General features: G+C 41.2%; 1 non-coding gene and 1 pseudogene across 1 annotated transcript; both read right to left on the minus strand.

Annotated features, from left to right (window-relative positions):
- Positions 1-13,881: 13,881 nt before the first annotated feature.
- On the minus strand, positions 13,882-13,956 carry Trnaa-ugc. The gene has a single exon. It is a non-coding gene; the product is annotated as a tRNA-Ala (tRNA).
- A 50,527-nt stretch (positions 13,957-64,483) lies between these two features.
- LOC124607610 lies at positions 64,484-64,601 on the minus strand (annotated as a pseudogene).
- Positions 64,602-72,089: the final 7,488 nt, after the last annotated feature.

Below are 72,089 nucleotides of genomic sequence, written 5' to 3' on the forward strand. Positions count from 1 at the left end.
CGATGAGACCGATGACCAAGCTGTCTGGTCTTCCCAAAACCAACCAACCAACCAACCACTCACTCTGCTCAACATTAACGAACATTGATAGCATGTCGGCCAAGGTCTTATTACGGCATTCAGTAAGCCCATTAGTTTGCGAATGGTAGGCAGTCGTCACGTGATGCGTAATGTTGCACCGACGGTTTATCTCTGTTATAAGATCCGATTGAAGTACTTTCCCCAGAATGCAATTAACTATCTTGGGGCACCGCGTTTTAATACAATGTCTTCTACGATGAATTTGGCTACCTCGAATGCTTCGGCTGTTTGCACGGCTTCTGTAATGGCATAGCGTGTCAGATAATTATTCCAAACAATACTCCATCTATTGCCATTAGCAGACGTTGGAAATTGACCGAGTAGATCAATCCCAACACGCTGGAAAGGCGTTTCGGCTGGTTGAATTGGTATGAGTCGGCCATGTGGTTTCTGAGGAACTGCCTTTCTCTCTGGCACTCTCGACAATGCGACACATCGTGGCGGACACTCCTAAATAAAACTGGCCAGAAAAATCTCTTGGGGATTCTCTCGTATGCCTTAATGAATCCTAAATGTCCGACCTTAGGTGTGTCATGAAATTTCTGTAGAACATCTAAGCGCATGTGTTCAGGAATCACTGGTAGCCACCTCTCTTCAAACGGATCGAATTTTTCTTGCAAAGTAATCCGTTAATTAAATTAAATTGTCCTTTCACATTCTCGCCCATTTAAGACATGTAAGCATCCTTCTTCTGCTCAGCAGAGAGACCCTAGAGTGCAGCGAGACAGTCCTAGTCTTCATCAAAGTCTTGAAGGTCTTGCACAGGGTTTCTTGAGAGACAGTCGGCATCTTGGTGTTTTCTTCCACTTTTGTACACTACCTTAGATCAACAGAAAAGACGTAGTGCCCACCTGGCGAGTCGTCCTGTCGGATCCTTAAGACCTGTCAACCAACAAAGTGAATGATGGTCTGTAACAACTGTGAATGGCTTTCCACAGAGATATTGTCGAAATCTGCACATGGCCCAGATCACAGGAAGACATTCTCTTTCTGTAGTTGAGTTGCTTCTCTCGACGTTTGTAAGTGACATAAAAGCATAGGCTATAACCTTCTCTTTTTCATCCGAAATTTGCACCAGAACAGCACCGAGCCCATACCCGCTGACATCTGTGTGTAGTTCTGTAGGTGCTCTCTCATCATACAGGCCAAGTACAAGGTCAGTCGTCAGAGCTTTTGGCAGCACATCGAAAGAATCTTGTTGAGTATGACCGCAGATAAATTTAGCATCAGCTTTTAACAACCCTTGGAGTGACCTGGCTTTGATATAAAGGTCTTTGATAAAACTACGGTAATAAGAACATAATCTGAGAAACCTTCTCCCATCTCTAATACTTTTAAGAGCAGGAAATTCCATTACAGATGTCACCTTTTCTGGGTCTGGCCGCACACCTTCGTTTCACACCAAGTATTTTGATTGCTTTTGCTCCAAAGAGACACTTTCTTGGATTAAGTTTCAGTCCGCCTTGTTGGAGAAACTTAAGAACGGCCCTAAGTCTTATTATATGTTCATCAAATCTCTCTGAGAACACTAAAATGTCATCTAAATGACAAAGGCACATGGTCCACTTCAGGTGTCGTAGAAGTTGCTGGTGCATTACACAAACCAAACGGCTTTACGTTAAACTCATACAGGCCCTTAGGGGTGATGAATGCTGTTTTCTCACGATCAGCCTCATCTACTTCGATTTGCCAGTATCCCGAGTACATGTCCATGGTTGAGAGAAACTTAGCCACCTTCAGACAATCTAGTTGTACCGTCAATTAGTGGAAGAGGGTAAACGTCCTTTTTAGTTATCTTATTAAGCATCTGTAATGAACACAAAAGCGCGACCGTCATCCTTCTTCCTGACAGGGACCACTGGTGACGACCGTGGGCTTGCGAAGGCTGAATGATATCATTCTTCATCATTTTCTCTACCTCGTCGCAAATTATTCGACGTTTCTTCTGTTGTCCGTTAGTGAGATCTGGTGATAGTCGAGCTAGATCTTGTCTCGTAGTGGTAGCGCTTACTTCGCCCACAGACTCGGCATGGGAGGTTTCTATGACGCTTAGATGTTCTTCAGTTAACGGCTCAGCGTCTGCTACGCACAAGCGTCTTGGAAGGATCTGTAATCATCTGTAACGGAAACTGCGGTTCTCGGCGACTGTTAACTATCCATATTTCACCGATTCCGATCTTAAACGAGACGACAGAGGCTGGGATGACCAAGTTCCATGGGTTGATGCATGGCATGACACGTGACAGTTACCTTCTTAGCGCTGACTGCAGAAATGATCACTTCATCCAGCACACACAGTCTCCACAGACTCGGATACACATCTTCCTGTCCATAGCACCTCATCTCGTCTAACATAAACTTCGAGGGACCACAATCTATAATTGCCTGAGAAGCTTTCAAAAAGTCCCATTCGAGAATGACATCATGACTACACTCTTGTATGACGATGAATTCTAAGGGCTGTATACGGCCAATTATACCCACACGAATGACACATCTTCCTGAAGGTTTTTCATATTTCCCATTAGCCACCTTCAGGAGAGATGTTTTGCTGTCGACGAATACGGTTTTCTGCAACTGGCGACGGTACTTCTCCAAAATGATGCTCCAGAATCTACATGAGCTTCGGCTGGTCGGCCATCCATGAGGATATCGACGTAGTTTCCTATCATTTTTATAGTGATCGACGGCAGAGGATTTTCCTCTTTGGCGGCCTCACCTCCAAGGAAGGTCGCATCCTTTAGTTTTCCAGGTTGCGGTGGCTGGAGGTTCTGAATAGCGATGGGGGCCTTGATCATCGTGTTGGGGAGCGGGTTCTCCAGCGGCTAGCTTGCGGCGATGGTGACCTACTTCGTCCTGCACCCACATCTTCTTGTTTATCGTCGTCGTCATGGAGTTGGCGTCGGCTAAAATCGGTCAACTGTCTTCTGACGCGGGCGTCATCAAATATCCGCCGCCATTCTCGACAACAGCACACCACATGTCCCGGTCGTCCACAGTGGAAACATACTGGTTTTTTATCCTGGGTTCTCCAGACGTTATTCTCCCTTGGTGCCCCAACAGATTCCTCATGCAGCACTGTAGGAACGAAACTCTGCCTTGGTCTCGACTGTTTCACAGTTATAAAGGGAAATGTAGGACGAGAGACTGGGTTCAATGTCTGATCCACCTCCTCCCTTTTGACCTCTCGAAGGGTCTCGGTTGTTCGCTCACCATGTAATCCAAGTGCCTTCTGAAATTCCTCTCTCACTATCTGACGAAGCACACTTATGAAATCAGTTGCTTCCTTCATCACAGACATCGATACGACGTTTGGAAGCCGTTCAAACTTCATGCATGTAGTTATTTTTGGATCCATTGTCTCTACATACTGGCACCATTTTATGAAGTCGTCTGCTGACGAAACCTCCTTCAGGAGCAGAGCTTGATACATGTCCTCAGCAACACCCTTCATGAGATGTGCAACCTTATGTTCCTCCTTCATTCTAGGATCCACTATCTTACACAGTTCCAAGACGTCTTGAATGTAGGATGCTGTAGGTTCTACTGGATGCTATGCCCTGCACTTTAATTTATCTTCAGCCTTGCACTTCTGTCGTTGTATGTCGCTGAAATACTTGGGCGGTTCCGCCTGGAATATTTCCCCGTTTGTGAACTACTCCTCGTTGTTCTCATACCGTTGCTCAGCAGTGCCCCCAAAGTAGAAAAATACGTTAGCCAAACACATGGTGTCATCTCATTAGTTAAATTTGGCTATACGATCATATACCTTCATCCCCTTGTTTGGATCTTAACCATCGTCACCTGAGAACGCGGAAGAATGATTCTTGTGGTGGCACACAGTTGCTGCCATTGTAACGTGCTCTTCTTCTTCTGTCTCCGATACTCTGCAATCTATTGAATATGGCTAGCCACGTAAACTGCGGCCCTGTCGTGGGCTGATGGGAGCCACTGTGTCGTCGATAATGCACGCTATCACAAATTCCGATACCGGACCCCTCCACCAGAATAAAGTCACGTAGAAGAAGCTGTAATTAGATGAATGATGAACACCAATTTCAGTTAACGAAGGTTTATTCAGCAGTTGCACATACAAGAGCATGAGATAAACTGCCTCCAGCCAGAACACATATAGTATACATACTCATACAGAACATTCCAGTACAATGATTCTTGACATTTGTGGATACTTCTAGAATGAACTCGAACCGAATATAGAACTTAAAACTGTACAGTCTAGGTGAGTTTTGGCTCATGAGCCTTCATGCAACAGTTTAGTATCATAACCACTGCACCACAGTGCTACTCAGCTTCTTCTGTGACAATATGTAGTAAATGTAGGAATAACAAATTTGGTTTTCTGACAATAAATACGAAAAAAGTGTAATAATGGTAAAAACAGAGAAAAGATTAAGAAATTTAGAAACATTGAACAAGAATATTGAAGATAAACATTGTATGGAAACATTGAAGATAAATGATGAATATGAACATTGAAAACAAAACATCAAGTTGCTTGATAAATATAAATGCTGAACATAAAATATAACTGATTATTGTTTTATCCATAATAAATATTTACAAAAATATGACCTGAAGTTGTTAAAAAAGTTAGATGAAATAAAATGATAAAGAAATATTTAAAAGAAGAATGTAGAAAAGGAAGAGACAACCAAAAACGGAATATGAAAACTTTTAAAAAGAAGATCAACCAGTTGCTGATGCATTTCAAGAAGCTAAACAAGGAATCCAAGGACTGGGTGATAATGTATTAAAAGCGATTGAAGGAAACAGAGAAGTTGAAAAAGAAATGGTTGCTTATCATCAGCACTATTTAGAACAATTTCATGACACTCCATCAGATGAACAATAAGAAAGTTCACAACATGATTAATGTTACAGGGTTTTCTGTGGAATTATGAGGAAGGAATTAAAGTTAGAAAAAAGTTAAAAGAACAGAATGATTAAAAAATTCTCAATGTAACACCATTAGAGTTTTCCAACCATACCGATACAGTTTTTGGTTAACACCTGATGATACTTTTAAAGATATTGAAGATTACCAGTAAATTTGAAGCTGATAACAACTGGACAAAGAACTTACACAGAACTAATGGATTAATGTATCTTTTAACCAAGAAATCATTGACTATTATTGTTATGGGTGAAAAATTTGATTTTACTGATTTATCAGATTATGCAGATATATTATTAAATTTGGGTGCATGTTATAATGAAAATAATCTGAATGAAATAAAATCAAGTAAAATAATAAATATAAATATTTGACATAATTCTTGACATTAATTTTTCCAAAAAATTAGATTTAAATTTAAATTCAAGTTTGATTCAAGAGTAGATGTGAAAGTTGATGAATTTTTAATTAAAAATTATTCACCAAAACCTATAAAATATTTTTGGATGGACAATTTACATCAGTTAATTGACAGAGTATTAGTAAGAATTATCTGGACATAAAAATTATCATAATGAAAAAGTTAAGACAACAAAGATGTTAACAAATAAATTTTGTGATTTCATGGTCAATAATCTAAAAGGAATTCACTATTTGGTTTGATTTTTGAATAACCCCCACGTAAATTTGGAAATCTGAAGGATATGGAAAATGTTTGGTTAACACATTAATTAAGAAACTAGCTCTTGCAAAATTATATATTCCCAGTTATAATTACTGTGGTCCTGGGACAAGATATTAAGGACGATTATCTATAGGTGATAATGGAATAAATCCATCAGACAAAACTTGTAAAAAACACAATATTGCCTCTAGAAACAATGAAGATTAGGAAAAAACACAGCTGAGTAAGAACTTCAATCAACAGTAAAAGAATGAATATATTATAACGATTCCTTGATTTGTGGAGAATTGGCTGCAACTACAGTTATAGGAATAATATTTGAAAAAAGAAAATTAGGAATGGGACTCACTCCCGAGACATCATGAACTGTCATTGGTGTTGAAACCATTTATAAGGAATTGGTTTTATAAACTTTGTTATTAATTTTAACCTATATAAATAAATAACTTTAGTATTGATTGTACTTTTTCTATTGATGGTAAAATAAAATCAAAATCAATTGAAGTTAACGTACATAGCGAAGAATTGACAACTATTGAAAATACTCAGAAAAGAAGGAGAGATAAAGAAAGTGGTGGAGATTTCCTTATTACATTAGGTATTGCCATTGTAAAAACTATTTTTCAATATTTAATGATAAATGAGAAAGGTTCTGGATTGACAAAACACAGAGCGGGATTTTTATCCTATAACTGCCAGCATTACCATTTCTAGTAACTATTGGATCATTCTCTGGTGCATCAGCAGTCAGTGAGAAGGCAGTAATAAACAAGAAAAAAGCTGACAAAGAATTACAATAAGAAAAAAGACATAATCTACTAATGGAAAATGATTGAAAGTAAAAAAAATAGTAAAAAATATAGAAATAATCCTTTACCTAATCTTGATATAGCAATGTTAGTTAAACAATCAAACATGTAATATTTTTTTGTATGTTCATGATTGAAAAATTACCCAATGATCCAAAAAATCTTAATCTTTCATAGTTAATTTAAATATATACGATCAGGTTGCTACTCATTTATTATCATAAACCGGAAAAATAAAATCTTTTTGATATGTTTAGTGGTAATATACTGGAGTAATTAGTAAATTATTTAGGAAAAATGACTTACATTATAATTTTGAGAGAATACAGAATTTTAAAGATTTCACTTGTGGTCATTTATGTTTATTTGTCTATAACTTATATCAAATGGTTACAACTTTAATGAAAGTTTAAATATGACAAATGAATATGTTTGGAAATAAGTTAAATTTTAAATGCAATGGATAATTTTAATCAATCAAAGATATTCAAACTTAGAACCGAAAATTAGGGAAGAAGTCCCTAATATTAATAAAATGTTGAAGGTATTAAAATAAAAGATGTATTCAGTAATTATAACCAAAATATTGAAAAAGAATAGACTTCAAAATTTGAAGATTTCCAATCAGAAATTTAAAATGTAACATATTGTATTCAATCATCAATAGATCAAAAAATGAGGATTGTACTGAGGATTAGCGTAGTGATAAGAAGGTGCAGGGTTGACGATCTGGAAACTTTATATCCAACGAAATCTGATAATCAATCACAAGCGTTAAAGTCTTTTAAAAGACATTCGAAATCTACATAATTTCAAAATAAACTGATAATGAATTATTGTGATTTTCAAATTCAATTTTTCCAGATGCTGAAGACATACTAATTCTTACTTCTTTATGTTCTTTACAATCGTTGTCTTGACTCTTTAATTTTTCTTGTGAACCCTGCTGCGGGGCTTGTTGCCGCATACAGTACCACCAATCCAGTATTCTTTCTGTAACTAATTTAGCCCGCCAATCACACAACAGTGTTGGTACACTGTCAGGTGACAAGTCTCACTACTGTCGCATTATAAGACTCTTCATAAAAGCTGTGACTGATCTGTGAAGTGGAGAACTACACTGTGGTGTCAATGTGAACCGAAAGCGCCTAATGATGTAAGTGAATGTGGCATAATCTCAGGTGAATGTTTTTAGGTTCAGAAGCTTTATTTTACAGAAACACTTGGACTGAATGATTATTTAGTTGCCGAAGATTAGTTGGTCAGTTGGTTTGTGGTGTTGAAGGGACCAGACTGCAAAGGTCATCAGTCCCACTGAAGATTAGTATTATACTTTTCCTGTTATCTTGAACGTTAACACAAAGTAAAGGATTGACACCAGACAAAATTGAGCACCTTCCTCAGGAATCGTCTGACAAAGAGGATTATGGTTTTTTTTTAGTTTAAGGATAAGTAATCTGTTAGTAGTCGTAAAACAGAACGTAAGAATATAATCTAGTCCTTACCTGGCCAGAAACGCAATTCTACAGGAATTAAGACAGAAGTTGAAAGTTTTCTCAAATCTTTTGATCCTGAGATAACTGATTGTGTTATTGCAAACACCAGTAGATATGTAAATAACAAGAGTTGATCTGTGAAGTACGAAGGGCAGGAACTACCGAAAAACTTCTCCTTTTGAAATAATGGCTCTCTTATGAGTAGTCTTTGTGATTGCTGTACAAAAAGGAGAATGCAAAAAGGTATTAGAGCTGTGAGCATCGAATGTCACAGGAATCATTACTCTCAGGGCAAGATTTAGCTAACCGAGCGAAGTGACGCAGTGGTTAGCACACTGGACTCGTATTCAGGAGGACGATGGTTCAATCCCGCGTCTGGCCATCCTGATTTAGGTTTTCCGTGATTTCCCTAAATCACTCCAGGCAAATCCCAGGATGGTTCCATTGAAAGGGCATGGCCGACTTCCTTCCCCATCCTTCCCTATTCCGATGAGACCGATGACCTCGTAGTTTGGTCTCTTCCCCCAAAAAACAACAACAGCATTAAGCTAGAAGCGCTTTCTGTTCTTTCTCTGATCACATAGGTTTTGTGACATTTCAACAAAAAAGAGCTACCTACCATTGATAAAATTGCTGCCATCCGCCACTTTCGAACAACTGCAGAAATACTACAGCCCATGGTCACTCACAACCAGTGACGAAATGCTTGTTCATTTTTGTGGGAGTTGTGGTTTTGCGCCTTACATGCCCAATAAACCTGCGAAGTATGGTTTCAACTTGTACACATTATGCGATAGCAGAACATTTTACACTTGTAACTTTGAAACATACTGCAGCAGACAGAATAATGGACCATATCTTGTATCTAACCAGCCTGTGGATATCGTGAAGATATTAGCTGATACAATCAAGGGCACTCATAGGAATGTACTTACAGAAAAGTATTATAGTAGATATCCTTTAGGGCAGTTGTAAGTAGGCTGTTTAGGTTTTCTTATTCATAACGCCACGTAGCGCTCTGTATGAAAATCACTGGCTGCGCTGTGTGCAGTCTGTGGCTGGGTGGCATTGTTGTAATATTCGCTATTGTAGTGTTGGGCTGTTGGCTGTTAACAGCGCGTAGCGTTGCACAGTTGGCGGTGAGCCGCCAGGAGTGATGGATGTGGGGAAGTGAGATGGCGGATTTTTGATAGCGGATGATCTGGACGTGTGTCCATCAGAAACAGTACATTTGTAAGAATGGATGTCATGAACTGCTATATATATTATGACTTTTGAACACTATTAAGGTAAATACATTGGTTGTTCTCTATCAAAATCTTTCATTTGCTAACTATGCCTATCAGTAGTTAGTGCCTTCAGTAGTTTGAATCTTTTATTTAGCTGGCAGTAGTGGCGCTCGCTGTATTGCAGTAGTTCGAGTAACGAAGATTTTTTTGAGGTAAGTGATTTGTGAAAGGTATAGGTTAATGTTAGTCAGGGCCATTATTTTGTAGGGATTATTGAAAGTCAGATTGCGTTGCGCTAGAAATATTGTGTGTCAGTTTAAGCATAGTCATGTATAATTTTTCTAAGGGGACGTTTCACAGTATCTTCTAGAAAATGGGCTAACCTTCATTGGGACACTGAAAAAGAACAAGAAGGAAATTCCTCCGGAATTTTTGCCAAACACATCGCGAGAATCTGGAAACTGTCTTTCAGAATTTCAAAATGTTTTCTGTCTTGTTTCGTACCGAACGAGTAGTAACTAGGCTGTGCTTTTTATGTTGTCAATGCATGAAACTGATGATATAGACACTTCTACATTATACTCTGTTGTAAATCTGGACTACAATGCAATCAAATGTGGCCTAGATACTGTTTATTACATGTGTATATCCTACACCCTTCAGGACAACAAGAAGATTGCCCTTGGCCTTATTTTTCTTGTTTCGGGAGATTGCTGAATTCCCATGAGCTGTTCATCACAAATAATCCAGATGAAAGATTCAGAAGAAGAACGTACCTCAGAAACCTGGTCTTCGCTCTAACGGAGAGCCAGTTGAAACAAAGCGCTCAACTCTTTACCGAGAGACATCCGAGGTGACAGATTTCTGTCACTTTATTGATCATTCGAAAAGATTGTTAGAAGGAGTGGAAGAAGCTATCTTTGGGGTGGTAAGAAAATAACAAAACTGCTGTGACCTGCAACAGTTCAAAAGATTTGGTGGCAAGCACCACAGCCACAACGTTGTAACTTGGAATGACTGCAGAACTTCTCCAGACGAACAAAGTGTGATTCTTGGACGTCTTATTCTTTATTGTGACTGGAACGTTTTTACTTAACACCTGCTTTGTTTGACCTTTAAATCTAAAGGGATTGACAGGGCTGACCCAATGAAGTGAACATTTCAATTCCAATGTGTCTATTAAATACTAAAACCAATCTCACATAAAAACTGACAGACGCCTCTAAGGCTGAATATGACCATAACTTTAACGAAACAACTTTAGTTAACACCACGTTATTTAAGACCCTTTCAATTCCACTGCCTTAAAATTACAGCTGAGCACGGTTCTAGGTGCTTCAGTCCGGAACCGTGCTGCTGCTATGGTCGCAGGTTCGAATCCTGCCTCGGGCAGGGAGGTGTGTGATGTCCTTACGTTAGTTTGGTTTAAGTAGTTCTAAGTCTAGGGGACTGATGAGCTCAGATGTTACGTCCCATAGTGCTTAAGGCCATTTGAACATTACATGTGAAATAACAGTGGACACACAGCCTCCATTTTAATATGAATACTTAGAGCATATTCATTAAAACGTAACTACGGCAATCTTGCAAATTACTATATTAGGGAACCTTGCGAAGCGAACCACGAAATTATTCAAATGCCCATTTGATTGGAAGATGGGCTTTTCGGGCATAGAAAGTTACAACTTTGTATAATCATAAATCTGTAACAACAGAAGTAAGGCCCAAGCCCTAACCACGAAAGGTGGAGCCGACTGAGGGAAGTAATACTTCACTTCCGTTTGCAACCCCACATCGTGTATTTCACCGAAATGCGAACCCAGCAAAAGCTACCGACTAGGAACACACGAGTTCAGGCGAAGTCCACCGCCTGTAAACCAAACTTGTAATCTAAAGGGAAGGTCTGCGCTTCGGTTGCCCGCTGCCTCAGCTCACTGAAACACAGACCACCCCTGACAACAGGAGGCCAAAAGAAACGTGTTTGACCGATATCGTAAGCAAATTAAACACTTGCTAATAACAGTTAATGAACTAACACTCTGCAAATACATCAATATTATGCGAAAGCAGAGAACAAGCTTAGTAAGGGCCATCAAATAAAATCGAACACTCATAACATCACGCGTATGGCAACGTGTTACTATACCAATAGCGATCACAACCATAGTTAAATAAACGCTCGTAGTAATTAGGTTACTTAACTGGGTGTCTTGATACTGGTGCGATTTTGCGAAGATGTCAGACCATCACTACGCAAGACGCTAACAACGTGTTCCTCCAAGGAAGCGGGCACATCCACATCTCACGAGGTTGCCGAAGAACGCACAGCGCCGGACAACTCCCGCCGCCTCCAGTATAACCACATGATAAGGGCCACCTGTCCCAGGCACGCCGTTTTCGCTTCTGTCCCCCAGCCAGTCGCCGACTCGCGCACCGCCACCTTCCGTTCTCAATGCGTTGTTACCCTTTCTCGCGGTCGGCACTCGCTTATATCCCGAGCTGGCCCAAGCCCCAAGACAAACCTCTCTACTAGGAAATCGATCGTACCCATGTCAGAGATGCTACTGGCGCCGGCCCCGCCAGGGTTCAGTGATTGTACAGTATTTCCGTTTCTCTTCACTAAACATTTTTGTTAGACTTGCTTTAATAAAGGCCCATAATAGTCCTGAAATCTGCGGTTATAACGATCATACTTGTAGTTCAAAACCCCCCTTTATAAACTCTAACAGAAAACTAAGAAATTGTCAGTTAAATGGTATTTGACATTAGGCAGCACTGAGTGCTGGACACACTCACTAGCTCAACTATCTTCAGCGCGCCTGTCACAGGATTAAATATCTGTCACAAGGATAAAAATTATGTTCAGTTTTAGTTGATTATGATCTGATAAATCTAGATAAATGTTTATCCATCAATTATTCGAATTACAAGAAAATTTAATTTTTTTTCTTTTTTAATTTTTGTATGCTAGAGTGCACGTTTGATAAAATTTTCGTCATAAGTATTAACATCAATTACTTTAAAATTTTGGAATATCTGTTAACTGAATGGGGAAACTAATTTTTTTCCTTTTCCAAAATTTTATCCAATTCGGGTCCAATATTTACATAGTTATTAACCCTTTCCATATCATCTTCTACTGGATATAAAGCTGATTTTATTGAATAAAGAAGAGATTACAGCTTTTCTGTTTTTAATTTCTTTTGACAGAATCTGTATAAGAAGGACCAGAAATAGGTTTATGTCTGTTAACACTTAATTCCAAATAATTGATTAATAAGTTGACCATATATTTTCCTTTGCATTTCTTCTATTTCAGTTAATAGTTTATTTATTGATCATTGACAATAATTTTATATATCATTTGTTCTTAATAAAAATTCATTACTTGTTTTAAAATTAAAATCTTGTATTTTTTCTTGTCTATTAAAATTACAATAAAACCTCATTTTAACTTTAATCGATTTTCTTTATATTAAAATTTTCTTTAATTTACTGATTACTCTTCTTTACTTTGATTATTCATATTACTAATTTAGTAAGTTATTATTCTAGATATAAAAGCAAAAGCTTTTCTGTTCATTCATGTAGTAGTTTTAAGTAAATCATCATTTATAAAGTTACAACCTGAAAACCTTTGCTGATAAACGGTTTGTTTAATTTTTTTTTATCTTTTCTGTATTTTCAGTCATTAATTACCAATATTACCATCAGATCTCTAGGAAAGGTCGACTGATTATTGTTTATTAAGAACAATTTTTCGACTTTAGAAAGATCTTTTAAAGTTTTTTTTTTCAGTGCACTTGCAATGTTATTAATGTTGACCTACAGATTTACAGTGTGATGGATTAATTGTTGTTTAGTAAATTTAGAATATTTTCTTAAGTTTCTCGTTTTACAGACTTTTTGAAGTTCTTTTATAGTTTCATGTCTTAGTTCCCTCTTATGCATTTCTATCTTATTAAAATAATCAATAAATTCCAAGAGATCTGATCTAGTTACATTTGAATAACCTTTTTCTGTGCAATAATTCTCTACATCACTATAACACAATTCACATTTTTCTTTATAATAATCTTCTAAGTTTTGATTGGGATTTAAATGAAAATTTTAATCGTCAGTACTGTATAAACACGATTTGGTACTACTTATTTGTAAAGAAAAATGTATTAGATTATTCAGTATTTAATTAATTGAAATTTCATTCATTGGTAGAGACAATTTTTTTTAAATAGGCTCTACAGTAAAGTTAAAATCATGGTTAAATTTTGTAAAGAAATAGTCTCTTTGTCGAGAACATCATCTACTTGAGTGATGTCAGATCATTGTCCAAGTTAGAGGTTAACGACTGCTTATCTACTGATTGTAACAGAAACACTCTGCAAGCCTTTTGGATTGATTTATTAACTTTCATAACCATAGTAACTATGATAACGTGATCATTGATCCCAATCTCTATACTGAGTACGTCGATAAAGCCTAGCTGGTTTATAGCTACCAAATCTAACAAGTTATTTCTATTGCATGTGGGTTGCTCAACTAAATGCTGAAGAAAGTTTTTGGGAAACATGTGGAAAGTACTTCGCAAGATGAAATGATAATTAAATGGACACCCTAGCTGCAAACAGGCGTTGATAAACTTCATTGGGGACATGTTGAAAATGTGTGCCCCGACCGGGACTTGAACCCGGGATCTCCTGCTTGCATGGCAGACGCTCTATCCATCTGAGCCACCGCGGGCACAGAGGATAGTGCGTCTACAGGGACTTATCCCTTGCACGCTTCCCTTGAGATCCACATTCCCAACATGTCCACACCACTACATTCATAGTGCGCCTAATAGATGTTTGCCCATCATACTCATTACTCGTGGCAGATTAATCTATCAAGTCCCGTACCAGTTCGGGCATAGCTTCTGCGTTCGCACAAGAAGTTCAATGACCGGGAAGCCATATTTAACTACATATGACGGAAGTATCTGTTCCCGAATCAACAGTTACCGTGGATGACCATGTGGCTTTGCTAGAAATGAAATGATATTTAAATGGACATCCTAGCTGCAAACAGGCGTTGATATACTTCATTGGGGACATGTTGAAAATATGTGCCCCGACCCGGACTCGAACCCGGGATCTCCTGCTTACATAGCAGACGCTCTATCCATCTGAGCCACCGCGGGCACAGAGGATAGTGCGTCTGCTGGGACTTATCCCTTGCACGCTTTTCGTGATATCCACATTCTCAACATGTCCACACCACTACATTCGTAGTTCGCCTAATAGATGTGTTGTGTCTAGACAAGACAGCCTAGACACAATGAGAGGAAGCCGAAAGGCACGCGCTAAGCTAAAGCAGGAAGGCGTGAGGTCTGAAACAGGATACGTAATGAATGCTATAAAGAAAAGTAAGTAGCTTCAGGAATACTTAACTGTAATCCATCCCTGTTGTATACATCGCTATTGACGATATAAGTGAGACTCCATAGATACATGCAATGTTACTAATGGCGCCTTGCTAGGTCGTAGCCATGGACTTAGCTGAAGGCTATTCTAACTATCTGCTCTGCAAATGAGCGAGGCTTCGTCAGTGTGCATCGCTAGCTACGTCGTCCGTACAACTGGGGCGAGTGCTATCCCGTATCTCCAGGCCTGCCTTGTGGTGGCGCTCGGTCTGCGATCACACAGTGGCGACACGCGGGTCCGACATGTACTAATGGACCGCGGCCGATTTAAAGCTACCACCTAGCAAGTGTGATGTCCGGCGGTGACACCACAAGATGTTTGGCCATAATACTCATTACTCGTGGCAGATTAATCTACCAAGTCCCGTATGAGTTCGGGCATAGCGTCTGCGTTCGCACAAGTAGGTCAATGGCAGGGAAGCCATATTTTAACTATATACGACGGTAGTATCTGTTCCCGAAAGAACAGTAACCGTGGATGACCATGCAGCTTTGCTAGAAATGAAATGATAATTAAATGGACACCCTAGCTGCAAATAGGCGTTGATATACTTCATTGGGGACATTTCTAGCAAAGTTGCATGGTCATCCACGGTAACTGTTCTTTCGGGAACAGATACTACCGTCATATATAGTTAAAATATGGCTTCCCGGCCATTGACCTTCTTGTGCGAACGCACACGCTATGCCCGAACTCGTACGGGACTTGGTAGATTAATCTGCCACGAGTAATGAGTATTATGGGCAAACATCTATTAGGCGCACTACGAATGTAGTGGTGTGGACATGTTGGGAATGTGGATATCACGGGAAGCGTGCAAGGGATAAGTCCCTGCAGACGCACTATCCTCTGTGCCCGCGGTGGCTCAGATGGATAGAGCGTCTGCCATGTAAGCAGGAGATCCCGGGTTCGAGTCCCGAGACGGGCACACATTTTCAACATGTCCCCAATGAAGTATATCAACGCCTGTTTGCAGCTAGGGTGTCCATTTAAATATCATTTCATTTGTAGCAAAGCTGCATGGTCATCCACGGTAACTATTCTTTCGGGAACAGATACTACCGTCATATATGCTTCGCAAGATTGTCAGTCTGTACCTCCTAATATGAAACCTTTGATTTCCAAGTCTGTACTCGGTAAGTTAAACACACCTGCAAGTTGTACATCATGATCTGGGTATTCACGTGTTGCTGGCTGAAGATTTTGCTTGAATGACTCTACAATTGTCACTGCGATATGGGGTGGCCAGTAAAATTGTCACAGAATTAACTTACTTTCACTCACATTTGTTATACGAGACCAGATTACTGCAGTGTCTTACTCAACTTAGACCTCAATAGGGTCAATATTTTTGTGAGCTACAATGAACGCTTCCCCTCGTGTTGCGCCTAATCGACCTTTCCAATATACACTCAATTGACTCAGTAAATAGTTCAGAGCTTTCTACTTCGGATCATAGCTATCCCTGTGTCCAAACAACAATACCAGCTTGAGAACTTTCCTGGAGGAACGTAAATTCGAAAACTTTTTCCTCATATTTCGACAATTTGGTGATAAAATTTTTTAACAGGCGAAGTGTCATTATTCTGAACGCAGTGGGGTTTCGCTATCTGCCTATCGGCTGCAGTGTCTGCAAAAGAGTACCGGTACCCCAAACTAGAATCCAGCCTAAAAAAAACCTTGTACACTCCATGTCTCGCAATTATTGACGCTGCAGACGGTGCTTATTCAGGTATTTGCCAAGTGGTCAAATTAGTGTGCCTGGAAAGTGTACTACAGCTGTTCTCTGTTGTCTGTTGTCACTTATATAGTCTTAAGTAATAATAATAGGTGAGGAGGCATGTTTTACACATGTTCGCTGCACTGCACAAACGAAAAATTTAAAGTAAAATAGTGCTAATATTTTAGAAGTAAAGTCGGTTCCTGAAATACCAAAGTGATTTGTTATTATAGAAGAAAATTAGACAATTATGATGAGTACAATTCAAGCAAATAAATTTTCGGGATCTACTTGCTTCTGGTGGAGCAATTACTATATTGACAATTTTGCAGTTGAAAGTTTTTCTTTCTAACCTGTAGATGATAGAGCTGTAAAGCATAAAATTTTAAGACACTTTAGGGTCTTCACCGTGAACAGAGAAGAAGGAGACAACATAATACAGCATAGATGTTTATGTACTTAGCCGAAACCGAGAGCCCCTTGAAAAGAATTATTTTAGAACAATAAGACTACTTGATGCCCTATTCTGTGGTGTATACAAATGGGAACTGCTTCAGTTAACTGTGTTGGCAAGTTTATTGCAATGATACTTTCTTTTCAGGAACATTAGTGCTACAAACCTCCGATGAAGAAATTAGTCCTTTAAGACGTTACTCTTTGTTATGGAGATAGTTTTTCTTGTCAGCAATGGCACAAATTTGGAGAATGAGATTCGCGTCTTCTCAAGACAGGTAAGATGTGGACCAACATAAGTTTGTGTTGAGAACGTTGCTTCTCTGTAGCTCGCCGAATCATTATCTCACATAAAGTGCATGTCACACAGTGAAATGTGCCGTTTACCTCAGTTTTGTTGATTTTTCTCTGTCTCGTGAGAGAGAATTTATTTTCCATTGTGTAAATTTTACTAATGGTAATGTATGAGTACATATAAGCAAAGAACGAAAGGATAACGTATACAGTGAGTTTAACTGAAGTATTTTATGATATAGTAAGTTGTGAAAATGGCAGTGTGGAACAGTAATTTCACAAAGCTTATTAATCCGAAAAGTTTAATGTTATACATTTCAGTAAAATGGATGACGAAGCATTTTAGATATAAACGTATAATGGACTATATATTTTCCTTTTCATTCTCTCTTAATGCAGAATAATCTTACATTGTCGAGTGTCAACTGGAGTGGTTTTGCCCTCATTCTCCGTAGAAGAAACTTTTGTCGCTCTTATATTACTGAACTTAACCGTGTTTCAGACAACGGAAATCCCTTCGAAAATTTTCCAACGAAGTTTTATCCGGAAGCCTTCCTCAAAGCAATAAATCTTCGAGGCCAGCACTTAACCTTCCGGGAAGAGGATTGATAGGCTGTTCCATTGATCCTGCAATCCAGCGCCTGTTGTAAACAGCAGCAGTGACGCAGAGTGTGTTCTACAGTCTCGTAAGATTATCTTAGCTTTATACACGTTCATTTATACAAAAAATAGAATAATTAACCGCGTATTACGTTAAACTCTCGAAATGACGTCCTGTAATAATTCTTTATCCAGGAAGAGAATGCTCGTAGAGCGTATCTAAATATTTTTTGTTTCTTTGCTTGCAATATTAACGGTTCAGTACAATAACCGTTAAGAAACATTACAGTCTTACGATTTACTTTAAGACAAGAATCACAGTGGCAGTGCTCTATTTGCGAATGAAATAGGAAAGGAAATGTCTAGTAATGGGACAGGGTACACTCCACAAAACACCGTACGGTGGCTTTCGGAGTATCTATGTAGATGTAGATGTAGTCTGTAAATAGTATAGTTAGGAACTTATTGTCCCATCACACCTTATAAATGTTCGGAAGTTTAATTCAGAAACTGAAATGAAAATAGTTTTCGTGTCTACAGCTGTTAACAGTAGTTACTTGTTGCTATAATCATTTATTATTCGGCAACCTTCTGTAGCACCATTCCGATTCTCCTCTTGCCTGAGCTGTCTAATGTCCATTTTTCAGAACCATACAAGGCTTCAAACCAGACAAAAAAAAATCCTGACATTTTAATCACATTTGATTTTAACAAATTTCTCAACGTGTACTGGGCTCCAGTTTCGAAATTATAATTCCATCATCAGACGGATTACCTAACTTTTTTCAGCACTAATTGACATGACTCAATATTTAGTTGCTTTGTGATAAAAAGTTAACAGTTTCAACGCTGACAAGGCTTTTTTCACTGCGAACTCGGTGAAGCGCAGTGACCACCAGCAACATTAGTTTTTACTGTCCTCCTTGAATATTCTATACTGTTTCCTTCATTACCATTGAAATGCTTAGGGAATCAAAAAATATCTCTATACGTAATGCTAACATGTGACTCCTCGTGGCAACTGAAAGGTTGGAACGTTATGCGTGAAACAAATTTGGGGAATAATATTGTTGCAAAGCAATCGCAAGGATTGCCATGTAAGAAAAAGAGTCTAATGTCAAGGAAAACGGTTCTCATTTCTTTTTACGACTAGGATTGTATTTTAAAGCAAAATGATCGACTGTCTTAAGAATTTTCTTTAAAGTCGTTCACTAATCGATGGCAACTTCTGTTTAAAACAACGTTGACTGAAATGCCGAGTGTTACGTATTGTGGGAGAATAAATACTTACCAAAGAGGGCATACCGTGTGAGGAATTACCATAAATTATGAAATACTTGTCATACACTGATATAGAGAGAGACTAACACTTATATGCGATGAACCATGGGTTTACAAATAGAAAAATGAGTAAGTGAATGATTGTAGTTTGTTGCGGCAAGAATGGGAATAACGCTACGCCTTAAGAAGTTCTTGATGTAAAACTAATAGTAATTTATGGGAAGTCAAAGCTATACATTATTGTAACTAGTTATTTAATATATTCTACGCAATGTCTTTTATCTACGTCGGGGGGTCGGTTGGGGTACATGTTGCTGTAGCTTCAGGTCCTACTTCCTATCTTCTGCGCAGATGAAAGATGGTCGTGTATACACTTTAATTTAAGGTAGCAGTGGCAAAGGAAAGACCGCGAGCTGTGGGCACATTTTTTGTTTATATGCAAAATACTAACACGGATTCTTTACAGACGAATGGAAAAACCAGTAGAAGCCGACCTCGGGGAAGATCAGTTTGGATTCCGTAGAAATACTGGAACACGTGAGGCAATACTGACCTTGCGACTTTTCTTAGAAGAAAGATTAAGGAAAGGCAAACCTACGTTTCTAGCATTTGTAGACTTAGAGAAAGCTTCTGACAATGTTGACTGGAATACTCTCTTTCAAATTCTAAAGGTGGCAGGGGTAAAATACAGGGAGTGAAAGGCTATTTACAATTTGTACAGAAATCAGATGGCAGTTATTAGAGTCGAGGGACATGAAAGGGAAGCAGTGGTTGGGAAGGGAGTAAGACAGGGTTGTAGCCTCTCACCGATGTTATTCAATATGTATAATGAGCAAGCAGTAAAGGAAACAAAAGAAAAATTCGAAGTAGGTATTAAAATCCATGGAGAAGAAATAAAAACTTTGAGGTTCGTCGATGACATTGTAATTCTGTCAGAGACAGCAAAGGACTTGGAAGAGCAGTTGAATGAAATGGACAGTGTCTTGAGAGGAGTATACAAGATGAACATCAACAAAAGCAAAACGAGGATAATGGAATGTAGTAGAATTAAGCCGAGTGATGCTGAGGGAATTAGATCAGGAAATGAGACACTTGAAGTAGTAAAGGAGTTTTGCTACTTGGGGAGCAAAATAACTGATGATGGTCGAAGTAGAGTGGATATAAAATGTAGACTGGCAATGGCAAGGAAAGCGTTTCTGAAGAAGAGAAATTTGTTAACATCGAGTATAGATGTAACTGTCAGGAAGTCTTTTCTGAAAGTATTTGTATGGAGTGTAGCCATGTATGGAAGTGAAACATGGACGATAACTAGTTTGGACAAGAAGAGAATAGAAGCTTTCGAAATGTGGTGCTACAGAAGAATGCTGAAGATTAGATGGGCAGATCACACAACTAATGCTGAAGTATTGAATAGGATTGGGGAGAAGAGAAGTTTGTGGCACAACTTCACCAGAAGAAGGGATCGGTTGGTAGGACATGTTCTGAAGCATCTATGGATCACCAATTTAGTATTGGAGGGCAGCGTGGAGGGTAAAAATCGTAGAGGAAGACCAAGAGATGAATACAGTAAGCAGATTCAGAAGGATGTGGGTTGCAGTAGCTACTAGGAGATGAAGAATCTTGCACATTACAGAGTAGCATGGAGAGCTGCATCAAACCAGTCTCAGGACTGAAGACCACAACAACAACAACATGCGGAAATTGCAAATGTAATCACAGTATAGCCACAAGGCGCGACGGAGGGCAAGTATTTTACAGTTTTGAAGGAGACATTTACACTTTGGCGTTGTGACGTGGGGGTGCCATGGACGCCAAAGAAGACGAATTCGAGACAAGGATGACCGCTGTTAAAAAAAAAAAAATTGTATGTAAGTAATTAATTTTATAGAATTACTTAAATAATTATGTAATTAATTAATTTGACTTTGTGATACTGACGATCTGTCTGGTGACGCGTTTGGTTATTAAGAGCTTAAATGTAAATGTTTAATTGATGTGTTGAAAGTTTTATGCGGACTGCTAAAGACATTATTTTTAAAAGAAATAGTTACGTGATTTCATAGTTCTAAGTCGTCACCAATGGAGGTAAAGGAGCATCGCATTGATAGGAGACAAGGCGCTTCTACGCAGTAGCTAGCTCCATCCTCTCCACTGGCAAACAGTCGCCATCACTGAATAACAAACAGCATTGCGAGACGTTCCTCCTGCGGTCCGTGAGCGTATAAAGTCATGTTTTCTTCCGAACTGCCGAAGGGTGACCTGGTGGTAGGTGCCGGTCTCTATATCTTCAAGGCTGTGGAGCGTCGTTGAATGAGTTTCCCTACTTCTGTCCTCAAGCTGTTCCTCAAGACAACCTCTACAGCCCCCCGGACTAGGTCGCATCATTCCTGGAACACTGCGTATCACGAGATATTTCATTATGATCTATGTACAAAGCCACCAGACCTGTGTTAGCTGTGGCCTTTCGCAATATTAAACTTCCATCGTGGTTTTTCACTCTTAATAGTAATAACTACCGAAGCGCCCCCATTCCCAGCCCCCACCTCGGGTCACGCAAGCGATGAGGAAGGAGGAGGCGGTCGAGTAACTCCTCTTTATAAAATCTTGGTCCATCTGGTTCAGGATGGTAGCACCTTGTGAGTACCCCTTACACGTGAAACCTGGCCAAGAGGAGTATCAGTTACCAACGGCGGAGAGGACGCAAGAACAACTCAGAGAAACGCTTTTCGCGAATGCTCGGTGTAAGCGGCTAAAGGTAAGCGACAGTTCATCTACATGGTGTGGCTGCAAACGAAGCTCTGGAACTAACCATTTCAGTTCTGTTTACCGTAGACATCAATCGTGAGAGAAATACTATCGATACCACAGATGGTAACCAGTCCAGTGATGTTTCACCCTATCTCCTCAACCGCTCTTTTGGATTATGGGGAGTGAGGCCTGCCACAAAAACAGAGAGACTCGGAGACTTTTGGCTAATGTTCCACCAAAGTGAAGGCATACATAGGAGCACTAAACATAAGCACATTAATCAGAACATTGAATCAGAAAAGATGCTAGATCAACAAAAGATCCTGGTATGAGCAATTCGACACATCATCACAGTATTACGTGCTTTAGGTACAATAGATTGTTCAAGAGCAAAAAGATAGGAAAACAGGCAAAGGACCTATAATCCGGACAATGGTTTTGGCAGTCAAGAAGAGGATCCTAAGATCAGCAACAGAAGTAAAACCAAAAAACAAGAGACTGATGACAACAAGGCTCATATGTGATAATACGTCTTACATGAAAATTAACGAGCATGCGCCATTAAACCAAGACAATAGAGTGGACAAAGAGGGAGTTGACAAATACGGGAATGAAGTAGAAGAAATCTTGGGAAACTTGCGTAAAGGTTATGTTAAATTTTTTTGTTATAAACTCTTAATTAAGTAAAGAAAAATAAAGGAGGTTTAGAGGAACGATGTGACAGACCAGAGACTGATCGATGTACGTTATCAGCACAATATGAGAATAACATCAACTTACTTCAAGAGAGAGGTCAAGAAAACCATATGTAGAGATCATCGGTCAAATCCTAAGGACAATACAAAATCGACAACGAAGACACGAAACCATAGAAATATCATGAACGTTAAGTCACATGAGAGGCAAACATATACTCTGATCATTATTTCACGAGAATCAAAATCAGGCAGACACCACATAGATTGAACAAGAGTACCATGGTAATACGAAAGCTCAATATGACAAAATTAAAATCATCAAGGTTGAAATAGGCTTGGGAGGAAGAGACAGCCACGAAATGGGAAGGTTTCAGAGGAAAGGTATGAGCACATTCGTGTAATCAAAAAGAAGAGACACCATGCCGGAGTGACAGTTGCGATAAACAGCGTGAAAACAGACAAAGTAGCATACAACAAGTCGAAAAGCGACAAAACAGATGTTAGTACTCGGCGTACGTAGAGGCTACAAACCGAAAAGGAACAGACGTCACAGGTGTCAGAAGAGAGTATGTAAACGATCAGTTAAAAGGAACGTGAGCGGATTTCCGGAACAATAACATGGAGAACCTATACCTTGGAGACCAGGAGGTAAATCATGAAATTGAAAAACGATAGAACAGCAGGAGAAGATTGATAACTGCAGTGGTTCCCGGGATATAAATTCGTAAAATTTCTATGTTCGGGCATATCACGAAGTCTGAATGAAAGGTAACCCACATCAAAGGCGGTAAAAAAACAGAAGGCACAATTGCTGCCATTTACCATTGAAGTTATTATAAATGCTCATTATTTCAGTTTCGAATAAAACAGACTTAAAATCAAGTGTAATACAAGATGACTTAATGTCCCTGCCTCCCCTCCCCTCATCACCAGCCCGCTCCTTAGTGTTTTTTATTTTTTCGTTATGTCCATCTTCAGACATCGAGCTATGTACTGTATACTAATCTCTCTCTCTATTCGTTTAGTCGGTTCCGACTCTTCGTGACCCCATGAACCAAATCACGCCACTTTTTCCTGTCTTGCACTTTCTCTCGTAGACCTTCCAGGTTGGAACACATTGCTTCTGTGATGCCATCGATCCATCTCATTCTCTGACGTCCTCTTCTTCTAGTTCCTTCAATCTTCCCCAGCATTAATTTTTTTTCCAGCGAGGCATGCCTTCGCATTGTGTGTCCAAAGTAGGTCAGCTTTTGTTTTAACATTAGACCTTCCAGGGAGAAATCTGGTTTAATTTGCTGCAATATTGATCTGTTGGTTCTCTTTGCAGTCCATGGAACTCTAAGAAGTTTCCTCCAACACCACAATTCGAAGGAGTCAATTCTTCGCCGTTCAGCCTTTCTAATGGTCCAGGTCTCACATCCATATATCACAACTGGAAAGACCATAGCCCTCACAATACGGATCTTTGTTGCTAGTGTTATATCTCTGGACCTTACAACCTTGTCAAGGTTTGACTCCGCCTGTCTACCGAGCAACAGGCGTCTCCGGATTTCATGGCTGCAGTCGCCGTCAGCAGAGATCTGAGAACCGATATAACTGAATGTGGTCACTACCTCCATGGTTTATCCTGCTATATCCCACGAATCGGTAGGTGTAGTTGCCATAATTTTCGTTTTCTTCACATTCAGCATAAGACCGGCCTTCTCACTTTCGTCTTTCACCTTCAGTAAGAGTGTTCTCAATTCTTCTTCACTTTCTGCCAACAGGATCGTATCATCCGCTACCTGAGGTTGTTTACATTTATTCCAGCTATTTTAATTCCTGTTTCTCCTTCATCTAGCCTCGCATTCCTCATAACATGTTCTGCATACAGATTGAATAAGTACGGTGACAGTATGCAGCCTTGCCGGACCCCTTTCTAAATCTTTATCCATTTCGTTGTTCCATACATAGTTCTCACCGTGGATTCTTGGTCAGGGTATAAACTCCGTATCAGATGAATGAGGTGATCTGGTACACCCATGTTTTTCAGTACGTTCCATAATTTGTTGTGATCGACGCAGTCAAAGGCTTTGGCGTAGTCAATAAAGCAGAGGTACACATCTTTCTGGAATTCTCTCGCTTTTTCCATAATCCACCGAATGTCAGCAATTTGATCTCTAGTTCCTCTTCCTTTCCTAAATCCAGCTTGTTCTTCTGGTAGCTCTCGATCTAGATATTGGGGAAGTCTATTTTGTAAGATTTTCAACAAAACTTTGCTAGCATGTGAAATCAGTGCGATTGTTCGGTAATCTGAGCATTCTTTAGAACTTTTCTTCTTTGGAATGGGGATGAATACTGATCTTTTGCAGTCTTATGGCCACTGCTGCGTGATCTATATTTTTTGAAATATTGAGTGCAGCACTTTCACTGCATCCTTTCCAGTGACTTTAAACAATTCTGCTGGTATTTCATCATGTCCACTAGTTTTGTTATCAGCCATACTTTCAAGGGCCCACTGGATTTCGCTCTCCAAAATATCTGGCTCTAGTTCTAAATTAACATTAACATCAGCAGTAGGAGCCCTGTCATGATGCAGATCTTTCTTGTATAGATCTTCTACATATTCTGCCCATCTTTCCTTAACATCCTCTGCTTCACTCAGATCTTTCCCTTTTCTATCTATTATCATTCCAATTTTTGCCTGGAATTTTCCTTTAATTTCTCTAATTTTCTTATAAAGATCTCTTGTCTTCCCCATTCCATTACTATCTTCAACTTCCTTGCACTGTTCATTAAAGAATATATTTTTATCTCTTCTAGCTAATTTCTGAAAATCTTTATTTAATTCGAACATAGCTGATCTATCTCCCTTGATTTTTGCTTTCCTTCGTTCTTCTGCAACTTGCAGTGCCTCAACTGACAGCCATCCAGCCTTCTTACTGTTCCTTTTCTTGTGAATGTGTTTCTCTGCGGCCTCCTTGACAGTATTAGCTATTTCTGTCCACATCTCTTGCGAGCTTTTGTCCTCCAGCTGTAATATTTTAAATCTGTTTTGTACCTCTACAGCATAGTCGGAGGGTATAGAGTTAAGATCGTATCTGCAAGTTGGGATACTTTTTGCTACATTCTGAAGTTTCAGCCGAAATTTTGCAATCAGGAGCTCATTATCTGATCCACAGTCAGCCCCAGGTCTTGTTGTAGCTGACTGAACTGCGCTCTTCCACCTCTGATTACGAAGTATGTATTCAATTTGGTTCCGGTGTTGGCCATCTGGCGAAGTCCAGGTATATAGGCGTCGTTTTGGTAGTTGAAACAGTGTATTAGTAATTATCAATGAATTTTCTTGGCAGAATTCTAGGAGTCTCTGTCCAGCTTCATTTGTTGTACCAAATATACTGTATACTAATGCTCCTCTATAACTGAAGTTGAGGTAAGAAATGAATTGTGAGTTACGCTCCTCCCCCCACTTTTCACGTAGATCTGGGGAACAGGTAAACATTTTTTTGGTAACTAGCAGCATTATACTACGTATATTCACTTCTGCTAACTGCATATCAGTCGCAGAGGTGTTATAGGTATCCGTTCGTCTAGCATTCATACATGAGGTTACGTCAGTGAACTGGCCTTACAGCCAGTGTATACTTACATGAGAATTGCTTAGACATCTGGTGGTAGGCCGCATATCTGGAGTGAACATATTGTGATGAGACTCGCTTTTTACGCGACGCACAGTGCTGTCGTTAGTTGTGTTCTCTTGTCCTGTACAAATCATGCATAAGTACGTTTTGTAATACCTGTAATCCATTGATTTCACCTAGACGTTCAACGTCATGTTTATACACCGAAAAATTTCTTACCCAGGAAACACAGGTGATCAGTATACAGCAGCAATATCCTTCTTTGCACATTATATTTTACGTTTTATATAAGATGGAAGACAACATTTATATTGTTTTGATATTAAATGGTATGTGACGTATGTATTAACACGTAATTTTTGAAAAATGAGGGATAGTATTTGAACTGTTGTTTTGGATCATTCTTTGATATACACACGTCAAAAAACGTTTCGCATCACCTCGGTTCCGAGAGTTCCGGAACCTGTACAGAAGATTGGAATAGAGATTAACATAAACATCATTTCCGCTCTCTATATTGCTCATGAAAACCACACATTGCATGTTGTACCACTATACAGCGAGACCTTCAGAAGTGGTGGTCCACATTTCTGTACACGCCGCTACCTTTAATAGCTAGTAGCGTATCCTCTTGCATTGATGCAGGCCTGTACTCGCCGTGGCATACTATCAAGTTCATGAACGGTCTGTTGGTCCGGATTGTCCTACTCCTCAACGGCGATTTGACAGAGATCCCTCAGAGTGGTTGGTGGGCCATGCCGTCCACAAACAACTCTTTTAAACCTATCCCAAGCATGTTCTATAGGGTTCATACCTGGGGAACATGCTGGCCACTTTGGTCGAGCGATATCGTTATCCTGAAGGAAGTCATTCACAAGATGTGCACGATGGGGGCGCGAAATGTCGTTTATGAAGACGAATGCCTCACCAATATGCTGTCGACATGGTTGCGCTATCGGTCGGATGATGGTATTCATGTATCGTACAGCCGTCAGGGCGCTTTCCATGACCACCAGCGGCTTACGTCGGCCCTACATAATGCCACCTCAAAACACCAGGGAACCTCCACTTTGCTGCACCCGCTCGACAGTGTGTGTGTGGCGTTCAGCCTGACCGGGTTGCTTCCAAACACGTCTTCGACGATTGTCTGGTTGAATACATATGCGACACATTGGTGAAGAATACGTTAGGCCAATCCTGAGCGGTCCATTCGGCACGTTGTTGGGCCCATCTGTACCGCACTGCTCGGTGTCGTGGTTGCAAAGAAGGACCTCGCTATGGACGTCGGGAGTGAAGTTGCGCATCATGCAGCCTATTGCGCACAGTTTGAGTCGTGACATGACATCCTGTGGCTGCACGAAAAGCACTATCCAACATGATGGCGTTGCTGTCAGGGTTCCTCCGAGCGATAATCCGTTGGTAGCGGTCATCCACTGCAGTATTAGCCCTTGGGCGGCCTGAGCGAGGCATGCCATCGACAGTTCCTGTCTCTCTGTATCTCCTGCAAGTCCGAACAACATCCCTTTGTTGAGAGGCCTTCCTGGCACAGAGTAATAATGCGGACGCCATCGAACCGGGGTATTCACTGTCTAGGCATGGTTGAACTACAGACAACACGTGCCGTGTACCTCCTCCCTGGTGGAATGACTGGAACTGATCGGCTTACGGACACCCTCCGTCTAATAGGCACTGCTCACGCATGGTTGTTTACATATTTTTTAGGGGGGGGGGGGGAATAGTGACATCTCTGAACATTCAAAGGGACTGTGTTTTTGATACAATATCCATAGTCAACCTTTATCTTCAGGAATTCTGCGAACCGGGTGATGCAAAAGTTTTTTTGATGTGTGCATTAAAATATCTGTTTTTAAAAATTAAAATGATCATTTTTAAAACATTACAACTAGACTTATTTAGACGTCAAGCGATGAACGTAAATATACAGAGACGTTATACCAATAGGCAAATACAAACCTTCGTCTGCAGATATTCGTCATTACATAGAATGAAATCGTTTAGATCTATATATTAGTTGGGAGATGAATTGGTATGATCTGTCCTGGACGTGTTCTTTAGCCCAGAGCCTGTGTAACTTGTAAGTTTTGTCGTCTAAAATTTCTTACCATTGTGGTTGATTGCATTGCGCCTTCAAATGCCCTTTCTTCCCACAACGATAACAGTTCTATTCCTAAGAAAAAAAAATCGCTTATCATTGCGTACTCGTGTAGTATTATCTATATCCTGCAAATGCGTAGCAACGCGTAGCACTGTACCGAAATTCTCTGGATTTTCCATTCGTACTGTTCGCGGAAGCTTCCCAGGAATTTCTCGCAAAAACACAGTTAAGCCTCTGTTTTAGCCTCCCTGAGGATGACGCGATCCGCTTCTAGATCCCCTGTCAATTCACATGCTTGACCATTTACTTTACGGTTTCTGTTGGAAAAAATCTCCACATTTTGTCTTTTGCGTCAACCCACTCAACCTTTCTTTAAACACGCTAGGACAGTTCTGGTTACGGTATCTCTGAAGCAAATCTTCCGCTCATTGTTCAAATGTATTTACCTTGCTCAGCGTTCCGTGATACTCCACGTAGGTCTTGGCTTCGCCCATGATGCATAAACTGGTCATACGCAGAATAGTTTCATTTGACTAATTACTCATTCCGGCAGCAGCCAGTACATTATTGAGGAATATCGTTATGTTCCCTGCCGTTTTACCGGAGAAGGTTGAGATAAGGTTAGCAACTGAAGGATCTACTGAAAAGAGAGGAATTGCTACTGGTGATTCAAATTCTCTCGATCCCGACTGTGACTCTTCCGTAGCCCGCAAAGATTCTGTTTGAACCATCAGTTGATTATGGCATAACTTTTGTTGAACATTTTCCTCTAACAATTGTCATATGCTCCGTCAGAGCGGCTGTAGTATCACTAGCAGTAGCTCCCTTTCTGCGCAGCATTTTTGTGCAATTTACCATTATCTTTTACTGGAAAACATCCTTCCAACAGAGCAACATATTCCAAACAACAAAGAAACACAATTTGCGTTGTACGAAGCTAGACCCAACTACTTTTTCGTTATCGTTGCCCAATGACATTTACTACAATCATTTGCTGCATGACCAGCCCGTCTACATGTAGAACCAGTTGCTGCTGCGAACTTAGTACATGGTTCGCCTGATGTAAGGAAATATTATTATTATTATTTAAGCATCAGATTGAGAAGCAGAAGCACCATATATTTGCGTGGCTCCCTTTCCCGTTTAGAAAGTGCCGCGTACCATTGTGGAACAGTGAGCCTTGTGCGAGAGATGTGCGGTTGGAGAATTAGAGTTTGCTAAGAAATTCCTGGACGTCACTCGCACTGAAAATGTACCTTAGTTTGACGATATTGCAATGGGGGAGGGGTAACATAAGAAGTATATTAACGTCGGCCTCGACTCTTCTGTCCGGACATTGACACGTCGGACACGGTCAGCTCTGTAAAAATACTTGGCACATATAAAGTAAATGATTAAGCAAACACAAATTTAGAGTATTTGACACTATTACTACGAACTTGTACGTACATATAACATGTTAACACTTACGTCAATAACAATGACAGAGCTTGAGTGGTTGGGAAAGTTTAGAAATCCCGTAGAATTCTCCATTCATTAACCACTCTGTGTTTTTCACACATACTAGTCTCACAAGCAAGAAAATAATAGTATTTATCAAGAGATTTAAACAAATTACAAATCTTATAATGACGCCTCCGTGTTGGTGCGTCCGTATTATGCAGGAGATAAAAAGAGCGTGATATCGTCCGGCAGTGGACTATGGGTTGCGCTTTTTTTATGTGTTCAAATGTCTTCAGAGTCTGTCTGTCTTTACTATCAATGTTTTCACATGCGAGCTGAATTAGTATATAGTTTTTTAGGCGCGTCAGTGGCCCTGAATTCATTTCTCCTTGTAAATCGTCAAAATACATCATTAAAATGAGTAGTTAAATATTATACATTGACAACTAAATGACTCTTGGCCTCTTTCGTTACGCAAATCAGTGTTAAATGTGACGAGATGTGGCGGTGTGAAAATACATCTCATTCGCTATGACCCGCTAAATTTCAAGCAGAACATCTCACTTGTACCAAATATGTCTTACAATTTCCTCTGAACTCCTATAAATCAACAGGTTCCGTAGCTTCCGAAAAACACATCGGGGATACGCCTAAATTCTACCGTGTCACAATCAAAGAAAGAGAGAAATGTCCTTTGCGCTTACCGCAATGTACGATGTGCTATCGTCACAGATGCGGTGTACTGTCTCCAAATTCTCGGCGTTGTAGTCGAACACTTCCGATGACGAATTCTCTGAGGATTGAGTCGGAGTGCATGCTTCTGGCACCAGTTTACGGAGGGCAGAGCGGAGACAGCTCTACGTGAAGTCAAGACAGCTGTTGGGAACCAGTGATGCGTCTTCGACGCTAGGCGGCCTGACCCACTTGCGACGTACTGGCTCGCTTCCTACTAATGCCTCTGTCTCTGGCATTACTTGAATTTCATGTGGCAATGTGAGTGACGTCTAACAAAATTTTTCTAGTTTCTATCCCTTAGTGTTGAGTGCGGTAGCGGTTCTATAGAGGGTGTCTCGTGTCAACTGCTTCCTCGTGTGCACTCCGGAGACGTGATTTCCGTTCTTAGCATTATTATAGAATTGTTGCTGGGTGAAGTCCTCCTCCCTCTGACTTTCACCTAGATGTTGGGCGACTTAAAGTCTTACCTATGGTGACTTAACAATGTCGCATTGTGTATTCGCATCAGCTGGCAGTTCGCATACATGGCAGATGTGCAGGATGCGTTCGTTCCTTATCTCTCATGTGCGGGTTTGTCACTGAGTGGCCCCCATGGTCGATGATTCACTTAGAAATGAGGTCAGACTGTATCCATCTTCACGGTATGTGTTACGATAGATACCTATCTACTATACAACGCGCCAGGCAATCGGTAACACATTTTCTCGACCTTACACACATGATAAATGCTTATGCTTTTCAATACTTGTGTTCTGTTAATTCCACTTCTACACCGAGCGATACACTCATCCAGTAAGAAGTTGATTGGAGTACGATAAACACAGATGTTTTAAGTATATCAGTAGCATCCTGCTTTGTATATAATGATTTATTTGTGTATAAGATGAAAATGAATATAACAAACGTATGTTTCTCTTGATTAAAACCATGTTGTTGGACCACAAGGAACACTTATGGCTCATTAAATGTGTGGAGAAAAAATTGTGAATCATTGATTTTAATGTACAGAATGTATTAAATAGTTTTTTAGATTCTATAAGATAGAACAGTGTGCCTCTTTTTCGACATGAGGTTGTCGATAAAAATGTTTTATATTTTCATGTATTTCTTAGATTTATATTTAGATCTCTATAAATTCGGAGTATAGCTCAATATATTTTTTATTCCATTTGATGATATAGTTCATAATAAATCTTGATTTCGTAGACTTTCCCGGCGTAATAACTTCTGATACTTTTCACGGGCTTGCAGCCGGATCATGTCGTCGTCCAGACACAATATTTCGGTGGACCAGCTGGCCGCCATCTTCAGGTGAGTTAATGCTAGTGCACTGCCTCGCCGGAACCGAATTCCGGCCACAACGACGGAAACCGTTATACTCCACGGACAGAGCACTGCGCGTGCGTGAGATGATGGGCAGCGCCTCCAGGCGGCAAGTAGGCACGCAGCGCGCCGGTGGGAGAAGACGGCAGAAACGACAAATAGCAACAGCACTAGTTGGAAGAATCCAACTAGAAAAGAAGACCGTTGTTGTTTAATGTTGGACAAGATCGGATTCCATATCTTACTTACAGGAAAACCTTTATCCCTGTTAATAATATTACTGGATAATCTAATTTCAATGGATTCTCTAAGAACACATTCCCAATAGCGAGAAGCAGGACAAATCAATGTGTCTTGTCACACATTATCCTGTGTCCTTCGTTAAGGCAATGTTCCGCCACTGCCGACCTCTCGGGCTGGAACAACCGAGTGTGCCGATGATGTTCAATGCACCGGTCCCGAATAGTTCGAATAGTTTGACCAATATACTTCTTTCCACAGTAACACGGAAATTCATAAATTTCGTGTCACTGTGGAATGATGTAACTGTGTTGTAACAGGTTACATCAGTACGTAATTTTCCATTCCAACGTTGCCATTTATGCTCTCCGGAATTTAGATACAGCGTATACTAATGCTGCTCTCTGGTGGGACCAAATGTTTGTAAGCTGTTTAGCGCACGTATTTCTGGTTCCCTCCCACCTATAATATGATTACTGTTACGTTTGACAGTTACAGGCGGGACTGCATAATTAACTGCGTCACACTCTGCACGAGCTTGCGCATTTAAGCTTCTCCGCGTGACAGCTCCCTCGCTGACTCTGTCCGTTCTGTTGAACGGCGGAGATTGCCTCGACTGTCACTGGGCCAATGTCATTCCTCCACCCATTATGGATGGCATTGTTCCCTCCAATTGGACATGAAATTGCTGTCTGCTGGGTGATACTCCACCCAGAACTCAAACTCCGTATTACCTTTAGACAGCAAACTCTTAGTGCAGCGCCGAAGTAACGACTACTGCAACGATTACGTAACATGAATTTGGGTTATTAAATATTTCTTTCTTCCATTCTTTCACAGGCACGATTTTATATTCATTAGCCAAACAATGAAATGAATTGTAGGAAGAGCATTCATAATCGTCTATAGATTCAGAAGCTACGGCTTTCTTCAAATATTTCCCCACGACGTTCATAATTCTTTATGCAAGACTTATCACCAACAATGCATAAATAAAGCTCATCATACGCAGAATACCACATGATTTCAATTACGATTATAAAACTGTAATAAAGTAAAGTGACTGTAATATCACTTATTGTTTGCAGTGCAGTTGGATGGCAATTACTTACACACGGTACACACGAACAATTAGAATTACCAATTACGTTCATAAATGCAGGTTCTATGTGCGCCAGCTGCAGTACAGTAAATTAATTATTCTACAATCGCTCTATTTGCCTATAACACAGTGTAACAATAGAATTTGCCACAGAACAAAAAAGATGTGATTGTAATGTAGTTCAGTGACCCGATAGCAGTGGTGAAAACCATTGTCCACTACCAGCTCAGCCTTCTTCTGGAATCCCAGTTTTATCTGCACTCGGTTGGGTTATTTACGTTGTTGCTGTCGCTTATCGCAGTCATTTTAGGAATATTATCAACCGGCGCTGGAAATAGACAGAGGAATGGGAGATAGTAACTTGGGGTACATAAAGGGAAGTTACAGTTGCACTAGTTAATTGTAAATCGAGTATAGACTGTCTCACAATGAGATCACACAGCGCTGACTCTTGACTTTTGTTCATCCACTAACCTGAATAATATCGTTTTTACATCTTCGCGTGTGTCTCATGTTCAGGGATGTCTAGGATGTTTGTTAATTCATCAGAACTTTTCTGTTATGTGTGTGGTGAGATTACGACTAACTTTCAAATATATCCCATTTCACCAATCGTGAAAAAGGCACATAAGTTGAATTTTTAATCAAAGTTACATGAGTGTAAGTACTGGGCATCACAGATCCGTTATTCACGTTTCACTACTTAAGGGGTGTGAAATCCACCCATATATGCCATCTGCCGAAACACAGTTCTGGAGGGAACTTAGAGATCATGTTACAAATGAGTACTTTTGTTTAAGGAAAGTAAAAGAAATCTCAAGTAAATCAAAACACACAGTTTCTTATCCAAATTTGGAATCTACAATTCGCCTAATTCCGCATTTTGATTCTCTCCCAGTTCCAAAACCACTAACGGGGTGCACACGGGAAGATCAGACGATGGTAGTGACAAATCAACAGACCATGGAGATCTTGAAGATCTCGAATACACGCCATCTGCAGTACGACTACAGCCACAGCCACCGGCAGAGGCAAAATCGAATGAACTTATAAGAGATCTAAATCTTTCAAAGGGGCAAGCAGATTTACTTGCGTCTCGTCTTCAATAAAAGAACCTGTTACATCCAAACTCTAGTATTAGATTCCGTAAACGACAGTTTGGTCCTTCCACATTTTTATGATATATTGCAATGACATAAACCAGCTGCATACAAATTTTGGGAGGGTTTACCGTGCTGAAAAATAATACCTACTTATAGATTCCGTAAAGAGTAGTCTCACGAAAACGAGAAACATTCAGTCCAGTTGCCCATTCCGTTCAGTTCAAAAAAACATACGAGAAAATGAGGCTACCCCTGAAGTATACTGGGTATTCGAATCACAAATGGAAAATTCGTGGTGCTCTCAAAGTTCTAGGACTTCTTCTGGGAATACAGACTTCTTACACAAAAAATTGCTGTTTCTTGTGTCACTGGGATAGTAGTGCAGGGAAAGAGCATCACGTAGACCAAGACTGGTAGTTGAGAGATATTTTCAATCCAGGTAGAAAAAAGGTTTCTCATGAACCCATTGTTGAAAAAGACAGTGTGCTGTTACCAATACTCCGGGCTTTATGAAGAATTTTGTGAGAGCAATGAACAAAGATGGCCATGGTTTTCAATTTTTACTATCTAAATTTCCTGCTGTTACCACTGCAAAAATTAAAGAAGGAAATTTCATTGGTCTTCGCATTCGAGACTTGAAGAAAGATATTACCTTTGAACAGTTGCTGAGTGACAATGAGAGTCAGCATGGCTTGCTTTCAAAGATGTGTACTAGAACTTCTTGGGAAACGTAAGATCTGAGAATTACAGGGATCTGACGCAACACATGCTGGTCTGTTAAAAGGTTATGGGGTGCAACATGTCTCTGAAATTACATTTCCTTCATTCCCATTTGGATTTCTTTCCACCTTATCTTAAAGTTGGGAGTGACGAACACGGTGAGCGATTTAACCAAGACATCGCTGCCATGGAAAGACGATACAAGGGAAGATCATCACCAAACCGTTTGGCGGATTCCTGTTGGACACTCCTACAGGAAGTTTCATCATCCGTCCACAAACGGAAAGCTTCAAGGAAAAGTTTTGTAACTAGGAAGTACATTTCAAGCTTTATTGAGCTTTCTCGCACTATCTTTATATTATTTTATGTATTATAATACAGACAGTTATTTTTGTTATGTAATCTGTATATTACTCAATTACAGACTCCTCCTGCATTGTTACTGAACCATTTACAAGTATATGCAGCCTATCTTTTCCAGAAAAACTGATATGTGATGGAATAGTTCTGATTTCATTTTCACCGTCACCGTGTGCGATTTAGTATAGAACAAATTCTTCCACCTCGCGGCAAGATACAAAGTTCAAATACGTTTCTCTGTGCAATCTCTTGTCCGGCCGTTATGGCCGAGTGATTCTAGGCGCTTCAATCCGGAACGCGCTGCTGTTACGGTCGCAGGTTCGAATCGTGCCTCGGGCATGGATGTGTGTATTATCCGTAGGTCAGTTAGGCTTAAGTAATTCTAAGTTCTAAGGGACTGATGACCTCAGATCTTAAGTCCCATAGTGCTCAGAGCCATTTGAACCATTTTTGTAATCTTTTGTTTTGGATTACGCCTATCTGAATTGAGTTACGTTTCGCACAGGACAGTTAAAATAATTTTGATAGAATCCGTTACCATGATAACAAATTGTTACGGCCATTATCTTAATGAAAATTCTGCAGTTATTTTTCATCGGTTTTAGATGTTTTTACACTGAGACAGGTGAGATATTGGCAACTGGACTATCTATGGCGTCCTCGGTTACATACATTATTTTGTTTTCCATTCTCTAGGTGGTTAGAGCTGTTGGAATAAGGAGGCATTTTTATTCCAGTCTCTGATCACAAATGAATTCTTTAGACGATGACCGGTTTCAGTCTGTAACGACCATATTCAGATCTTTTTTACACCATGTCCTAAAGATCTGAAGATGGGCATTACAGACTGAAACCGGTGATCGTCTAAAGAATTCATTTTTGATCAGAGACTAGAATAAAAAAGCATTTGGCCGGCCGGAGTGGCCGTGCGGTTCTAGGCGCTACAGTCTGGAACCGCGTGACCGCTACGGTCGCAGGATCGAATTCTGCCTCGGGCATGGATGTGTGTGATGTCCTTAAGTTAGTTAGGTTAAAGTAGTTCTAACTTCTAGGGGACTGATGACCAGAACAGTTAAGTCCCATAGTGCTCAGACCCATTTGAACTATTTGAACCATTTGAACCAAAAAATCATTTTACAGTATTGGATCACTGTTTGTACACGCGATTATGTCGCATTTGGTGAAAGGAGGAATTTTACTGTCAGCGACTTTTCAGCCAAATATAAAACGAGCTTGTAGAGAGGGAGAGGGAGTACCAATTGTGATTATTTCGAAGAGAATTTCCAGTTCTAGCATTAGCCATAAAACCATTGAAAATCTTCCGAAAACCGTGCTCAAAATCTGCGTAGAAGTACTTTTAATATAGTTCACGGGAAATACGGCCGAGACAATAAACTGAAATCGTACTGCATGGGAACCTTTTTTCCGTTTATGCGCGAAGAAAGTAATCTCAGCGACTTGCTTTACATGTGCAGCGTACCAGGTTTCAAATGGATTATGTTCACAAGTGTTTCCGAAGCATTAGCTAGTTCCAGGTGGGAGTCTGCGAAAACACTCCGATTGGCTATGTTCAGGCGGCAGGTGGTGCGTGTCTTTTAGCTGTAGCGAGACAGGTGGCACCATCTAGAAATGTCGCTGGTAGTCATCGGTTTTACACACACGCAAAATCCCGCCCGACCTCCCGTCATAAGTGAAAGTTAATTACTGAACAGCCACGCGAGTTGCTAACAGGTTTTTTTTTTTTTTTTTTTTTTTTTTTTTTTTTTTTTTTTTTTTTTTTTTTTTTGAGTCCAAGAGAAATTTCGGCGTTTTCCAATGAATCTGAACAGTGTACTGTGATGATGCTTTCATATCCTCTTTAAAACGGCCTGCATGTTGAAAGTTTCGTGTTAAACAGCCTTTTCAATTCTTCAGTAGCTATGCTCTAGAATTTTTCTTTGTTGATTAGATGCACAGATGCTCTGTAGGCAGTGTCGATGTATACACGTAAAGTTCTATTTACCTGTCTTGGCGAGGACATGGTCACATTTGACCACTTACGGCGAGCTTTAAGCCAGTCACCCCACTGGCGGTTAAGCGCGCATGCTGGCGGACAGCTTTGAACAAAACATGGTTCAAATGGCTCTGAGCAGTATGGGACTCAACATCTGAGGTCATCAGTCCCCTAGAACTTAGAACTACTTAAACCTAACTAACCTAAGGACATCACAAACATCCATGCCCGAGGCAGGATTCGAACCTGCGACCATAGCAGTCGCGCGGTTCAGGACTGCGCGCCTAGAACCGCGAGACCACCGCGGCCGGCGCAAAGACGATGAAAGATGGGTACATGACTTTGAGCTGGAAACAAGACTGCAATCTATGTAGTGGCACCGCGCTACCACTCCTCCGAAAAAATTGTTCAAAGTCACACCCTCACCCTGTAAAGTCATGGCGACGATCTTCTGGGACTCTCAAGGGGTTGCTCTGTTCGATGTCCCCATGGTGCAACGATCAACTCCAAACTACATTGTGCTACCACCAGGGAATTGAATGAACGACTTCAGCGTGTTCGTTTGGCACAAAAATGTAAACGAACTTCTCTTTCTTCATGACAGAGCAAGACCTCATACAAGTACGTGCAAGATTACAAAACTTCATTTGACTTTTCTTCCTCATCCACGCTACAGATACCGCACCTTTCGACTTCCATCTGTTTTCTCCAATGAAGGATTCACTCTAAATGGCTGAAATGGCTCTGAGAACTGTAGGACTTAACATCTAAGATCATCAGTCCACTAGAACTTATAACTACTTAAACCTAACTAACCTAATGACATCACACACAACCATGCCCGAGGCAGGATTCGAACCTGCGACCAGAAGAATGGTACCATTTGGGCATACAGACACTCTCAGTAAGGTGGTGTGTGGCCCTTGCATTGAACAGAGATTCTGTTGAAAAATAGGGCTTCGTAGCTTAACTAGTGAGGATGAATATGATGTAATGGAATCTTGATAAAACGAAACTGCTTTGGAAAAAAATGTGTTACATTACTTACTGAACGTCCTTCGTTAATGCTAAGAAGAAAATTCGATACTTTGAACCGTTCCGGATTTAATTAGCACTGAATTCAGCCTATCGGGTCGTAGCGCTTGCGATTGCTACCCTAATACCGAACGAGATAGCGATACAGAAAATTGGTCATGGGACAGTTGTGAGGATCAAACACGAGTCAGAAGTTGAGAAGTCTCGTGTGCTATCCATGGTACGTCAACAACTGACACTAATTCTATCTGGCGAGCCGCTTGTTGAACAACGCGCGCAACGGCCTCACTGGCTAACTTAACTGTAATTAACTCGGAAGCGGTGTAACGTATCGAATTTTGTACTTAACAAGTATTTCTCACCACAACTTACCCTTCTCCCCTCTTACAAGCTTTTCAAACTGTTTCTGACTACCCACGTACATCCATCTTAATAATATGTACGGATTTTGTCTGGTAAGATTACCGCCATCAGGCCCAACTCACAAGTGACCAGACTTTCTACATGTTTTAGATTACATGTTTCACGATAACCATATTATCCTTTAGATCTGATATGGAACATAATATTTATAAGTTACTGTGAAGCAGAAAAACACAGTTTACTTTCATTCACGAGAGTTAAAACAATGAATAGAAATTAGAGGAAGACAGATTTAAACAATGTGCGCTAGAAGCAATGGACGTGAGAGAATGAACAGAAGGGGGAGGAAAAGAGGTACATGACAGAACAAAATTAAAGAGGATAAGCGAAAATAGTACGACGTGAGTGACTGATAAGCAGAAAGAGTTTGAAGTGTTACTGGGAAACGATGGGATCTTTGAAATTATTGTTTTGCAGAGGGAAATCTGGCCATGGTTCAAATGGCTCTGAGCACTATGGGACTCAACTGCTGTGGTCATAAGTCCCCTAGAACTTAGAACTACTTAAACCTAACTAACCTAAGGACATCACACAGATCCATGCCCGAGGCAGGATTCGAACCTGCGACCGTAGCGGTCGTGCGGTTCCAGACTGAAGCGCCTTTAACCGCGCGGCCACTAATCTGGCCATGTACGTCATTTTTGGGGAAATATGATGAATATGGCAGAAACAAGTGCTTCCTCTTCTTTCTTAAAAGCAACTGGGCGGTGACTATGCAGGATGGCTTGTTTCGGTGGCGCGCGGAAACTGCTGAAACAAGGAAGGAAGGAAGAAAGTAAGGAAGGAAGGAATGGTAGAATTTAACGTTCCTTCGACAGGATGATCATCATCGACGGAGCACAAGCTCGGATTACAAAAGGATAGGGGAGAAATACGGCAGGGCCCTTTCAAAGGAAGCATCCAGGTATTTGCCCAGAGCTGAAATCTGAACCTTGTTGGCCGAACGAAGGTCTGAAGTCTCGTCCTCCCGAACGTGACCTCAGTGTTCTGACCAATGCGCTACCTCATTCGATGGCTGCTACAGAGAAGGAGTGTACCTATGTTTTCGTTTTGTGAATAAGTGTAGCTGTGATAATAGATATGCGAGACCTACTGATTCGATTATTGTGCTATGAAAGATACTTAATGTTTGATGTGAGCAGTCGAAGATGCAACGTATGGTAGTCAAGTAATTTGTCTGGGCTCAAACTGCCTAACTGGACAGAAGGATCACTAATATGGTCAAAAGGAAACGTATTGCCAATATAAAGCTCACATGGTTTGTTCTAAATGTCAAGTTTTCTCACTCGTGGCACCGTATTGGATTACATCGTTCAGGTGGAGATCCGACAGTACAGCTTGCTACGGTTGCATCTTACGAAAATGTTTGAGGGGATAGAGGAAAGCGGAAGTTTTCCTGTATGTAGCGGCAGCACATTTTGTCCAGTTGAGGTGGTTCAAATGGTTCAAATGGCTCTGAGCACTATGGGACTTAACATCTGAGGTCATCAGTCCCCTAGAACTTAGAACTACTTAAACCTAACTAACCTAAGGACATCACACACATCCATGCCACCGAGCGAGGTGGCGCAGTGGTTAGACACTGGACTCGCATTCGGAAGGACGACGGTTCAATCCCGCGTCCGGCCATCCTGATTTAGGTTTTCCGTGATTTCCCTAAATCAATCCAGGCAAATGCCGGGATGGTTCCTCTGAAAGGGCACGGCCGACTTCCTTCCCCATCCTTCCCTAATCCGATGAGACCGATGACCACGCTGTCTGGTCTCCTTCCCCCAACCAACCAACCAACCAACCACATCCATGCCCGAGGCAGGATTCGAACCTGCGACCGTAGCAGTCCCGCGGTTCCGGACTGAGCGCCTAGAACCGCTAGACCACCGCGGCCGGCCTCCAGTTGAGATTATCGACCTAAGTCTCACATATGACCTTCACTGTTTTCTGATATGGTGCTAGAGTACCGTTGAGCAGTTTATACATTAAAATAATTTGTTGAAGAACATCAACGCTTTTATTGTTCTTTTAGTAACGCCGTATAGGCCTGTTACCAGCATAAACTTCTAAATTGCTCGTGTAACGCTTTTCACAATGACCTACACCAAATATATTTATCCCTTGTGGCACAGGTAACGAAGGTCTGTATTGCGTAAGACTCGTATTGCTTGAACCACGGGACCGTTTGACATGTATATTGTAACATTTTCACCAACAGAATAGCAAGCTTTACAGCTGGTTCCAAAAAATTCAACAAAATTTTAGATTGCGATAAAGATGGGAGCTGAAGAAATGAGTTAAAATTTGTGCCGCGGCTGGGTTCGAACCCGGGTTTCTTGCTTACTAGTCAGATAGATTATTGCAGCAAGGCGACTGGGTTCCTTTCTCTGACTGGACGCCTTAACGCTGCAACTAACGGTGTGTTAACATAAAAGTGTTGCTGTATGTTTAAATCCGATATACTTTTAAACAATTATCATAACAATAATTTCTTCTCGAATGCCTAAAAGTCTTTAATGAAATACGTTTAATCCTCGTAGTTTTTGTGCCCACCTTTTGAATATATCTTAATCTAGTCTGATACTTTATATTTTTAAATTTTGAAAAAAATATTCATCGTTTTTAATGATTTATTATATCACACTCTATAACTTTTTAAATTTCTCCGTGAAACTTAGCCCAAAAATTAGTCTTAATACTGAATGTGACATTTCGCAACAAATGTCACATTCATATTTTCAGGTTCTGAAAAATTGTAATTGAAGTTGAAAAATAGAAATTATTCTTATCTACAACATAAATCATTTTTCTTATTTTCTTGTCATCCAGAATTTCCTACTTTAGTTCATGATAGCATCATAAATTTGTAATTTGTGCAGTACTGAATCGGGCGCCTTAACAACAGGGAACTGAGATGCATTGAGATTAGAAAATAGTGCGTTGGATTTGCCAAATAAAACCTGCCAAAGAAAGGACGACTGATTGCTGCGCTCTATAATTTACAAATTAGATCGCAGTCACTGCGTGCACCCACGTTCCTAATGGAAGGTAACCTGATTCAGCAAATAATTGAGGACGTAGGCTGCAAACTGCCACTCTGAGATGAAAAGGTTGAGACAGGGTGGAGTTAATGGCGGCTGCGTCAAACCAGTCAGAATACTTACGTCTCAAGCAAACAAATAAATTTACATCTGTACGTTCCATACCTCCCTCTAAACCACTGGATCGACTCAGCCAAATTTACTACATATATCTCCCGATCTGGTAACCGGTAACATGTAAAAAAAATTTGATCGGAGCCATAGTTTTCGTGGTCAGTATTGTCACTGGTGATAATCCCAATAACTTTTCACCCCAAGGGGCTGGTAAGAAGGTGTGAGGATGCAAAGAAAGTAACATGTCAGGAAATCCATATAACGCGTGGCGCAGTATCTAACAAACTTCGTACACGCATCAGTTACTACGTAGAAAATTATAGAGTGGCGTAAGACACCATCATAATCTCTATTGATGAGGCAGAGGATGGCATATAGGCATGACTCAGGATAAACTAGAGAAGGTTCAGCAAAATTTTGTGTATACATGATCCATTTTCATTACGAAAATACTGTAGACGAAATATACCCCTACTATCCCTAGGGATGGGGAAGGGAATTAGAAGCTGTGACACGTAGGAGTGTTCTAAAAAGACTTTTCAGTAATTATTTACTGTAATTAGTTAACTGGGAATAATTTAAAAGTTATGAGGCTCACTCAGAGTGAATTTGAATGCGAAATGCGCACCGTATTACAAATTTAAAAGTTGTTTGCATCTTCACACGTAAAAGATGAACCATTTTCCACGACACTTTGTATTGTCCGTACCCAGGCAGAATAAAAAGTTTCCTCCGATTTCAAATGAAACGTAAGGGCGAAAATCACTATAGACACGGATGAAATATTTGTACGAATATCTGTGACACACGTTTAATGTATGTAAAATGTGTACAGAGTTATTCTTAATAACGTTTAAATACTCCCGAAGCGATGTACGAGTCTGGGACAAGGAATTTAATATAAGACACGTGTGGTCACAAATTTCCGGAAATACCCAAAAAGTGAATGACAAATCGAAATTGGTCTCAGTATTAGACTAATGGAATAATATCGACTGATACGTGTGACGTCACCAGATGACGTACCTCGCCCCATGTGTAGCGGTTGAACCTATCGGTCATCCCAATCAAAGTAAAAAGATTACGACTGATCGAGTCCTGCTTGTGCAGGCAGTATTCTTTCTCACGGCGCTGGAGAATCGTAAGGTAAGATTTATTATTTTATTTGACGTTCTCCCAATCTCCACTGGTTTAATGCAAAGTATGGTACAGCAAAAATCTAGTGTTTTGCGTCACAAGTAAACGTTAAATGAGTATAAGTTTTCGAATGGCATCGTTACCAGTAAATTACTTAATTTTCTTTAGAAAATAAAGGCCGTAAACAAAAAGAAAAAGAAGGTGGGGGGCAAAAGTAAAGAAACCCAAAATAAGAAGAGCTTTTACTTTGTTTCAGCGAGGACAATAATTTTGTAACTTTTACGTTTGCGAGAGATCACATTTACCACAGTTTTTCGAGAAAGAGTACCCTGGTGGAGAGGTGTGCAGCACTTCCCCCTATCAGCAAGGGTAGTTCAGACAAGCCCAACCGCTGCGCCGAGATTTGCTGCCACATGTGTCTTATGTGGAACACTAGCCTCAGAATTACCCACGCCGCTTAGGTTGCTTTCTTTTTTTTTAATTTCAATAAGTCTCCCTGTATATGTGTGCAATATAAGTGACATGTGCGGACGCAGATCTAGTTACAGGCAAAAACTTGGTATTCAATATCAATATAAAATGATTCGTAGACAAATATTTTCTGCTATTCCTATGGCGTCCATGGATACATCATAACCGGAAGTGTGCAATTAATATGGTTACTGTGTCACACAGTTAACCACCCTGTGGTGCTACCTTGAATCTGCTTTCCACATTTCTGGTCGACTGAAGCCCTTGTGCATTTCCCAGCCGTAGGTTATTAGCTAGCAGTGCTGCAGCCGCAGGCCAGCGCAGTTAGACGTGTTGTGTCCTGTGTCGGGCCAACGGCGTCTGTACACAGTTGTGACACAGAGGGCGCGCACAGCAAGCGTCCTGCAAGTTTACCCGGCTAACCAGCCGGGCCGGTATCCCTCTAAGTGCAGTTACCACGGCAACGCCTGCAAGATCTCGACCCGACGCCCAAGCTGCTAATACAGCAGGTCCTGCAGCTCATTTGTGGCAGACAGTCCCCCAACCAGACTGTCGTGTCTAGTTGTCACTGTTTGTGCCGTCAGCAGCGCGTAATTACAGGTGTTTGATGCAAAGGAACTCCTTCCAGCTGCTTCACAGAAAACTGTGCAAAGAGCTGTAATGGTAATGAAGAAAGGTGTACGTTTCCGTTGTCTTTCTTAAATTAGTTCAGCTACCTTAAAAAGCAGTGCAGAAAATCGAAATTAGTCTCACCATTTCAGTAACGGAATATTCTCAAGTGATATTGGCATTTTTGAGCAGTCGAACAATGAATCCATCGAATATGTATTCCTCACTTATATTTATATTTCGTACATCAGCTAAACAACTATAGACTGAAGTCGGGCTTAATAGAATAACTATTCATTTCTTCGGCCATACTTTTCTGGGGGTCGAGCTTCTTGAGCTGCTCACATTTCCTATTGGCATTTTTGTTGTTTATCACACATTGTGATCAATGCTAAACCGCATACAGTCACAAATGAAGAGTGTCTCTTTCATCCTATATAGTAGATCCAACCCTGTACCGATTTTTTCAATATTTAAAGAATTTAAGTATGTAATGTGATCCTAGTACCATTACTTGTCGAGTCTGTTTTCTCATCCCATGAAAACTTATACAAACACAGGATGAAGTGTATTGATTTCCTCAAAGAGAGTATAACAGCAGCACATAAGGAAGTTCGATTTTCGCAGATATGCTCATTTTTTCAGAGGAAAAGGAAATTATGACGATAATTGGATCATTATCTAAGAGAACGTATTGAGCTATTATTTGAAAGAAGAGAACGACGAATGTAGAAGCTCCTGATGTAGCACGCACACCAGCTAGTTGAAACCGTAGCAAAACATAAAACACAATCACTGCCTGCTCATCATTCAGCCCTTTACGATTACATTGAATTTTGCTATTTAATCCTCGTCAAAAGCCTTCAGGAAACGGTATGTAAACTGGGGATAAGAGCGTGATCAACTCCGGTAGATTTCAAGTTTTTCATCGATTTATTGACTGCCTTCTCCCACAAGTTCGTGATTGGTTCATTTTTTCCTTTCCTATAATATACGATGCTTAAAAATTGCTTGATACTACAGCATATTTTTCACTGTCATTACGGCTGTACCATACAACTGACTGTCAATTAATCTACAGCGATCCCGCCGTACATGTTAATCCTAGCCTACTAATTTTCGTAACAGTTTCGTGTACTGTTAGCTTAATTTTAAATATTCTGTCGTAGCAGCCCTATTCACGTGTCTTTCTTCGGGTTTTAATAAATGCGCATTTCAGTTTGGTACGATGCACTCAGACCGATTTTTCAAGTTCTATTCCATTATTTCACATCTTTAGGCAACATTCGTTTAAAAACGCTGTCATTACCAGGGCCAATATGCTTCCACCTTCCATTCATAGGTGAAACATTTGCTTCCTGACGAGAATAAATGTCTTGTCGCATTCATGATGTACTTTCATTCTCAGCGAGTGAATATCACGCTTTCTGTCACTCCCTGTCACTTTCATCTTACTTCCATAAATTTTTGGCCAGTATTATGTGCTACGTAATTAGCCTGTTTAACAATGCGTTATGTAGCTCCCTATACTTACCGTAAGAAGTGGAATCTCTTATGTGAAACGTTCGTTACCCATTGTACGTTACTCTCACATTGAAGTTGTTCCATTGTACACTAATTCTTCCACCTGAAAGCTACAATGAATGACTCTACAACAGCATACAGTCTTTAGCGAAACTAAATAGTCTCCACCAAATTACTGTGCAGTGTGTAATAGTGTAGAAATGTGAATCTATACGATTGCTGCATATTTACATCTTCAGGCAAGAGATGATATAAAATCATTTCCTCCCGACAGGGTGATAATCGAACTTCGAACCATGTCTTAGGGAGACACTATCGTATGTAATAACGTCTCGTATCTCAACGGACAAGTTATTCAACCAATAGTTTTTGTATTTGTGATACTCTCCGCTATATAGTTTTACACGGCTACAGCCGTTCGTCATAAGGATTTCTTTGCAGAGAAATAAATTTCTGTCAGTTCAAGCATTTGAATTCACGTTATTAAATTTCATTGAGAGAATGACGCACATAAATCGATGAGATTATTACGACCTTTTCTTCAACGCAGCATATGATAAGCAAGTCATCTATTATAAGGAACCCCTTGAGTATGATATCGTAAAGAGCCGATGATGTTTACGGCATTCGACGCCCCGCATATTGTCTAGCATGAAACCACAAATTTGGATGCTAGTGGCACTCGTGGTCTTCAAAGTTTTCTAATACGTGATGACAAATAAACCCACCTGACACACAAAAATGAGTGGAGGGTTGCAGCGTCTTTGATTAGTAATCAAAACGTCCTCGATCCCTGGTTCGAAACCCGCCACTGCTTAAATTTCGATTAATAAACAGCGTTGGCGTCCGAAACCTTCCGGAATGAGAAGTCATCCTCATTATGCCAACGGCCTTGTCAAAGTAGGTGGAGGATTGGACCGAGATACGGGGTACTCTCTTGTCCTTGGAGTTGGAAACAGCCTCTAAAGCCTGAAAGATCAGCAATGATCAACGGCATCAGGAGGCAAAAGTCAATGGGAAACACATAACGTGTATCCACAGGACATGTGGCCTGTAGTTGAAAAAGTGTCATGATGATCTCTCCATTGGCAAAAGATTCCGGAATAGTCCCTCCATCGAAACTTCCTGGCAGATTAAAATTGTGTGCCCGACCGAGACTCAAACTCGGGACCTTTGCCCTTCGCGGGCAAGTGCTCTACCATCTGAGCTACCGAAGCACGACTCACGCCCGGTACTCACAGCTTTACTTCTGCCAGTATCTCGTCTCCTACCTTCCAAACTTTACAGAAGCTCTCCTGCGAGGTTCGCAGCAGCTGAAAATGGTATAACGGGATTGGGATTCGTTATGAAAAGGAAGATAGGGCCGAGAGTGTGTTATTGTGAGCAGTTCTGTGATAGGGTTGTTCTTATCAGGATCGACAACAAACGAACATAGACAACGATAGTTCAGGTACACATGCCGCGGTGGCAAGCTGAAAATGAAGAGATAGGATATTAAGATACTGGGGGGGGGGGGGGGGGGGTAATACAGTACGTATAGGGAGAGGGGGGACTGGACTGCAATTGTAGGGCGAGGAGCGGAGGAAATGGTTACTGGACAATATGGACTTGGAACAAGGAAAGAGAGAGGAAAAAGACTAATCGAGTTCTGTAATAAATTTCAGCTGGTAATTGCGAACTCTGTTCAAGAACCACAAGAGGAGGAGGTATACTTAGAAAAGGCCGGGTTTTACTGGAAGATTTCAGTTACATTACATCATGATCAGACATCTACATCTACATCGTACTCCGCAAGTCACCTAACGGTGTGTGGCGAAGGGTACTTTCGGTACCATTATCTGATCCCTCCAGTCTTGTTCCACTCTTGAATGTTGCGTGGGAAGAATTTTTTTTCGGTAACCCTCTGTATTGGCTCTAATTTCTTGATTTTCTTCTAATGGTCAATACGCGAGATATACGTGGGGGGGAAGTAATATGTTGTCCGACTACTCCTGAAAAGTGCTGTCCCTAAATTTCAATAGTAAATCTCTCCGTCATTCACAACGCCTCTCTTGGAACGTCTGCCAGTGGAGTTTGTTTAGCATCTCTCGTCAGCTAGGCGATCCCGTGACGAAACGCGCCCCTCTTCGTTGGATCTTCTCTGTCTTCTCTATCAGTCTTATCTGTTGGTGATCCCAGATAGATGAACAACACTCAAGAATCGGGCTAACTAGCCCTTGTTATCCACTTCCTTCGTGGATGAGTTACATTTCGGGAAGATTCTTCCGATGAATTTGAGTCTGCTGTCTGTTTTTCCCACTATCTGTTTTATACGGTCATTCCACCTAAGATCGCTATGGATAGTTCCATCAAAATTTTTTACGGCAGACACTATCTCCAGCTATTTATCATCAATAATGTAGCTGTACAGTAATGGATTTCTTTTTCTATAGATTCCGAAACCAGATATCGGATTATAAGGCGTACCCAGCAATATACACAGCAATAAAGAATAGCTCAGTAGCAGTACAGTTGAATGGACGTCTGTAAATCACAGCAGTTGGAAAGAAAAACATATGTGCAAGGAAGGTAACAGGGAAGAAAGAGTGGGTAACAGAAGAAATATTTCAGTTGATCAATGAAAGATGGATGTGCCAAAACGTCCAGGGGGATTCAGGAATACGGAAAAACAATTCACTGAGGAATGAAATAAACAGGAAGTGCAGGGAAACTAATGTGAAATGACTGCATGAAGAATGTGAAAACATCGGAAAAGAAACGATTGCCGAAAGGACTATCTCAGCATATGGAAACTCAAAACAACCTTCCGTGAAATTAAAAACATGGGTGGTAACATTAAGAGTGCAATAGGAATTCCACTGTCAAACGCAGAGCGGATAAGTGGGAAGAGTACAGCGAAGGCTTCGATAAGGGGCAAGATTTCTGTGATGTGATAAAAGAAGAAACTGGAGTCGATTTAGAAGAGATGGAGGATCCAGTATTAGAATCAGAAATTAAAAGTGCTTTGGAGGACTTAAGATCAAATGAGGCATGAGGGATAGGTAACATTCCATCAGAATTTCTACAATCATTAGGGGGAAATGGCAACAAGACGACTATTCAAATTGGTGTGTGGAATGTCTGAGTCTGGCGACATACGATCTGCCTTTCGGAAAAATATAATCCTAACAACTCCGAAGACTGCAGGAGCGAGAATTATCGCACAATCAGTTTAACAGCTCATGCGTCCAAGTTGCTGACAACAGTAGTATACAGAAGAATAAAAAAGAAAACTGATGATATGTCAGATGAAAATCAGTTTAGCTTCAGGAAAGGTAAAAGCACCAGAGAGTCAATTCTGACGTTGTGGTTGATAATGGAAGCAATACTAAAGAAAAATCAAGAAACATTCATAGGACCTTCCGATCTGGAAAAAGCGTTCGACATGTAAAATTGTGTGAGGTATTCGAAATTCTGAGGAAAATTGGGGTAAGCTATAGGGAGAAATGAGAAATATACAGTATGTACAAGAGGCAAGAGGGAATAAGAGTGGACGACCAAGAAAGAAGTGCTTCGGATTCAAAAGGGTTTCAGACAGAGATGTAATCATTAACGCTCGGTATTCAATCTGTACATCGAAGAAGCAGTGATGGAAATAAAGGAAAGGTTCAGGAGTAGGGTTAAAATTCAAGCTGAAATGATGTCAATCAAACGATTCGCTGATGACATTGCTATCCTGAGTGAAAGTGAAGAAGTACTACATGATCTGCTGGATGGAGTGAAAGTGAAGAAATACTACATGATCTGCTGAATGGAATGAAGTTAAGTTTCTCGCTGTTCTCATCTCTACTACACTTATTAGACAGTTCAATCAGGATTGATGGTCACAAAGAAGATGAAATTAAGGGATTCTGCTACCTAGGCAGGAAAATAACAAATGATGGTCGGAGCAAGGAGGACATTAAAAGCGGACTAGCACTGGCAAAAAAAGGCATTCCTGGTCAAGAGAAGTCTACTAGTATCAAACATAGGCCTCAATTTGAGAAAGAAATTTCCAGAGCACAACATCGTGTGGTTGTGAAACATGGACTGTGGGAATACCGGAACAGAAGGGAATCGGAGCATATGATATGTGGCATTACAGACGAATGTTGAAAATTAGTTGAGCTGGTAAGGTAAGGAATGAAGAGGTTCTGCGCAGAACATGTGGAAAAGGGACAGGATGATAGCACATCTGTGGAGACACCATGCAATGGCTTCCATGGTCTTGGAGGGAGCTGTAGGTGGAAAAAACTGTAGAGGAAAACAGAGTTTGGAAAACATCAAGAAAACGAATGGGGGCGTAGGTTGTGCAATTGCTACTGTGGGATGAAAATGTTGGCACAGGAGAGGAATTCCTGGCGGGCCGCATCAAAACAGTCAAAAGACTGATGACTCAAAAAAAAAAAAAAAAGAAAAAAAAGAAAAAAAAAGAATGAAAAATAAATGAATAAAATAAAATAAAAATAAAGTAAAGAAAATGAAAAAATGCAACAGGTGGCAGGACAGGAGGTATTCAATTGTGAGCTCAGCATGAGGAAACGGAGCGTAGTTGAACTGCGTAGAAGACGAATAACTCCCAACAGTATTACACTGATGGTGGTGTTGATACAAAGCAGATCAATGGGAACGATAAACAAAACATACATTGCATTGTATTTCCAATAACATTTTCCGGCGTCGACATTTCGTCACAAAGGAACCCAAGGAATTTCGCAGTGAGAAAGAAGTGCCAGAAGAAATATTAGCGGTTCTGCAAGATGAGTCAGTGGAATGTGTAGTATCGTATAAGCTCGACTGTGCGGAGAATGTACAAGACGAGTAAAACGACGACGATACGTTTTAACAAGTGAAAGTGATATTTGAACAGTTTTAGAGCCACGTAGTTCATCATCCGGGCCATCCACATATCCCATCTCCAGTGAAGATTAGTAACGGATAATCGTTGTCCAAGGAGCCAGTACTAAACATAATTACCTCCGAGGAAGATCATCCGCACCATAGTAAGAAAAACATTATGAACAGGTTTCGAATAAGTCAGCAGCGATATGATCGTGTAGTGCATAAGAGAAATTACCGGTATTGAAGGGAGGACAGGGTACACTTGTTACAAAAACTGATTTTACCATGTTTCAGTGACGCTTGATACAATTTATAGGATGTGCATGGTAGTAACCTACTACGCTATGCACATCAAATTGTGCGCACCACAGATTACAGTTTTACGGGATGTGAAGACGGAAAGTAAGGAAATTTCAAGCAAAGCATCAACTCGACGATGCAAAGTAAACTGCGGAATCGACCTGAAAATTTTTAGACAAGATAAACAAACTTATCCCATTGTTCAGTAAAGAATATGTTTTCAGCTCTGACCCATCTGGATTTGAAGAGAAAATGCATGTGACAGGAATCCCGGAAACTAAATGTGCAAAGATATCAACATCAAATGGTTCAAATGGCTCTGAGCACTATGCGACTTAGCTTCTGAGGTCATCAGTCGCCTTGAACTTAGAACTAATTAAACCTAACTAAACTAAGGACATCACACACATCCATGCCCGAGGCAGGATTCGAACCTGCGACCGTAGCGCTCGCTCGGTTCCACACTGCAGCGCCTAGAATCGTACGGCCACTCCGGCCGGCTATCAACATCAACTAACATCAATGCCTTAACGCATTCGTGTACAATTATGCCGACTGTTAATCTAGATGGTAAATTAAATGGAAAGTTCTTTGTTGTGCTGCAGGAACTGGGAAGTGCTCCGCGTCGTATGATTGTTTTTCGTGTGCGTGGAATTGCAAGGGCAGTAGGGAATATTTACGGGACAGCGAGCGAGAGTGGGAAAAGCGGCGTACGAGAATCTCAAACATTGTATGGGCTTTGCTTTTGCCCAATAACTGGGCAAAATAACATGCTTTCCAAAATGTTAAACATAGCTGCGATTCGTCAACTGTTAAAATATGAGGAGTTAGAAAAAAATCAGCCAACCGTTGCAAACCTAATGTTTATTGAGCCCTTGACCAAGGTTTCGATATTTATAAAAATATCTTCTTCTTTTGCTTGCTCCTAGTCTGCGTATAACAATCAGACTTCTTTAGAGCAAACGATCCCTCCTGAAAAGTGAGTAACATTGAAAATCATACCCGTTGGAACTAATGGACATATGCCTGTAAAACATGTTATCGCACTATCTGCAGCTACGCTTTAAGGGATAGACCTTTCACGATAAGCTCCACTGCAACATGTTTCGTACTCGGTTAATAATGGACATATGCCTGGACATATGCCTGTAAAACATGTTATCGCACTATCTGCAGCTACGCTTTAAGGGATAGACCTTTCACGATAAGCTCCACTGCAACATGTTTCGTACTCGGTTACATGCCATCACATTCCACCACTTCTCATCACCTCGTTACACCAGTATGACTCTACATGTATTCCTTAAGAGTGGACACCTAGTTGAACATCCTGCCTTCGATCTTGCTGGTACGTACCTTTGTGATCACTGCGACGCAGCAGTTTTCATTCGGTGTTGATGGGTAAGTTAATGATTTGTTTTTGAGTATTTCTTGTGAAATGAAATACATACATCCCATATACAGTTGATCTCTAAATCTCCCGGACGCTCATTTTCTATCTCTCTGTTGAGCACATGTTGAGTTATTAGTAGCTAGTATTTTTTCTGTCATAACTGTTAACACAACACTTTCAAATGAACCTTCCTAGAGACTGAACTTCTGACCTTGCGTTCAAGGGTGTTCCTTGTGAATCCATACGATGTACTAACGACTGTTTTACTTTCTTGATTCCCAAGCTAGACGGATAGGCTATACGTCAGTAGACAGTTATAATTCGTTGTAGTGCCACTTAATATATAAAAGAGATAAGTGTACACTTATTAAACAGGATATTTCAAAAGGTTCCAGAGCAAGGTAGTTACTTAATTATTTTGTTTATTATCATATCAGAAACGTAGGTATTATGCACAGTTATGGCTACATTCCTTTTGGCCGAGACTTGATCACGTCCCGTGCATTTTCTGTTCCTTGACGAAATTCATCTTCTGTGCAGGAGCCTGGTCACAGTCGACATTGAAGCACGTAATCAACCGTCTGGTCTTCTTCACAGTCACACTGAATATCATCTTGATCCTTGTACCACTATCTTGCCAAAGTAACATCTGTCAGCTTCAAATATCAGTTTGTTCAGGGATTTCCAAGTCGTCAATTTCTCATCATAACCAGAAAGTAGAATTCGCGGATTTTTTCCAACCATGTTGACGGTAGATCATAGCCCTGCATACTCGCAACTTAGTTTTTCGATCAGTGGTTCTAAGGAAACTACTCCTCCGCTTCAGTCGCTGCGAGTGTGGCTCATCCCCAGACAGAGGATGTGTACTCTGCTGGTCCACTTTACACTTTCCTCACTTGAAGAGAAGATGGTGCTGTTCCTGCGAGATGGTAAATCCATTCGATAAGAGTGGATTTCAAACAACCTGTTATGATTCTGCAGGTGTCTCTGAGAGCTACGTATACATGTTTGGCATATGTTGAACTATACCAAGCAGGGAAATCACACTCTGCCGCAGATTAGCATAGTTCCAGTACAGAGTTTCAGGTTGGCTACCCCACTGTGATCTGGCCAGTTTCCGTGGAAGACTGTACCCGGTTGAAATTTTTACCTTGCAGTTCATGCAGTGGTTCTTGGATCTAAGAAGTCAGTTAAGTGTCGCTCCTACATAAAAGAGGGCCTCACAGTAAGCAAGTTCGACACTTGACCATTCCATCTGTAATTGGCGTCTAGTTTAACTGTTTCTAAAATGGAAGGCACACTCTTGTGTCTTTGTGGGATTTGGTTTAAGTTGGTTTGCGGTGTAGTATGTGGATAGTTGTTTAAACTAATTCTCTGCTGGTTCAGTATCCGTGCTCTGGGTGGCTAGAGCAAGGTCGTCGGCATCCAAGTGCTGTGGGTTGCTCATTCGTGTATATGTTGTACAAATTTTCTGTTGTCTCCGTTGGCTGCGATTTTCTTGAATGTCGACGAAGAACTTACGAGTCTGCAAAAAGTGTCGGTGAGCTTAGTTAGGCTAAAATTCTTGGTCAGGTTGTAGACCTTGGCTAGTAGTAGCTGGTGACAGACATTGTCATAAGCTACTGGAAAGCTGACAAATACCATTCCTGTCACCTAACCAGCTTCTAATCTATCTTCTATAAACTGTGAGTGACTCAACAGCCGTCTGGTACAGCTTTCTCCAGGCCGAAATGTAGATTGCTGAGATACAAGTAAAGGGTCAATTACAGCGATAGGCGATTTAAATTCAACGTTTCCACCAATTTTCAAAGGTGAAATAGTAGTATGAATAGTCTAAAATTGTTTGGATTATTTCCTCCTTTACATTATGTGTAAACAATTCATTATATTAAGATAGCTTGAATGAACACTCTTTTACTCGACGACTGTTACCACGAAGATCATCAAAATGATTTAAAAAAGCAATATTTTAAAAATCTGTTGCAGCTCGACAGTACAAGAGGGCTTTCTGAAATATAATCCTTCGAATTTTTCACGTGGAAATTCTTAAATTCTTGTAAATAAAACGACCGTTATTAACTTCATAAATATAGGTTTTTCGTGGCTTTTTTCGTCAACGTAGTCACCCTGACGACGAACACATTTCTACCAACGACAGAATAGGTTTTTGATACCGTCACTGCGAAACGTTTGACTTAGTTGACGCAACCACAACCTCATCTCTGCTTCTACCGCTTCATCACTGTCAAAGTGAGATCCTGGAAGGTCATCCTTATGTTTTGGAAACATGAAAATCGGATGGTTCCAAGTCGGGACTGTATGGAGGGCAAGCAATGGCAGTGAACCCAAGGTGTCAGATCTCTGCTGAGCTCGAGAGTGGTCTGGCATTGTCATGCTGAAGGAGAGGGCGCTCCAAGTGTAGACGAGCTCTTCGAATCTGAAACTCCATTACAGCACGCAGTTTCTCACGCATCTACATAGTTGCGTTACACATCGCTAATTTTCACGGTACAATTCGGAGTCCTTTCGGATCAGAGGAATGCAAATAAGTAGACGTGTAGAATAAGAAGTAGACTGTTAATAAAGCTTGTTTTGTTCAAAAAGTCTGAAGAGTTTTCAGAATAAAAACGTCAGAGGCATCGCTCTTCTGTACGCCCTCGTGTGTGTATTGCTCTGTCCATCACCCCCCCTCCCCCCCTTCCCACCTAATAACGTTTATGACCTGAAAATGTTACATGTTAAATTCCAGCCTTTTCCTTTGCATGATTAAAATCCAGCGATTTTTTGAAGCGGTAGCACCTCTTTTCTTGAATTTCATCGATTTATTGTGAGCACATATACCGAAACATCGTTCCAGTTCTGCTAAGTTACAGGAATACATATGTTCCTTTAGAATTGCGTATTTCCGACAACTCGTTGCTGTTGAAACACCTTCATTTCTTGGCACATGTCCTTTCTTGGTACGTAGAATTTCTTTATTGATCTCATCCGACATTATCACTATTAACTGGGTATAAGCACTATGGGACTTAAAATCTGAGGTCATCAGTACCCTAGACTTAGAACTACTTAAACCTAACTAACCTAAGGACATCACATACATACATGCCCGAGGCAGGATTCGAACCTGCGACCGTAGCAGCAGCACGGTTCCGGACTGAAGCGCGTAGAACGGCTAGGCCACAGCTGCCGGCCACTATTGACTCTTGGTGTTTATGATTCATCTCTTGTAATATGCAAATACATAATTTTATTTCGAATATATGAAAAAGTTTCTGCATGCGTTAGTCACTATATCTGCAAAAGCCACTAATGAAACATGGTGTTTACGCATCATACAAATGGTTCAAATGGCTCTGAGCACTATGCGACTTAACTTCTGAGGTCATCAGTCGCCTAGAACTTAGAACTAATTAAACCTAACTAACCTACGGACATCACATACATCCATGCCCGAGGCAGGATTCGAACCTGCGACCGTAGCGGTCGCTCGGTTCCAGACTGTAACGCCTAGAACCGCACGGCCACTCCGGCCGGCCACGTATCATACATTTCTGATTTGTCTTAAATTCTCGCTGCATGTCGAAGACATTCCTGAAACTTGGCTGATCTCCGTGGCTGTGTTTTGAATTATTTGAAGAAATACAACAGAGAGCCACTTTCTCCGTAGCTCTGTTTACGGCGAGACGCGATTCGGGTCTTCACAAAGCTTTAATTGGCTTAATACGTTTACATATACGTCAGTATAACGCTTACATGGCGGTGACAGGTCACGGGATTACGATATGCACATGTACATATTGGCGGCAGCATCGCGCACACAAAGTATAAAAGGGCAATGCATTGGCGCAGCTGTCATTTGTACTCAGGTGCTTCAGGTTTCCGACGTAATTATGGCCGCACGACGGGATTCAACACTTTCAATGCAGAGTGGTATTTGGAATTGGACTCCTGGGACTTTTGAAAATCATAAGGGAATTTAGTATTCCGAGATTCACAGTGTCAGAACTGTGCTGAGAACACAAAATTGTAGCCATTACCGCTGACCACGGACAACGCAGTGGCTTGTAAGTAGGCTGTTTAGGTTTTCTTATTGGTAACGCCACCTCTGTATGAAAATCACTGGCTGTGCTGTGTACAGTCTGTGGCTGCTTTGCATTGTTGTAATACTCGCCATTGTAGTGTTAGGCAGCTGGATGTTAACAGCGCGTAGCGTTGCGCAGTTGGAGGTGAGCCGCCAGCAGTGGTGGATGTGGGGAGAGAGAAGGCGGAGTTTTGTAATTTGTCATGAACTGCTATATATTTTATGACTAGTAAGGTAAATATATTGTTTGTTCTCTATTTAAATCTTTCATTTGCTAACTATGCCTATCAGTAGTTAGTGCCTTCCGTAGTTTGAATCTTTTATTTAGCTGGCAGTAGTGGCGCTCGCTGTATTGCAGTAGTTCGAGTAATGAAGATTTTTGTGAGGTAAGTGATTTGTGAAAGGTATAGTTTAATGTTACTCAGAGCCATTCTTTTGCAGGGATCTTTGATAGTCAGATTGCGTTGCGCTAAAAATATTGTGTGTCAGTTTAAGCACAGTCTTGTATAATTGTTCTTAGGGGACGTTTCATAGGCTGACGGCCTTCACTTAACGACCGAGAGCAGCGGCGTTGGCGTAGAGTTGTTATTGTTAGTTGACAAATAAACACTGCCTGAAGTAACCACAGAAATCAACGTGGGACGTACGACCCTTCTAGCCTACACTGCAGTGTTCCTAAGACTCCTTTTATTCAGTAGGATATGTGATGAATTCTGGACAACAGACCTTTTTACACAAAGTGGTACCCTGTGTCTCACTATTTCTGAGACGACACTAAATTTTATCCCAGGTGTTGTGTTTCTAGCTAGGAGTAAACTTCATCGATTAGTGTGACTCATCGCATTCTGCTGATAATTTCCATTTGCGTTTCAAATCAAAATCTACTTGTTTTGCATTTAGAGATTTCTTCTTACAAATGAAACATACTTACATTTCATTCAGATTTCTAGAGTAAATGTTAATAACCATCTGGGCAGAGCCACTGCAGCATCTGTAGAAATACTGCATTCGTTTTTCACAGTGCACATTTGACTGGTTTCTACATATGTTTAACGTGGCTGAATTTTTCGGACCCTCTGAAGTGTTGCAGTCCACCGCTGTGTTGTTGTGGGATATTATCGCATACGTTTTGTTGTTATAACTAGTAAGTTATGATGTTACTTTAAGCAATTGTTTTGAGAGATAACTCATATATTTCTGTTTCAGTATTAAACAGTGCCTCTATTAACATTCCAATCTTGTCAAAGTCAGGATGTCATACACTTCCTATTTTTGATATAAAGTAATTGTTTAGTTTTAGTAAAAACCTATTTCAGTTTTCTGAGGAGACATTAAATTTAAGATCCTAGCTTAATAATTCTTAACCTACCGGTCACAACTGACATAAGGTATTTTCTTGATCTACTGTGCTTAGATACTTTGAATACACATTAGTTGGTATGCATTAATTCATAGGAGATAATGGTATGCATAACTATGACAAAAGCCGGCCGTTGTGGCAGAGCGGTTCTAGGCGCTTCAGTCTAGAACCGCGCGACCGCTACGGTCGCAGGTTCGAATTCGGCCTCGAGCATGGATGGGTGTGATGTCCTTACGTCATTTAGGTTTAAGTAGTTCTATGCTCTAGGGGACTGATGACCTCAGATGTTAAGTCCCATAGTGCTCAGAGCCAGTTAAACCATTTGAACCAACTATGACAAAGAAAAACTACATTCGAGTGAGAATGACAAAATAATGACTCCATATGGAAATTTTCTCCAAAATATTGGCACATCATTTATATTTACACCTAGTAAAATTTAAAATGCAAGCTAAATGCGGAATAATGCAAATAAATACAGTATACAGATAACCGAGAGGTTTGTTAGCACCACACGGCCCATCCAAAAATGTTCCAACACTAATTTTATTCCTGGCGTACAAATATCGACAGTGCTGTGACTTTGATGCCAGCTTCAGGTAGCAGCTGTAAGCACTAGATGTGCATATATGCATTCGACTCTTTCGGTTGTGAGATGTAGTATTAGGTTGTGGGCGTGCGGCCATCATGTGTCAGCGCTCTTGTGGCACTAATCACAACTGACCAACATCTCTAAGTAAAGTGTCCTGACATTCTCCAGCATATTTTGAAGAAGAAATAAATGTGTGCAGAATTAGTCCCACACATCTCGACTACCGAACAAAACAATGACTCTTGGATATCTGAGGTTCGACCGAAATGCGAAACGCAGACAGTTCTATTTTTGCATCAACCCCAAATCAACAAAGTGCAGAAATTCATACGAAAGTTCAACGTTTTCACAACGTGACAGATTCGAGCCAGTGTGACCCAAGGGTTGAACAACGTTCCAAAGAAGGACTTTTCCGACAGTTTCTCAAGTTTTACGAACCGTTCAATGCATTTTACTCAAACGGGCGCAGACTACGAAGAACACCTGAAGCAATAAAACCACCCTCTTTGCTTTTCTCTAATTTGTATTAATCGGGTGTCAAAACGTTTTAGACCGGCTAGGTATTAATTTGGATCAAATATACACAGCGTCGTATGGTAATAATGTGCTATCCTCCCATGTGTCACTACGCTAGCAAATGACTGAATTGTTCTAAGATACAAAAAATTATTTCCACAGTAAGCTAATTTGTCAAAACACTTATACTTCCTGTTCTAATTTTGTCTGTAACTTGTAAGTCATTTTTTCCATTTCTTGTTCTTACTTTGTCTCTAACTTGGAAGACTATTTTTCCCTTTTTTTACATTATGGTAGTGTCAAACTTTTAAAAGCTGTAGAGCGTGTTTTGAGGAACAAATTAATCGAACGGTACGTAGCGGCCGAGTTACAGGTGTAAATGTCTGCCGCTAGGACACTCTTTTAGCAGCAAAAGTTGAGTTTGTATGCTAACAGAGAGCGAGCGGAAATTCTATTAGCGCGCCTAACGGTGTTTACAAAGTTACGTGAGAACAAATGCGCCCCCGCCTTTCACAACAACGCTGTTCCAGCATACAACGTAGCTCTTCCTCATCTCGTACCCAGAGGCAGTCCTAAGTCCTACCCGGGGGCTGAGGGGCTACACGGCAACATGGCCCCGGCTCCATAGAGCAGATTATTAATTTGTATTTCAAAGTTACTATGCGGATAATTTTAGGTTATAAATCAACATGGACAAAAGCTCTGTTCAGTGTGGCTGACGGGTTCCTAACCACGCGTGACACGTACGTGTAATTGGTCAGTCTTTAAAGCAATTCCAGTGATGTAAATATTCGTACGCTTTGTTGGATACAGCCACCAGTTTCGTGAGAGGGCAATTTAGAAAATCTTAATAAAGACAATCTCATCCTTACTAAATTATGTTTCGTCAACATCAGGTAATTCAGATGTCTTACATATGTAATGTTATGATTTAATTTTTTTTACATCCACCTGTGACAACCGTTTTTTTCTAATTATTAATTTACTGTTCTACCTGAGACAGAATTTCGTTTTACTGGAATCTTATTACTTTATAATTGTACGTAAGTGTTCGTGCTGTTTGCATTCATTTTCTCCATTGTTTGATTAACTTTATGCTGTCTATTACACTCGAATGTCATTTCTGTATCTGATTGCACCATTTTCATTTATGCCCGCATCTCGTGGTAGTGCGGTAGCGTTCTCGCTTCCCACGCCCGGGTTCCCGGGTTCGATTCCCGGCGGGGTCAGGGATTTTCTCTGCCTCGTGATGGCTGGGTGTTGTGTGCTGTCCTTAGGTTAGTTAGGTTTAATTAGTTCTAAGTTCTAGGGGACTGATGACCATAGATGTTAAGTCCCATAGTGCTCAGAGCCATTTGAACCATTTTCATTTATAAGGAATACAATATTCTATGGTCAATATACCGCATCTACACGTTCCAAGCAGAATATCTACGTGTCAACCTCTACCTTCGGTCGACTCCGACTGGACATTCTGGTGAGCACAGTATGGCATGTTCCGTGCACTCATTGCTCGGTGTGCTTCTGCCAGGCCATCAGTGGAGTTTGTGTGTGCCTCATGTTCCAGAATCTCCCATGAACGTTATGTAGACGATTAGGCTCAATGGGTCATGGTATCCCTACATTTATGTGAAAATTTTTACGAAGACCCTCGGCAGTGTGAGCTGTATAGCACGTGTAAGGTAATATAGCTTTTAACGAAATTTGTGTTGTGTTCAGTCACCTAATGATATTTGGTGAGCAATACCACTCGTGGCATAATTTGCGTACCTTAATGAAGCCGACATCGCAAGCTGAAGATGAAGAGGAAAGGAAAATACATGAGGATATTGAGTGGGTAATACAGTATACAAAATGAGATGAAAAGCTTATAGTCATGGGAGACTGTAATATTGTTGTAGGGGAAGAGCAGAATACAAGGTTAGAGGAGAATATGGGCTTGGGACAAGGAGTGAGGGAGAGGAAAGACTAACTGAGTTCTGTAATAAATTTCAGCTAGTAATAGCGAAAACTCGTTGAAGACTTACAAGAGGAGGCGGTATACTTGGAAAAGATCGGATGATGACATAAATAGGAAGTGCAGGAAAGCTAAGACGAAAAATGTTGCGAAATCAGAAAAGAAATACTGTCGGAAGGGCTGACTCAGCATATAGTAAAGGCAAAACAACCTTTGGTGACATCAAAAGCAACGGTTGTAGCATAAAGACTGCAACGGGAATTCCACTGTTCAATGCAGAGGAGAGAGCGGATAGGTGGAGAGAGTACATTGAAGGACTCGATGAAGGGGAAGATTTGTCTGAAACAGATTTAGAAGAGGTAGGGAATCCAGTATTAAATCAGAATTTACGAGAGCTATGGAGGACTTGAGATCAGATAAGTGAGAAGTGGTAGATAACATTCCATCATAATTTCTAAAGTCATTGGGGGATGTGGCAACGAAACGGCTATTCACGTTGGTGTGTAGGATGTATGAATTGGCGACATTTCATTTGACTTTCCGATAAACATCATCCACACAAGTCCGAAGACTGCAAGCGCTGACAAGTGCGAGAACTATAGCACAATCAGCTTACAGCTCCTGCATCCAAGTAGCTAACCAGGATAATATACAAAAGAATGGAAAATAAAATTGAGGATATGTTAAACGATGATCAGTTACGCTTTAGAAAATGTAAAGGCACCCGACAGGCAATTCTGAATTTGCGGTTGCTAATGGAAGCAGGACTAAAGAAAAATCAACACACGATCATAGGATTTGTCAACCAGGAAAAAGCATTCGACAATGTAAAATGGTGCAAGACATTCGAAAATTGGGGGCAAGCTATAGGGAGAGGCGGGTAGTATACAATATGCAGAACAGCAAGAGTGGACGACGAAGAACGAAATATTCTGATCAAAAAGGGTGTAGACCCGGATGTAGTCTTTCGCCCCTACTGTACAGTCTGTAGATCGAAGAAGCAATACTGAATATAAGAGAAAGCTTCAGGACTGGAATTAAAATTCATGGTGAAAGGGTATCAATGATACGATTCGCTGAAGACATTGCTATCCTGACTGAAAGTCTAAAAGAATTACATGATCTGCTGAATGGAATGAGTACAGAATACGAATTGAGAGTAAATCGCATAAAGACGAAAGTAATGAGAAGTAGCAGAAATGAGAACAGCGAAAAACTTAACATCAGGATTAGCAAAAAGGGCATTCCTTGTCGATACAACTCTAGTAGTATCAAACAAAGGCCTTAATCTCAGGAAGAAACTTCTGACAATGTTCGTCTGGAGCACAGCATTGCATGGTAGTGAAACATGGGCTGTGGGAAAACTGGAAGCGAAGACAATCTAAACGTTTGAGATGTGGTGCTACAGACGAATGTTGAAAATTAGTTGGACTGACAAGGTAAGGAAAGAGGTCGTCCTGCGCAGAATCGGAGAGGAAAGGAACACGTGGAAAACACTGTGAGGGAAAAGGGACAGGATGATACGGGATCTGTTAAGGTAGCAGGGAATGACTTCCATGGTACTAGAGGGAGCTCCAGGGGACAAAAACTGTAGAGGAAGACAGAGATAGGAATACATCCAGCAAATAATTGAGCACGTAGGTTGCAAGTGCTACTCTGAGTTGAAGAGGTTGGCACAGGAGAGGAATTCGCGGTGAGCCGCATCAAACCAGTCAGAAGACCGCTGACCTCAAAAAAAGCCTAGGTGGTTCTTATCAACATTAAAGGGCACGGAATGCATTTTTGAACTGGTGAACCTACACCAGACTACGTTCTTTCTACAAAACCTACACATAAATGCATAAATGAACAAATTCGTCGTAACTTCGTTACCCACGACTTTAGTTTATGCAGAATAGGTTTATTTTTCTGTCTGTCTATCTCTGTTTATTTATTTGAATGTCATCTATGTTTCATAGTACCCTGTCGCAATGGAACTATCAGTTTACTATATAACACTGAGTGAGCTAATAACTCTATTACGACACCTTACACTCATGTGAAGACGTTTCCCGAAATCGGTAATTTTCAAATAAAGAACACCGATCGAGAAGTAGAAAAAATAAGCCTATGGTTTACATAATTGGAAAATATAGATTTAGAAGGCCTCAGATAGCATTGCTAATACCCACAAAATCAGCTGAGTAGCAGCTTAGAACCAGTATTAATCAAAACAATCTCACTAATAAAACTGGACTTCATGACTGCGCAACCCCGTGATACATACGGTATCATTAATTTTCAAATTTATCGACACCCTTGACATTTATCACAAATCCCTTCACATTAGCTCACAGTGGCAAATATATTTCGAAACAAAAAATTGTGAAAACTTGCCTGAGCTTGACATTATCGCAAAGTAATCTAACCAACCTGTCTTTCATTTGTGTTGGACACTATCGATACTGAAGATAGTGACTTCGTCAACAAAGTTACGAATACTAAAGCAAGGCAATATTGAACCTACGACTTATCTTAGATTAAAGAAAGCTGAAGCTTCATTTGTAGAATTTGTAGATTTAGAGAAAGCTATTGCCATTGTTGGCGGGAATGCGAGCTTCTGAAGGTTCCAGTGATAAAATGCAAGGGCGAAAGGTTATCTATAACTTGCACAGCAACCATGCTACAGCTGTAAGTGTTGAAGAATAAGAAAGGGAAGATGTGATTGAGAAGGGATTGAGACGGGGTGTAGCTTTTTGCCGATATTAATCAACATGTATACCGAGCAAAAAAAAAAAAAAAAAAAAAAAAAAAAAAAAAAGGTTCAAATGGCTCTGGGACTTAACTTCTGAGGTCATCAGTCCCCTACAACTTAGAACTACTTAAACCTAACTAACCTAAGGACATCACACACATCCATGCCTGAGGCAGGATTCGAACCTGCGACTGTAGCGGTCACGCGGCTCCAGACTGTAGCTCCTAGAACCGCTCGGCCACTCCAGCCGGCAAGCAGCAAAAGAGCAAAGGGGAGTTTGGGAGAGAGGATTTAAATGCCGAGAGAAGAAATTAAATGTGAGTTGTTTGCCGATGAGATACTAGTTGTTAGGGACAGCGACTTGGAAGAGCAGTTAATCGGAATGGCCAGTTAGTTTTAGTTTTCGTTCCATAGACCCGGAAATGAGATGATCCTCGTGGGTCAGAAAGTATAACATAAAAATCATGAATCATTTGTATATAATACTCACTACCCTGATCATTTGTCAGGAGACTGACAAAATAAGTGAATACATTACGCTAAACTGGAACTGCTAATATTTACAGAGTTAATGTACTGTCAGAATGAAACATAGCTATACACTTTTAATAAATGTATCATACAGGAAATACCTAATCTTGATTGTTGTGACCAAGTGCTGTCAAAACTGAAATAAAACAGAATTTTTTTAAGATAGTGTAACAGTCCCTCTTCAGATATTGATCCATAGAGTAAAAAGAGTTACCTATTAAAAATACTTTCCAACTCTGTTTAAGCAGTGTTTCATCTGAAACCAAGCTTTTAACGGTTGCTGGCAGTTATTGAAAATGGAAGGAAAAGATTATAATATTAACACCAACGAAAATAAAGCAAGGGCAATAGAACAGATTTTGACTAGGAATGACACTGAAAGTAGTACCCCTTCTTCAGGCCACGAGTGGCCCACCGGTACCATCCGACCGCCGCGTCATCCTCATTGGAGGATGCGGATATGAGGGGCGTGGGGTCAGCAAAGCGCTCTCCCGGTCGTTATGATGGTATTCTTGACCGAAGCCGCTACTATTCGGTAGAGTAGCTCCTCAATTGGCATCACGAGGCTGAGTGCACCCCGAAAAATGGCAACAGCGCATGGCGACCTGGATGGTCACCCATCCAAGTGCCGGCCTCGCCCGACAGCGCTTAACTTCGGTGATCTCACGGGAACCGGTGTATCCAATGCGGCAAGGCCGCTGCCATTAAATGTAGGAAATGAGTGAATGGTGAACAATTCAGATAAGAAGAGAATACTCACTTTTGAAATCAGATGCTGTAGAAGAATGCTGAAGGTAAAGTGGCCAGATCGAATAACTGAATCGAATTGAGGAAACAAGAAACTTGTGACGGAACTATAGTGAAAAAATGTATCGGCTGACAGAATACATCAAGGATTCTCAGTTTGGTGATGGAGGGAAGCGTAGTGGAAAAATTATAGACGGAGGTCAAGGAATGAATGTAGTAAGCTTGTTAAAATCTGCAATATTACTGCAGTAATGATAAGGCTTTCAGGAGACAGACCAGCTGGGAGAGCTACACCTAACCAGTGTTCGGACTGAAGACCACAAAAAAACACTCGCGTGAATGTAATTTAAGGTCTATACAATGTGTTTTTACGCAAATTCTAACACAAAATCATACTTCTGAAATGGAACAGTTTCCTTACATTACGAACCTCGAATTATAGAAAACGAATAAATAATTAGTTGCCTGCTAATGAAAAGAACTTTTCAGATGATGACAGTTAGTTCATGGAAAGGTCAGAAAAATTTGACGGATTTTCATTATATCTACTTTATAGTGATACCCACACACAAGAATCAAAGCATACACTCGTCTTAACATGGTAGGATTACAAAGGATATATGTGTTCTTATAATAATGAGAATACTACACATTAAAACTGCGATATATGAACGAAAACATTGCCACCTAGAGTTCCAAAATGTATAAACTTGTAAAACAGATTACAAAATAATCGCATTATTAAATTAAAATATTTTGGAATGTAGTTTCGCACTCTGCATAGACCAGTAATTTACTCCCTCAGTCACGTTGGTTGCCGTGTAGCCAATGGGAGCTCCGCCAGCCCAGAAACGTCATATGAAATGAGACATGACCATGCCAATAGCAGCAGAGCACAACGCAGTGCTCACAATGTCACACAAACAGCTCTCACAATTACAACTAAAATGGAAGATTAGAATGAAGTATGAAGTAAGATGGGATCAAAAAAGATCAACCGAAAAAAAACTGAAAAGCGTAGCCCTTATTAGTATTTACTCGTGAGGAGAATGGGGAAAGATCATAGCCAGGGAGAATTAGGGAATGCCTGATCCAAGAGAAAGGAAAGAGACTACGAGATGACTGGGAGAGTCTGGGTCTCCTTTCCGAAGACTGATTTCATGAAGCTCTACCCGCTAGCCTACCCAGAGTGAACCTGTTCATATCTCCATATCTGCTTCATCCCGCACACATTTCATCTTTCTTATTGTATTTTAGCCTCGGTCTCTCTCTACAATCTTTCCATTCACTCTTCATTCCATAACGAAATTAAAGATTACTATGTGTCCATTGTCGGTCAGTGGTGGGAGAGGGGGAAAGCGGGGAGGGAGAAATCAAAGGAACGCGAAGAAAATAATGAAACCAGCTGCATCGGGACTTTATGTAGAATCAGGGACGACGAGTTAAAATGTGTGCCGGTCCAGGATTCGAACCAGGAATCTCCTCCTTACTAAGCAGTTGCGTTTGCCACTATGCCATACACACACAATGCCCATCGGAAATGCGCGGACTATCTCGACACGGTGCCAGGCCGACTCACACTCCAGCCTAGTGCCACTTATCTGTACTCCCTGTTCATGTCCTCCGTGATCGCTGATTTTAGATACTCATTGGGAGTCGAACGTAACAACAACACGCTCTACCAGTCATCTCGTTGGCTCCTTCTTTTCTCTTGGATGAGGCATTCCCATATTCTTCCGGGCTATGATCTTGCCCCATTCTCCTCATGTGTAAGTACTAGTAAAGACAATGCCTTTTTGCACTGAAAGTTGTGGATACATTTTCCATCAAGGCGTATCAGTTATCTACATCTACATCTACATTGATACTCCGCAAGCCACCCAACGGTGTGTGGCGGAGGGCACTTTACGTGACACTGTCATTACCTCCCCTTCCTGTTCCAGTCGCGTATGGTTCGCGGGAAGAACGATTGTCTGAAAGCCTCCGTGCGCGCTCTAATCTCTCTAATTTTACAGGGAGGTCGGAAATAGCCGTTACAAACTGCTAGGACTTGTAGTGGGGAGTGAGTACATAATATTTTGAACGGGAACCCATGTTCAGGAACGTACCATTTCCGTGCTACAACCATTTGAAAACGTGTTGCTAAACGACCATTTTTACAAGTAGTTGTCTCGGCGTGATCCAGTCAATCACTTGTTTTACAGCTCCACTCATTAATAGACAATGAGACCGCTCGTGTACTTGTTGACGGGGTCTCATCAACGTGATGCACTAACGCCTCTTCCAGTTTGGGTGTCAGGGGCCTCCCTGGAGCGCCACAGTCACACCTGCTGCTGGCGAAGATACCCTTTCGCGGAACCGCTACGTGATTGTGGGGAAAAGGGTACGCGATGTAGTCTGAAGTTGTAGAGAACTACCTTGATAAAGGTGATGAGCATCTCTTCCATTGCCGTGAGCTTTGCCATTCAGGAAGATCATATCAGTGTTTTCTGCAAACTTGTACTCATCCATGTTGCTCCGACACCGACAGACGCGTGAATGAGACTCAACTAGGTCAGTGAGGTAGGATAGGATGTCAAATGACGTCAGCCGATCTGACTTACGCACCCCTCACTATAACTATCCTGTTGAAAACCTACCTAGCAAACATGAGTTCAAACGTCTGTAGCACGAAAGCGGTACGTTTCCGGACATGTCTCCCTATTCAAAATATTACGTACTCATTCCCCTCTACAAGCCTTAAAAGTTTGTAACGAGAATTTCCGACCACCCTGTATGAATGCGTGGTGTTCAAACAAAAATCATTCAGTGTCTCAGGTTGTGTCCTGTCGTCCGATACCTTCTTTTAGTCACGCTGTGGCACGAATTCCCATTTTCCTCTGTTCTATTCAGTATCTCTTTCTTACGTGTTTGTTCCATCCATCTAATCTTCATTATTATTCTGTAGCACCAACTTTCAAGAGCTTCTATTCTCTTGTTGAATGAAGTTCTTATCATCCAAATTTTACTTCCATATAAGGCTAAACTTCAGAAATGACTTCTCAACACTGAAATTTAGTTATGTGCAAACCAATTTCTATTTTTAGTATTTTTTTCTTCGTATTCTCCAAGTCGTAACCTCTCTGTTTCAGTCATATTTAGTTGTTTTCCTGTCCAGATATCGAAACTCATCTAAGAATCTTAACGTCTCATCAAATTCCATCAGCATCGTTTGATTTAAATTGATTACTTTACAATACTCATGTTCAACTTTCATCGATGTTGGTCTTATTACCTTTTTACAGTATCCATGACATTTAACTAGTCTTACAACTCCTTTGCCGCTCTGGCAAAAATAAAATGTGTTGTGTCTAGACAAGACAGCCTAGACACAATGAGAGGAAGCCGAAAGGCACGCGCTAAGCTAAAGCAGGATGGCGTGAGGTCTGAAACAGGATACGTAATGAATGCTATAAAGAAAAGTACGTAGCTTCTGGAATACTTAACTTTAATCCATCCTTTTGGTACATCTGGAGATTGTGGCGATACAAGTGAGACTCTTTAGATACATGCAATGTTACTAATGGCGCCCTGCTAGGTCGTAGCCATTGACTTAGCTGAAGGCTATTCTAACTATCTGCTCTGCAAATGAGCGAAGCTTCGTCAGTGTGCATCGCTAGCTACGTCGTCCGTACAACTGGGGCGAGTGCTAGTCCGTATCTCGAGACCTGCCTTGTGGTGGCGCTCGGTCTGCGATCACACAGTGGCGACACGCGGGTCCGACATGTACTAATGGACCGCGGCCGATTTAAAACTACCACCAAGCAAGTGTGGTGTCTGGCGGTGACACCACATTCCTCCCCCGCAAATCGGCGAACGGTCGTGTTATAAGGCTTCCGCCCGCCGTGGGGAGGACCCCATGTTGACGTATGCGATGAGGTGGGGAGCCTAACAACATGCGAGGCTGTGCCACCCGCACCCGGCCATTCGGTCCGAGGGGAGCTAGGAAACGCCTGAAAACCTACTCCAGGGTGCACGTCAACATGCGGTGTATGCGCCCGTAAAGAGACAGGAGGGGCCGAAGGGTCGACCTCCATTGCGTCGGGGTACCCGACGCGCGAAGACGTCATGTGGTCCGGAGCGGGCAAGAGTTCCATGGCGGAGGACAGCTGGTCACGGGAAGCGATCGGCGGCGCGTGACCCAGGGAGGCGCTTGGCGGCTGCAGCGAGGCGTCCACTGCGGGCTGCGCCGGCGGGAGAACAGGCGGCGGCGGCGGCGGCTGCGGCGGCGCGTCGCCATGGGGCAAAATGGAAGGCATCGTCGGTAACACCTGGGGATGAGGCGAGCCAGTAGATGGGTACCCAGGGCGCTGACCGGACGGCACCGTCGCTGAAAGCAGACAGGGAGCGGCAGAACCCGTGCGACGACAGAGGTGCAGCTGATTGAGATGCCGACGCACCTCACCAGAAGCCCCCAAAACCAAATACATCGCGCGGCCGAGGCAGCGAAGAATGCGCCCTGCGAGCCAACGCCGTGAACCTCGATAGTTGCGATAGAATACAACGTCGCCTGGAGCAAAAGCAGAAGTCCGCCGCTGCACAGGAAGCTGATGCGGCGGGTGCAGCAAAGACATCTAGGTTCGATGAGGACGACCGTGGAGCAACTCAGCCGGCGAGCGACCATCTCGGGGCTGAGAGCGATACGATGACAAAAAGAGCAACAACGCGTCCTCCCGAGAATGCGACTCTTTCAACTTCAACATCTGTGACTTGAAAGTCCGGACCAATCGTTCAGCGGCACCGTTTGACTGAGGCGAAAACGGCGCGGATGTCAGATGTTGAATACCATTGGCCTGGCAGAGTGACATGAATTGTGGGCCATTGTCGGAAACAATAGTCTGCGGAAGACCTTCAATGCAAAAGATAGCAGACAACACTTGGATGGTGGCAGATGACGTCGTGGAAGACATCCGGACAACAAAAGGAAAATTACTGAAGGCATCTACCAGAACCAACCATCGAGCATTCCAGAATGGACCAGCAAAATCGATGTGCAAGCGTTGCCAAGGGGAAGTGGCTTGTGGCCATGCAAAGACTTTCCGCGGCGGTGCGGATTGTTGTTCGGCACACCCCATGCAAGAAGAACACATATTCGTAATCGCAGCATCGATTCCGAACCAAGTACATTGCTGACGAGCAAGTTGTTTCGTTCGCACTATACCCCAATGTCCTTGGTGAAGAAGCCGTAAAACAGAGGACTGTAACGAACGTGGGACCACAACTCGGGACTGATCATTATCAGAACGCAACAACAAAACACCACGTCGAACAAAAAGTCGCTCCTTGTGAGCAAAAAATCGGCGAACCAACGGATCCTCGATCCGAGACTTTGACAAAGGCCATTGCGTAGCAACAAAACGCAAAACGGTAGCGAGGACAGGGTCAGCAGCTGTGGCTGTAGCTACACGACGAAAATCAATCGGAAGCGATTCGACCACGTCATCAGTTTCTGCATCAATGAACATGCAAACAAGTTCAGAAGAATCGGATGCTCTATCCTCAGCAACAGGCAAACGGGACAACGCATCGGCGTTTCCGTGCTTAGCAGTGGACCGATACAAGATATCGTAGCGGTACTGCGAGAGGAAAATAGACCAGCGTATGAATTTCTGCGCTGTACGCGGAGGTTCAGGCTTGTTCGGATGAAAAAGCGACGTCAAAGGTTTGCGGTCTGTGCTGATGGTAAAGTGACAACCATACAAGAAATCATGGAACTTAGTAACACCAAACACGAGAGCCAAAGCTTCTTTCTCTATCTGTGAATAATTTCTTTGCGCAGACGAGAGCAATTTGGACGCAAAGGCAATAGGGCGATCATGCGATCCATCTCTGTGCGCAAGCACAGCACCGATCCCGAAATCCGATGCATCTACCATCAACAAAAGGGGTTTCTGGGGATAGAATGGCGTAAGGCAAGTATTTGAAAGCAACGACGATTTCAACTGGCGAAAGGCGCGTTCGCATTCCGTCGTCCAGAAGAACGGAACACCCTTACGGCGTCAGCTATGAAACGGAGCTGAAATGGAAGAGGCACGCGGGATATACCTGTGGTAGTAATTAATTTTTCCCAGCACACTCTGTAGCTGCTTCAAATTCCGCGGCGAAGGCAAGTCTTGTGTGGCACGGAGGTGCTCTGGACTGGGATGTATGCCTTGGGCATTGATGACATGTCCCAGGTATGGTAAGTAATGAGAAAAAACACACATTTGTCCTTCCGCAAGCGAAGACCATTTTGTAGCAACACTTGAAATAATGTTCGTTGGTGCGCTAAATGCTCATCTGCTGTCTTTCCGGAGATCACAATATCGTCCAGATAGTTCGCTGCAGTAGGGACCGACGCACAAACAGTTTGTAAATATTGCTGAAACAATGCAGGGGCAGATGCACACCCGAATGGCATTCTTTTGAATCGGTACAAACCTAGATGCGTGTTAACCACCAAGACGCGCTGGGATTCAGCGTCCACTGGGAGTTGCAAGTACGCATCCGCTAGGTCCAACTTCGAAAAATATTTACCCGGGCACAGTTTAGCAAAAAGATCTTCCGGGTGGGGTAAGGGAAAAGTTGCAATCACTAGTTGTGGATTCACTGTTGCCTTGAAGTCCACGCAAAGTCTCAGTTTTCCGGAAGGTTTTGGCAAAATTACTAAGGGTGAGTCCCAGAGAGAAGCCTTCACACGTTGAATTACTCCTTGTGATTCTAAATCGTTTAATGTTCTTGCGACCTCATCACGCAATGCGTGAGGAACATTGCGCGCTCTGAAAAATTTCGGTTGCACGGTGACTTTCAGTTCCAAATGTGCTTCATAGTTCTGAGCGCAACCTAAGCCCGGTGCAAAAATGTCTGCAAATTCTTCACACAGACGAGAAACACTGTCTGAAGGCACAGTCTGATTCACTGATAGGACCTGATTTACTATAGACAAGTTAATCAATTGAAATAAATCTAAACCAAACAAGTTCACTGCAGAAGAAGAACGAAGAACGTAAAATGACACAAGTTCTGTTTGTCCCTTATATGTTGCAAGAAGGCTGCACTGTCCTAACACAGGGATATTCTGACCTGAATAACTATTTAACTTAACATTTGCTGCACGCAACGGAGGTTTGCCCAGTTGTTTGTACGTGTCATGATTGAGCAATGAAACTGCAGCTCCGGTATCGAGCTGGAATGGTATGACCTTGCCATTTAAGTCCAAAGCTACAAAAAGTTTATTGTCCTGCTGACGACAAGAGCGACTGTCTCGTGCAATTTGAACTGATACAGGTACAGCATCACTTGCTAATTGACGTGATTTCCGGCGACGTCGACGCACACATTGTGTGGGACGAACATAGTCACTGTTAGAGACAGTGGCACTGGACGAAGTGGAATTAACTACATGAATGTCCATGGGTGAAGGTCC

Source organism: Schistocerca americana, chromosome 3 (assembly GCF_021461395.2).
Source record: "Schistocerca americana isolate TAMUIC-IGC-003095 chromosome 3, iqSchAmer2.1, whole genome shotgun sequence".
Taxonomy (NCBI): domain Eukaryota; kingdom Metazoa; phylum Arthropoda; class Insecta; order Orthoptera; family Acrididae; genus Schistocerca; species Schistocerca americana.